Consider the following 72,089-nt stretch of genomic DNA (forward strand, 5'->3'; position numbering starts at 1 on the left):
CGACTAGTCTTTTTTTTTAGTGTTTCCTATATAATTTTCTTAAACATTTTGCAAAAATATACTCATATGTAGCTTATTATCCATCTATGTTTCCCCCTTTACACACACTACTTTCCTAGACGACTCTTTGTCAATGGCATGTTACGCGACCTAACGCAAGAAAATTATGGCCAGGAAATTAGGCAGCTTTATTATCTCCCGTCATTGTACCCTAGCGGTAAGTGACGACTCTATATGTAAGGACAATCGTCCTGCGTCAACCCTGTCTCTCCCTTGGTCATATTCTTGACAACATTTTATTTGAAATCAAGAAATTTAAGGCGTACTATACTAATTTCCATACATTAAAAAGAAATTCATATGTTCTTTGTTACTTCGACAAAGAGCGCTTAAATCTAAATCAATGTTGAAATATGATTAAAGTTGCCATCTTATGGTATTGTATACTGTAGACGGACGAAACCGTACATTAAAATTTATAGATTAATATTTAGAAACGATTTGAACCGATATCAAATTTTATGTTATGTAATATCAATAGCTAAGAAATATGAAAAAAACATTGGTTAATATATTTTTTTTTATATAAATTGAATGTTTACAACATATATAATGTTATTGTCCAATCACTTCTCGCATATTCACAAATCGCAAATAAAACTGTTTGTTCTCGTACATTCACGATCATCCCAGAGATACCCTAGTCCTTGGAAGTGACAGTAAGTCAAGCAATGTTGGTTTCCTCCATGGTTGTCTGGTCTTGATTTTTCCCATGGCCATTCTTTATGAGGGACCAAAATCTCATCGGACGTTGTATTCCATATCCATTTTCCTGAATCAATATGGTGATGACCGCCGATCCAGACATAAAGACTGCTTGTTCCTAAAGATAAACATGGTTAAGTAAGCTATGTTTTGAAAGAAAAAAAATCAGGAAGTTGAATTTGTAAAATGGTACGTATACCAGAATAAAAAAACAAAAACAAAAACAGAAAAAAAAACACATCGCGTGTACACTCAAGAATATTATTTTTAAATTTGTTATATACACCGATAAGATGTTTAATCTGAGATTTTAAATTATTTCGAATTTAAATAAAATAAAGAATGGAAATGGGGAATATGTCAAAGAGACAACAACCCGACCAAAGAGCAGACAACAGTCGAAGGCCACCAATGGGTCTTCAACGCAGCGAGAAAATCCCGCAACCGGAGGTGGTCCTCAGCTGGCCCCTAAATAAAATTCTGTACTGGTTCAGTGAAAATTGACGCCACACTAAACTCCAAAACATATAAATGAACTTAAATTAAAAAACATACAAGACTAACAAAGGTCAGAGGCTCCTGACTTGGGACAGGCGCAAAAATGCGGCGGGGTTAAACATGTTTTGTGAGATCTCAACCCTCCCCCTATACCTCTAGCCAATGTAAAGCATGGCCCAATGAATTATCAAATGATTACGTAAAAAATAACAATAATACTAAATAAAGCATAAATCCCATTGTAACCATTAGTTTGAATGTCAGACGGATCCATCATTTCGTGACGATGCATTAACAATACTAGTACTTAGTATTTGCTCCCGCCTCAGTATCCAACGCTGACAAAAGGAAACCATATTCCATAATAATTGTGTAAGGTAAGAAGTATGTCAAACCACATCGACACCGACAATGTGACTGATACTATTTAGACATAAGAATCTTTAATATTCTAAAATAATCTCAATTTCGTCTTCTGATTTGATGTACTTTTCTGTTTTCTGAAACTGAAGAAATAATATTTACCTGATAACAAGTTCAGGATGTATTCATGTTCTGGTGTACCTTTCACCTCAGCAAGATTACCGCCTATGGTAACACAATGATTCTGTAAAGACAATAAAAATACATTGAACATACATGCAGTGATTAATACTCCTTTCAAAGTAAGGTAAACTGTCATAATATTCTACTTTGTAGAAACAGTTAGCATTTTTACTTGTCAAAATGATACCTATGTCTTTGTCACTGAAAGTTAAAAATTACTATTTCTAAGACAGTATAATATCCCAAGACGTTTATGAAGGTTTTTTCTACAAAATATTGATATGAAAATAAGGAGATGTGGTACTTTTGCCAATGAGACAAATAAATCCATAAAGACCTTTATTACATTCGTGTCTACTAGTTTTAACACGATTCATGTATGATTATAGTCATGCGATTATAAAGTCTTATACGATTTAAGCTTGTGAACAAAGGACCATAGTCTATCATATAGAATATATGTGATGCAACGGATTACCTCCCTTCCTATCCATGAAGAAGAGTGTACGCATCTTTTGTTTTTTGCATTCTTCAAGAACACATAAAAATAAACAATTTCATTGATTGATTATTTTGTGTTGCTAAAGGATGTTTGATTGTCTTGTTTTTGACTTTTTAATTAGTCATGTACCGTGTCGTTTTATATGGATTCTTGTTCGTCTATGTGTTTTATTGGGTAGCGTCAGTTTCGTAAAATCCATGTTGAAATAGCACAAAGAGAACCAAAGCACAACACAAAGTCTTGCATAAATTTCACATTGTAATCTGTTATAAATTATACACCAGTTTAACATAATAATATTGAACAATTGTTAATGAAAATATTACTTTTATCGTTCCCTCTTTTTCTAACTGATAACTATCTCACTAACTAACATCTCTCTCCGATATCTCTCGCATCCCCTTATATACCAAATTACAGGCGGTACCCCGACGGTTCCAAAGATGGGGTACCTGGCGGTTCTAAAGAGATACCGGACGGTGAACTTATACAACTTAGACACCGTTCAAATAAAAAAAAAAGCGGGCTGTACCCTTTTGAAATTTAATTTAAACTGAAAGTATTCATATAAAGACATGTTACTCAATTAGAAATTCAACTACAAAAACTAAAATCGCTAACCCCTCCCCAACTAGCAATTTAAATTCCTATTTCATTGAAGGGAACAAAACTAGTCTACTACTACTATTGTTTTAAAAATAGATTAACTGACCACTACACAAGCTAAATATAGCTCAACTCAAGTCAATGTTTATACGTACACTTTCACACGCATATAAAGTTAAATTTCGTCACATTTCGCTGATTGTTTTTGTTTTAAGTGTTCGTTTATTTCCGGTCTTCCGGTGTTCTTATCTGGTACCGTTTGGCATGTTATGGTTGGTCATGTGTATCGTACCCCAACAGTATTCTCTTGTGTGACCTTTTTTCCCATAATTCGTACAATGTCTATTTCTTTTGTTTTGATATCTTCGGTTGTTCATTGAACTTTCTGAAAACTGTTCTTCTTTAAATTTGGTTCTTGGACATCACTTTCTTTTTCTACTGTATATACATTATATCTCCTGTTAACCTTATTCACATTTCCTACATTAATTCGTATACATTCTTCTTGCATGGCGCTCGAGACAGCTTCCTGAAGTATCTTAGGCTTAGTTTGCCTTATGAACATGCGGAACTACTCTGACTCGCCGCAAGCGTCAAGAAACGACCTGATACTATTTTCCTGGACAAGTTCTGGATGAGATGGGTATGCGCGCCTGTATAAGTCTTCTATAGATGAACCCAACTCTCTAAACGATTCACCAGGTTTCCTTCTTCTTAGTTTTGCCTCTGCAAGATAGCTTTTTTTCATGTTTGAATGTCCAAACTGTAACTCCATCTTATTTATTAAACTCTCCCATCTCATTTGGATATCTGAAGAAATTCCGTGCACGTATGTTTCTGCCTGTCCTCTTAACGTAATAAAGAACACTCACCTTTTTCTCTCTTCACTCCACGCATTAAGTGTCGCAATGTTTTCAAAGTAACGTAAAAAGTCTGCTAATACATCATCGCAACTGCCACTAAATGTTCTCTTTACCTGAACTTCGGATCTATTAACTTGAAAAGGTGATGATGAGTTCACAGGGACAGTCTTTACATTGTCTCTAAAATGTGGAATGTCCAAGTCGAAGTTCAATTTCTGACGTACGGTATCTGCTGTCTTTCTTCTGTCTTCTTTTTGGTTGTCAAAATGTTCCAAACGTCTCGAGGTTTCATCTATAAATAATTTTACAATTACCAAAACTAGAAATGTTATCAGCAGAGTAATCAAAAATAAAATAACATTTTGCTGCAGCCAACATACAATGTCATGGAAAGGATATGTGACAGAACACCATCCGATCACAAGTATCAAGCTTAAGATAAACCAAATCCATCTAAGAACGAATTTCTTCCAATTATGATCAAGTCCGGCTATGTTGGCAATTTGTTGTCTCTGGTTCATATTAGACATCGGTGTGCTCGAAATAAGAAGATTCATCCTTCCAATTATTGCTACCGTCGAAACCACCCCATATGTTAGTTGTCGGCAGCGTTGGAAATGGGGTCACAGGGACCGTCTGGTGTGCGGTTCTGGAATCTCCCGGTGTCCTTGGAATGGAATTAGGTACCCCTTGATATTCTTTAGTTGGTGAAAATAATCCTGGTGCATAAGGTCTTCTATTGCTGAAGTTTTGTTCTCCAGAAACAGTCTGCTCTTCTCCAACGTTAGTAAAATCCATTGGATAAACGTTATAGTCAGTTCTATTTCGATCCATCACCATTAATACTAAAGCACAATTTGAACTGAAAATCATAACATGTAGTCAAATAGTTTAAGTCTCACTGATATTCCAACAATTATCTTCATTTCGAATATATCAAACTTTGTGTGTGGCTATCCCACCGCTGCCACCATTTGTAGCGTGTCGTTTTATATGGATTCTTGTTCGTCTATGTGTTTTATTTGGTAGCGTCAGTTTCGTAAAATCCATGTTGAAATAGCACAAAGAGAACAAAGCACAGCACAAAGTCTTGAATAAATTTCACAATGTAATCTGTTATAAATTATACACCAGTTTAACATAATAATACTGAACAATTGCTGTAATGAAAATATTCCTTTTATCTCTCACTCTTTATCTAACTGATAACTATCTCACTAACTAACATCTCTCTCCGATCTCTCTCGCATCCCCTTATATATCAAATTACAGGCGGTACCCCGACGGTTGCAAAGATGGGGTACCTGGCGGTTCTAAAGAAATGCCGGACGGTGAACTTGTATAACAAATAAAAAAATAGCAAGCGGTACCCTATTGAAATGTAATTTAAACTGAAAGTATTCATATAAAGACATGTTACGCAATTAGAAATTAAACTATCAAAACTAAAATCGCTACAGTCAGATATAATTTGTGCCAATGTTAATTGTAAGAAAAACTTAGAGAGAATCATTTCCCGCCAAATTAGCAATGGCTTATATCTCAAACACAAGGACAGAAACCTTGCATTTTTTTATGCTTTTTTAGTTTAGTTATATATATACTATCAATTTATAACAGTCTTTTACAAAGCTGGTTATTTTGAAACAGAGTAGCAATCATCCTTAACGTTCGATAGCAACTATTTCCTGCATAGTCAGAACGAGAAAATGTTTTCAATAAATCCAATAGTTTAGTTCTACAAAGTGGGCCGACCCAGTAAAAGGATGGGATTTCGACTGCAATTGGAAAAGGAGGTTATCTTTTAAAGAGAACAGATCACCACGGACCTTTAAAGAGTTCTTGCAAAGGTTTATCGTGCAGTAAGCGAGTCACTATCCCTACACGAGGCATCGAAATTAATTTCTCCATTCCGACTGGACGTGGCTGCTTATTTATACATCCCAAAAAGTCAATTGGATGACCCTCTTTAGCATGTGGTTTTACTGTTTGGTGGGAGATGCGAACGAATTGCTATATATTTCGTTACTACAGTCATCCCATGAGGTTTAAAGAACTATAAAAAATAGTCAGATCTAGCTCTGTGGGTCTTAGGGCATTTTCCCATTAATACTATAGAAAGGGATTGATATACTGACATTATTTTTTAAAAATAATGTTGTTTACACTCTTTTAAGCCTCTTAAGAAAAAATGAAACTCCATTAAATATTAAGACACGGATTCCTCTGAACCAGTCTAATCCCATGTCCTTATGGAGTGAGTATTTGCATAATTATACTGATTGAAATAAATCTTCAAAGATAGCCAGGCTTATAGTTTTGTACGAAAGCCATGCGATCGCCTACTTATGACCCACCCTTTACTATCAAATTAAAACAGTTTGAAGCCCAAATCAAATACGAAGTTGAAGAGCATGAAAACCCGAAAATTCCCAAAAGTTGTGCCAAATAAGACTAAAGCAGTCTATATCTGAGGTAGAAATACTTTAGTTTTTCAAACGATTCAACATTTTATAAACAATAAATTTACAAAAATGAATATAATTTATCAATGATAGTTCATGTCAACACAAAAGAGCTGACTCCTGGGCTGGTGATACCCTCGGGGAAGAAACGTCCACCGGCAGTTTCATCGACCCGGAGGTTATAAAAACGAACCAAAAATACTAGACTAAGCTTTATAGTTCTGTACTCAAGACGCGCGTTCCGTCAACAGATGACTCGTTAGAGATTATCGAATTCAAACAGTTTAAAGGCCAAATCAAATACGAAGTTGAAGAGCATAAAAAACCGAAAATTCCCTAAAATATTTTTGAAATAAGGCTAAAGCAATCTATACCTGGGATAGAAAAAACTTAATGTATCGAATAATTCAACATTAATGATAAAAAACAATATATTTACAAAAAATGAACGTATCAATGATATGTTATGCCAACACAATAGTGCTGACTACTGGGCTGATGATACTTTCTGAAAATAGACAGTTTTATGTTTTCCAAACTTCTCTTCAACCCTTTGTTTTTGCTATTGCTTGGAGACCCGTAAGAGTTATACATATACAACAAATCTCATCGGAAAATCCTGTAGCGAGGATGTTCATTAGAATTCAAAGAAAATATATAATGTTCATTATGGACTTAAATCTGTAAGTTGAAATATTTTGGGGTTAGCGGTAAAACGGATTTTTCTTATAAGAAGTATGAATAGAACGTTGAATCTCGTGACATACGACAAATTGTCTTTTCATTTAGAACCGTGTCGAGATCTGACGAAATAAACAAAGCTATATACATGCATGTAAACTAGTAGAATATTAAATTGTATTGGAATGATTGAATTATCCAGAAATTTCCTAAATCAAAATTATTTATTGTCTTGTACTTCGAAACGCTCTGTTAAAATTTTCCAAACTTTTCGTTACTATAAAATATAAGACTATGGGAGATAAACAAAATAAGTTCTTTATCGAGAGATTTGATAAATGATACACTGAACGAATGAGGTAATGCAGAAATATAATATTATGAATCAACAATTGACAATTTAAGAAATGGAACATAAACTAAAATCTTAGATCGAAGTCATTGAAAATGAAAATAACATTTTATAAATTTGGTGCATCAGACGCTTTCTGATCAACCTTCTCCAAACTTGACCAAACATTCGAAAGTCAACGTCATGTTGTATAAATACTTTAAAACTTGAGGAGCTACATGTATATGACCAAAGAGGGACATTAAAAGAATATCAAAATTCAACCTAATGTCTACTTTGCCTGAGTGAGTTAGAACACTAGTTTCTTGATAATTTCTAAATATATCAAAGAAGCTAAAAATAGCTAAATTCATCTAAGGTCATCTTTGCTAAATAAGTCATGTTTCAAAGGCAGGTACTTACCTTTGCATCTTCCCACGATTTTGTATCTTCTATAAGCACCTTTTTACTAAAATAATATAGGAGAACAGTGATTTTACTGATTTTATATCATATTATTTATTTGGTAAGCACTCATGTTATAACAACAAATATTTTTTCTCTTTAATTTATCAGAGAAACTATTAAAAAGTTGTTCATTACGATATGATTATTTGACAATATAACACTCTAGAACCATATGCAGATTTAATTTTGATAGAATAAAAATAATGTTAAACTATGATATCGATAATTCATGTTATAAAGAAAGAGCACTCAACCTATAACACTACAATATGAGCATTTTTTAAGCATAAAGCAAAAAATATTTTAGTCATTTCGTTAAATGTTTTTCTAGCTTCAGATTATTTTTTTTTAAAGTTCGACTAAAGACGATACAGAACTATTGTATATATATATATCTATATAAACAAGTCTAAATTGAAAACAACGTTCAAACCTATGATTGCGTTGGATAAAAACCGCAATTTTTATACGTGTGCATGCAAAACAAATTTCTTGGTAGATGGATCTAAATACAGCACAAACAACATTTTCCAAAAGACCAAATGAGTGAAAAAGTATATTTTAACAAAACGCATTTGACTAGCAGGTCGAACAACTGATGTTCCTAAACCCTGGTGACTGCCATTGGCGATTGCCAAATAAACGGATCACAAGATGTAACAAAACAGATCTTTTTATTAAATTAGTACCAAACAGAAAACAATAAACTTGCGGAAAAGATGGTATACCGCAAACATGAGGTGCAAAAATTTGTATACCATATCCGGATTTCGACAATAAATGTCTCTTCAGTGATGTTAGGAATCGAAACGGTATTTGGAAGGCCATATATAAATTACCTCAATTTAGGATAGACTCTTGAATTTTGAAAGAGTCATAATAGGATGAACGGATCATATAAACCCGAAGGCAAATATAATACAAGCCCAAACGAAAAAAAATAAACAAGTCTAAATTGAAAACAACGTTCAAACCTATGATTGCGTTGGATAAAAACCGCAATTTTTATACGTGTGCATGCAAAACAAATTTCTTGATAGATGGGTCTAAATACAGCACAAACAACATTTTCCAAAAGACCAAATGAGTGAAAAAGTATATTTTAACAAAACGCATTTGACTAGCAGGTCGAACAACTGATGTTCCTAAACCCTGCTGACTGCCATTGACAATTGCCAAATAAACGGATCACAAGATGTAACAAAACAGATCTTATTATTAAATTATTACCAAACAGAAAACAATAAACTTGCGGAAAAGATGGTATACCGCAAACATGAGGTGCAAAAATTTGTACACCATATCCGGATTTCGACAATAAATGTCTCTTCAGTGATGTTAGGAATCGAAACGGTATTTGGAAGGCCATATAATTTACCTCAATTTAGGATAGACTCTTGAATTTTGAAAGAGTCAAAATAGGATGAACGGATCATATAAACCCGAAGGCAAATATAATACAAGCCCAAACGAAAAAATATAAACAAGTCTAAATTGAAAACAACGTTCAAACCAATGATTGCGTTGGATAAAAACCGCAATTTTTATACGTGTGCATGCATAACAAATTTCTTGGTAGATGGGTCTAAATACAGCACAAACAACATTTTCCAAATTACAAAATGAGTGAAAAAGTATATTTTAACAAAACGCATTTGACTAGCAGGTCGAACAACTGATGTTCTTAAACCCTGCTGACTGCCATTGGCGATTGCCAAATAAACGGATCACAAGATGTAACAAAACAGATCTTATTATTAAATTATTACCAAACAGCAAACAATAAACTTGCGGAAAAGATGGTATACCGCAAACATGAGGTGCAAAAATTTGTACACCATATCCGGATTTCGACAATAAATGTCTCTTCAGTGATGTTAGGAATCGAAACGGTATTTGGAAGGCCATATATAAATTACCTCAATTTAGGATAGACTCTTGAATTTTGAAAGAGTCAAAATAGGATGAATGGATCATATAAACCCGAAGGCAAATATAATACAAGCCCAAACGAAAAAATATAAACAAGCCTAAATTGAAAACAACGTTCAAACCTATGATTGCGTTGGATAAAAACCGCAATTTTTATACGTGTGCATGCAAAACAAATTTCTTGGTAGATGGGTCTAAATACAGCACAAACAACATTTTCCAAAAGACCAAATGAGTGAAAAAGTATATTTTAACAAAACGCATTTGACTAGCAGGTCGAACAACTGATGTTCTTAAACCCTGCTGACTGCCATTGGCGATTGCAAAATAAACGGGTCACAAGATGTAACAAAACAGATCTTATTAAAAATGGTATACCGCAAACATGAGGTGCAAAAATTTGTACACCATATCCGGATTTCGACAATAAATGTCTCTTCAGTGATGTTAGGAATCGAAACGTTATTTGGAAGGCCATATAATTTACCTCAATTTAGGATAGACTCTTGAATTTTGAAAGAGTCAAAATAGGATGAACGGATCATATAAACCCGAAGGCAAATATAATACAAGCACAAACGAAAAAATATAAACAAGTCTAAATTAAAAACAACGTTCAAACCTATGATTGCGTTGGATAAAAACCGCAATTTTTATAAGTGTGCATGCAAAACAAATTTCTTGGTAGATGGGTCTAAATACAGCACAAACAACATTTTCCAAATACCAAATGAGTGAAAAAGTATATTTTAACAAAACGCATTTGACTAGCAGGTCGAACAACTGATGTTCTTAAACCCTGCTGACTGCCATTGGCGATTGCCAAATAAACGGATCACAAGATGTAACAAAACAGATCTTATTATTAAATTATTATCAAACAGAAAACAATAAACTTGCGGAAAAGATGGTATACCGCAAACATGAGGTGCAAAAATTTGTACACCATATCCGTATTTCGACAATAAATGTCTCTTCAGTGATGTTAGGAATCGAAACGGTATTTGGAAGGCCATATAATTTACCTCAATTTAGGATAGACTCTTGAATTTTGAAAGAGTCAAAATAGGATGAACGGATCATATAAACCCGAAGGCAAATATAATACAAGCCCAAACGAAAAAATAAAAACAAGTCTAAATTGAAAACAACGTTCAAACCTATGATTGCGTTGGATAAAAAGCGCAATTTTTATACGTGTGCATGCAAAACAAATTTCTTGGTAGATGGGTCTAAATACAGCACAAACAACATTTTCCAAAAGACCAAATGAGTGAAAAAGTATATTTTAACAAAACGCATTTGACTAGCAGGTCGAACAACTGATGTTCTTAAACCCTGCTGACTGTCATTGGCGATTGCCAAATAAACGGATCACAAGATGTAACAAAACAGATCTTATTATTAAATTATTACCAAACAGAAAACAATAAACTTGCGGAAAAGATGGTATACCGCAAACATGAGGTGCAAAAATTTGTACACCATATCCGGATTTCGACAATAAATGTCTCTTCAGTTATGTTAGGAATCGAAACGGTATTTGGAAGGCCATATAATTTACCTCAATTTAGGATAGACTCTTGAATTTTGAAAGAGTCAAAATAGGATGAACGGATCATATAAACCCGAAGGCAAATATAATACAAGCCCAAACAAAAAAATATAAACAAGTCTAAATTGAAAACAACGTTCAAACCTATGATTGCGTTGGATAAAAACCGCAATTTTTATACGTGTGCATGCAATACAAATTTCTTGGTAGATGGGTCTAAATACAGCACAAACAACATTCCAAAAGACCAAATGAGTGAAAAAGTATATTTTAACAAAACGCATTTGACTAGCAGGTCGAACAACTGATGTTCTTAAACCCTGCTGACTGCCATTGGCGATTGCCAAATAAACGGATCACAAGATGTAACAAAACAGATCTTATTAAAAATGGTATACCGCAAACATGAGGTGCAAAAGTTTGTACACCATATCCGGATTTCGACAATAAATGTCTCTTCAGTGATGTTAGGAAATGGAAACGGTATTTGGAAGGCCATATAATTTACCTCAATTTAGGATAGACTCTTGAATTTTGAAAGAGTCAAAATAGGATGAACGGATCATATAAACCCGAAGGCAAATATAATACAAGCCCAAACGAAAAAATATAAACAAGTCTAAATTGAAAACAACGTTCAAACCTATGATTGCGTTGGATAAAAACCGCAATTTTTATACGTGTGCATGCAAAACAAATTTCTTGGTAGATGGGTCTAAATACAGCACAAACAACAGTTTCCAAAAGACCAAATGAGTGAAAAAGTATATTTTAACAAAACGCATTTGACTAGCAGGTCGAACAACTGATGTTCTTAAACCCTGCTGACTGCCATTGGCGATTGCCAAATAAACGGATCACAAGATGTAACAAAACAGATTTAATTAAAAATGGTATACCGCAAACATGAGGTGCAAAAACATGAGGTGCAAAAATTTGTACACCATATCCGGATTTCGACAATAAATGTCTCTTCAGTGATGTAAGGAATCGAAACGGTATTTGGAAGGCCATATAATTTACCTCAATTTAGGATAGACTCTTGAATTTTGAAAGAGTCAAAATAGGATGAACGGATCATATAAACCCGAAGGCAAATATAATACAAGCCCAACCGAAAAAATATAAACAAGTCTAAATTGAAAACAACGTTCAAACCTATGATTGCGTTGGATAAAAACCGCAATTTTTATACGTGTGCATGCAAAACAAATTTCTTGGTAGATGGGTCTAACTACAGCACAAACAACATTTTCCAAATGACCAAATGAGTCAAAAAGTATATTTTAACAAAACGCATTTGACTAGCAGGTCGAACAACTGATGTTCTTAAACCCTGCTGACTGCCATTGGCGATTGCCAAATAAACGGATCACAAGATGTAACAAAACAGATCTTATTATTAAATTATTACCAAACAGAAAACAATAAACTTGCGGAAAAGATGGTATACCGCAAACATGAGGTGCAAAAATTTGTACACCATATCCGGATTTCGACAATAAATGTCTCTTCAGTGATGTTAGGAATCGAAACGGTATTTGGAAGGCCATATAATTTACCTCAATTTAGGATAGACTCTTGAATTTTGAAAGAGTCAAAATAGGATGAACGGATCATATAAACCCGAAGGCAAATATAATACAAGCCCAAACGAAAAAATATAAACAAGTCTAAATTGAAAACAACGTTCAAACCTATGATTGCGTTGGATAAAAACCGCAATTTTTATACGTGTGCATGCAAAACAAATTTCTTGGTAGATGGGTCTAAATACAGCACAAAAAACATTTTCCAAAAGACCAAATGAGTGAAAAAGTATATTTTAACAAAACGCATTTGACTAGCAGGTCGAACAACTGATGTTCTTAAACCCTGCTGACTGCCATTGGCGATTGCCAAATAAACGGATCACAAGATGTAACAAAACAGATCTAATTAAAAATGGTATACCGCAAACATGAGGTGCAAAAATTTGTACACCATATCCGGATTTCGACAATAAATATCTCTTCAGTGATGTTAGGAATCGAAACGGTATTTGGAAGGCCATATAATTTACCTCAATTTAGGATAGACTCTTGAATTTTGAAAGAGTCAAAATAGGATGAACGGATCATATAAACCCGAAGGCAAATATAATACAAGCCCAAACGAAAAAATATAAACAAGTCTAAATTGAAAACAACGTTCAAACCTATGATTGCGTTGGATAAAAACCGCAACTTTTATACGTGTGCATGCAAAACAAATTTCTTGGAAGATGGGTCTAAATACAGCACAAACAACATTTTCCAAAAGACCAAATGAGTGAAAAAGTATATTTTAACAAAACGCATTTGACTAGCAGGTCGAACAACTGATGTTCTTAAACCCTGCTGACTGCCATTGGCGATTGCCAAATAAACGGATCACAAGATTTAACAAAACAGATAAAATTAAAAATGGTATACCGCAAACATGAGGTGCAAAAATTTGTACACCATATCCGGATTTCGACAATAAATGTCTCTTCAGTGATGTTAGGAATCGAAACGGTATTTGGAAGGCCATATAATTTACCTCAATTTAGGATAGACTCTTGAATTTTGAAAGAGTCAAAATAGGATGAACGGATCATATAAACCCGAAGGCAAATATAATACAAGCCCAAACGAAAAAATATAAACAAGTCTAAATTGAAAACAACGTTCAAACCTATGATTGCGTTGGATAAAAACCGCAATTTTTATACGTGTGCATGCAAAACAAATTTCTTGGTAGATGGGTCTAAATACAGCACAAACAACATTTTCCAAAACACCAAATGAGTGAAAAAGTATATTTTAACAAAACGCATTTGACTAGCAGGTCGAACAACTGATGTTCTTAAACCCTGCTGACTGCCATTGGCGATTGCCAACTAAACGGATCACAAGATGTAACAAAACAGATCTTATTATAAAATTATTACCAAACAGAAAAAAATAAACTTGCGGAAAAGATGGTATACCGCAAACATGAGGTGCAAAAACTTGTACACCATATCCGGATTTCGACAATAAATGTCTCTTCAGTGATGTTAGGAATCGAAACGGTATTTGGAAGGCCATATAATTTACCTCAATTTAGGATAGACTCTTGAATTTTGAAAGAGTCAAAATAGGATGAACGGATCATATAAACCCGAAGGCAAATATAATACAAGCCCAAACGAAAAAATATAAATAAGTCTAAATTGAAAACAACGTTCAAACCTATGATTGCGTTGGATAAAAACTGCAATTTTTATACGTTTGCATGCAAAACAAATTTCTTGGTAGATGGGTCTAAATACAGCACAAACAACATTTTCCAAAAGACCAAATGAGTGAAAAAGTATATTTTAACAAAACACATTTGACTAGCAGGTCGAACAACTGATGTTCTTAAACCCTGCTGACTGCCATTGGCGATTGCCAAATAAACGGATCACAAGATGTAACAAAACAGATCTAATTAAAAATGGTATACCGCAAACATGAGGTGCAAAAATTTGTACACCATATCCGGATTTCGACAATAAATGTCTCTTCAGTGATGTAAGGAATCGAAACGGTATTTGGAAGGCCATATAATTTACCTCAATTTAGGATAGACTCTTGAATTTTGAAAGAGTCAAAATAGGATGAACGGATCATATAAACCCGAAGGCAAATACAATACAAGCCCAAACGAAAAAATATAAACAAGTCTAAATTGAAAACAACGTTCAAACCTATGATTGCGTTGGATAAAAACCGCAATTTTTATACGTGTGCATGCAAAACAAATTTCTTGGTAGATGGGTCTAAATACAGCACAAACAACATTTTCCAAAACACCAAATGAGTGAAAAAGTATATTTTAACAAAACGCATTTGACTAGCAGGTCGAACAACTGATGTTCTTAAACCCTGCTGACTGCCATTGGCGATTGCCAACTAAACGGATCACAAGATGTAACAAAACAGATCTTATTATAAAATTATTACCAAACAGAAAAAAATAAACTTGCGGAAAAGATGGTATACCGCAAACATGAGGTGCAAAAACTTGTACACCATATCCGGATTTCGACAATAAATGTCTCTTCAGTGATGTTAGGAATCGAAACGGTATTTGGAAGGCCATATAATTTACCTCAATTTAGGATAGACTCTTGAATTTTGAAAGAGTCAAAATAGGATGAACGGATCATATAAACCCGAAGGCAAATATAATACAAGCCCAAACGAAAAAATATAAATAAGTCTAAATTGAAAACAACGTTCAAACCTATGATTGCGTTGGATAAAAACTGCATTTTTTATACGTTTGCATGCAAAACAAATTTCTTGGTAGATGGGTCTAAATACAGCACAAACAACATTTTCCAAAAGACCAAATGAGTGAAAAAGTATATTTTAACAAAACGCATTTGACTAGCAGGTCGAACAACTGATGTTCTTAAACCCTGCTGACTGCCATTGGCGATTGCCAAATAAACGGATCACAAGATGTAACAAAACAGATCTAATTAAAAATGGTATACCGCAAACATGAGGTGCAAAAATTTGTACACCATATCCGGATTTCGACAATAAATGTCTCTTCAGTGATGTTAGGAATCGAAACGGTATTTGGAAGGCCATATAATTTACCTCAATTTAGGATAGACTCTTGAATTTTGAAAGAGTCAAAATAGGATGAACGGATCATATAAACCCGAAGGCAAATATAATACAAGCCCAAACGAAAAAATATAAACAAGTCTAAATTGAAAACAACGTTCAAACCTATGATTGCGTTGGATAAAAACCGCAATTTTTATACGTGTGCATGCAAAACAAATTTCTTGGTAGATGGGTCTAACTACAGCACAAACAACATTTTCCAAAAGACCAAATGAGTGAAAAAGTATATTTTAACAAAACGCATTTGACTAGCAGGTCGAACAACTGATGTTCTTAAACCCTGCTGACTGCCATTGGCGATTGCCAAATAAACGGATCACAAGATGTAACAAAACAGATCTTATTATTAAATTATTACCAAACAGAAAACAATAAACTTGCGGAAAAGATGGTATACAGCAAACATGAGGTGCAAAAACTTGTACACCATATCCGGATTTCGACAATAAATGTCTCTTCAGTGATGTTAGGAATCGAAACGGTATTTGGAAGGCCATATAATTTACCTCAATTTAGGATAGACTCTTGAATTTTGAAAGAGTCAAAATAGGATGAACGGATCATATAAACCCGAAGGCAAATATAATATAAGCCCAAACGAAAAAATATAAACAAGTCTAAATTGAAAACAACGTTCAAACCTATGATTGCGTTGGATAAAAACCGCAATTTTTATACGTGTGCATGCAAAACAAATTTCTTGGTAGATGGGTCTAAATACAGCACAAACAACATTTTCCAAAACACCAAATGAGTGAAAAAGTATATTTTAACAAAACGCATTTGACTAGCAGGTCGAACAACTGATGTTCTTAAACCCTGCTGACTGCCATTGGCGATTGCCAAATAAACGGATCACAAGATGTAACAAAACAGATCTTATTATTAAATTAATACCAAACAGAAAACAAAAAACTTGCGGAAAAGATGGTATACCGCAAACATGAGGTGCAAAAGTTTGTACACCATACCCGGATTTCGACAATAAATATCTCGTCAGTGATGTTAGGAATCGAAACGGTATTTGGAAGGCCATATAATTTACCTGAATTTAGGCTAGATTCTTGAATTTTGAAAGAGTCAAAATAGGATGAACGGATCATATAAACCTTGGAAATAATTACAAACGGCGTAACTAATTATATATAGTGAATTATGTAATGCTTCTTGAACGACGAGTAAAATAAACACTCTAGAATTATATAGAAGTCAAAATTATGTTGACTAAGTCAGTCTTATAGTTATCAGAAACAAACACACCAAATTGACAACAGGTTGTATATTACAAAATGATTTTCTTATTTGGATAAAATGATTATTTTAATCATTAAATATTATAATAATACACAAGCCCGTGTTTATTCGAAATCAGATATTATTTTATACTTTATTTCTACTTTTAACTCAACGGATATCAATAATTCTGTATTGGCATGACTTATTCTTTAGGAATTGGTTCTATATGCTAATCTCACAACGATTTGAGATAATAATTTGCAGATTCAACTCATTTTGTTAATTGTGGGTTTTTAAGTAATCTTTAATTTGTCATTTTCAAATAGGATTAATAATGATTTTCTACTGATGCTTTTGTATTTGAATTTATCAAAGTCTACGTGTGGATACTTTCTCAACATAAAAGACATTGTAAATTTCGAATGCTATAGTCTTACATTGTAAGAATTTCTTCGATTTGAATTCTATTGCAAAACAATGATTTTTTTTAGGAAGACGAAGCAATATGAACAAAAAATCGTCTTTAAACTGTCAATAGAGAAGGAAGTCCTTTGAAATAATTACAAACGGCGTAACTAATTAAAATCAGATAATTCAGGATAATTCTTCTTAAGAATGCAAATCAGCACTGCGCTTTTCATATTGAAGTAATAGCATTTACGTGTTAACAACATTTTTTCTTCTTGTAAAAGAAAGTCTACGCTGCATTTATAAATGAATATGCATCCAGGACATAGAACAAGATTTCACTAACAGAAACTCCAGATGAAATCACAAAACGAAAGCTCAGAAGAAAAGTGAAATCGAGTGTTGTGATTGTGCAGTTTTTTCCCCTGTGTTTGTTTCACCCGCCAAGCAATAAACCACAGAGTATTTTCAAGATATCGTTAATACATGTTAGTTTGTCAATGAATTGATAAGATGTTATTCAGAATCCGGTACCAATATAACTGTGTAAACCGTTTTCTCGTACAGCATGCAGAGTTCCCTTACAATTAATGAGCTCTTATCAACGAGAAACTTGGTTGTATATGCATATAAAACACAGCAATATATCAGACTGGTTTGATGAGAGACGTAAAATATTTTTTTTTTGTGGAGAGTTTTTTTTTTGTGGAGAGTTAAATTTACTTGAGAAAAATCATGTATCGCTGCATCGCTGCATATAAAACATCTAAATCATTTAAATATATCTCTAATATTTTTTTTTACCCCAATTTGTTTGGTTTTATAACTTTGTAAAATATATTAAATATAAATGTATTCTTTGATAATGAATATAAGCTACATGCATCACTCCCATTTTCCTTTTTATCAACGTGTCATTTTTAACTGAGATTCATAATTTGACATTGTGAAATGAAGCATTTTGTTAATGTACATGAACTGCTTTCAGAGGATTTGTATTAAAGTAATATGAAACGAGTTTCTTATAATTTTAATGTTATCGAAATTATTGAACAGATCCATGTATATATACTAAGCTAAGTCCTACTTGCACGTTTTTTAAATATTTATCACGAATCTATAACTTATCATCGACAAAAAATATTTCATTCAGTGATTGTTGATCGCAAGCTAATTAACTTTCGAGTTTGTTGTCGAAGTTTACCGGATCGTGAAATTGATAAACAATCAACACAGAGCATGTGGAGCACGTGACAAATAAGCGAATTGATAGAACCATGACATTTTTTTAAATATTTTCCATACGTTCCAATTTGTCCCATAAGAATCAGATATTACTATTTACCTTCTAGTGCACGTTTGTTTACATTATTTCATCACAGTTTTCCCCTCGCACTTGCGCTGTGCGGTGGCCGAAATTCTAACGATAGGTCTTCTAGTTAAGGTCATGCATACGGAAAAATATCGGCGAATTAGTGTACGGGAAGACAATAATTGAATAGTAGTACATTTATGAAGATTTCGATAATTAAAGGATTTTCTTTTACAAGAAAGTTCACGTACACTTGTCTTATAGTAAAACTTAGCCATTCAAGTATATAAAACATATTCAACTTTTTTTTAATTTGAAATTTCATATGACTTTAAATTTTAATGATTACTGCTTCGTAATTTTTCTTATATTATCATTGTCAAAGCAGTCTATTTCTTATTGTTAAAGTAGGAAACGTCCTTAAAACTTGCCTCATGCCTGAAAATTAAGCAACAGCAGTGAGTGATAAAATTTAAATATTCAAGGAGATGTTATATAGCATGCATTTATCTAAAATCTGATCTGACTGGTAAGCATATCCATGTTTGATAAAATTTAAGTAAATATTCAATTGCAAGAAATGTCTAATTTACATATGAAGTGGTATGAAACATGTACCCATTTTTATGGTACAAACTTCCAAAACTATTTCTTTACAATTTATCAAAATTTCATTCAGGGGTGATTGACCGAGAACGCTAGCTGCTAATTAACTTTCGGGTTTTATTGCCAAAGTTTACCGATCGTGAACTTGATAAACAATCAACACAGAATCATGAAGCACGTGAGTGAGTTGATTGAGCGATGTTATTTTATATATATATATTTTCTATACGTTTCCAATTGCTAATTAAACTTTGTCATAACAGTTGTTAAATAATTTGGTGTAATAAATGTTTTCTTTCAGAATCAGTTAACACTATCTACCTTCCAGTGCACGTATGTTTACATTTTCATTCGTCACGGTTTTTCCCTTGCACTTGAGCTGTGTGGTTGCCGAAGTTCCAACAAGAGGTCTCAAGGTTAATGTCACTGCATACGAACAAGCTATTGGCGAATAAGAGTACAGGAAGACAATAATTCAATAGCAGTACATTTCTGTAGATTTAGATAAGATAAAGAATTTTCTTTTACAAATAAGTAAATACACACTTGTTTAATAGTAAAACTTTTTTTTTAATTTGAAGTATCATTTGACTTTAATGCCGTTAACTTTAGTAAAGGTGAGTGATCGTTTGGAATGATCCTAGTGTGAAATAAAATCAGTGAAAACACAGAATGACTTATGACAAGTAAACTAAACATTTCTTTTATGAGATTGATTAAAACATAGCTAATTTCACTTTGTTTTGTATTCTACACGCAAATGAGACATCTACATTCAAAATGATTCCTTTTGAATTTGTTTTATATTTTAGCAGTAAAGAAATTGTTTCCAATTTTATAATTGTCTTAGTATAAGTGTAATTACATTTTGTGAGCTTGAAATTTCAAAATTATAAACATAGCTTTCTTGTAATTTACTTTTCATTTCCTGTTGGTAAATATCATTGAAATATTTGAAATAAAGATAATTCATATAGCATGTTCACGAGACCATGTTTAAGATAGAAGGAGAAAACCTCGGAAATCAAAGAAGCCTATTTTTGTAAATATGGATAAATTTTACAAGCCTAGCTTTTAGTAAAAATATTTGGGTTAAGATGTATTCAATGAAACTCACCTTTTGCAGCAATTTATCATTTTAAAATTTGTATTATTGCAAAATGGACAACATATTTTACAAAAAATCACACAAAAAAGTACCAAGAAGTCAACACTTACAATTTTGGAACAATCAGATTCCATTTAAGCGTCCAGTTAGTATGATAGAAACAATCAACAATTTTCATGTAACATTTGTTTGTATCGTTCTGGTAACTAGCAGCACAACATCCATTTATTTGGCAGTGTACAGCACATTGTTTTACTGATATTGTGCTCAACGCCTTGTCTTTAAGTGACGTGAATCTTTTATCTTGTTCTACGTTAAAATGAACCGTCTTCCTTTGTAGATAGCCATCAGTTGTTCGCATTTTATAAGACAGAAAACAAAGATAAACGAGAATCAGCATATTCAAACTTCTTTGACAACCTCGAGATACACATGCAAGAAATTCAATTGGCAAGACAATTGTATACTTGTTGTATTCGATCAAGGATAATAAATCGATATGTTATGAGATCTATTAATGATTGATGAATTTGGAACATTAACCAAATATACGTAAATACTTAAAGGAGAAAATACATTTTATAATTTAACGTGCTTTTCAAAATATGTTTTGAGCTTATCTTTTCAATAGTAAAATATTGAATTAAACGAAGCTTGCGCTTTATGCTAATATCATTTTCCCAAAATAACTATGTTACCCGGTAAATCAACTTTATGTCTTCGCTGTAGTAAATGCACAGGGAACTACAGCTTCAAACCGCACTTCATTTTTTAACTAGCTTAATGTTAAATAATTTATTATCAATTTTAAATATTTCTTTTTATCAGTAATCAATATCATGTGTTTTTCGTTTTTGTTTGTCTTTGCTTGTAAGTTCTTTTTTTAGAAGAGTTCGGTGTTTGTGGTTGACGAGGTCTGTTGTACTGTTCATTATTTATGGGATTCATATTCTCCTTCTTATGTATTATTTAATTTGTTTATCTTCAACGGAAATATTAAGGTGCAGAAAAAAGAAGACTAAACGCGGTGTTAAAAATTAAATTTGGTCGAATCAGAGACATATGTATAATATATATATGTCTCTGTTGGAATAAAAATATGCATATGAAACACATCATAAACAATCATCTTTCGGGTGACCGAATCTTTTAAACGTACATTTAAAAAAGGATACTTCTAATAAATGACATCTTACGTATACGTTATTCGAATTTAGTGGGTAATAAAAAAAAAACATTCCGATTAAAACGAATTGCATTGTAATACCGTCAGGACAGTGATGTATTTTCGTTCAAATGTTAAGGGATGAGCCTTTACAAAAAGTGGCAGTCCGAATTCCTTTGTTTGCTGAAAACTATGTTCTACTTGAAAGGGGGAATTGTATGTATATACATATATACGAATTCGTCAAACCTTTTCCCCTAGATATAGAAATAAATACGGATATATGATAGCAGCGTTACCGCATGAAATTTTCTAGAAAGTATTTTCATCATATTTTCATACTGTATTATGATTTTTTGTTTGGTTGTAGTTTTTTGTTTTTGTTATTGACTATTTAGTTAATGCAAAGTTATTATATTAAGTTCTTTTCCTGTACAGATTTCTATTATTTGTTATTTTGTGTATCCTTTGGAGTATACTTCTGAAGATTCGAAGCGGGAGGATTCAGATACGTAATAAAAAATAATTTAATTTGGAATTTTATGCGACAGTCATACAAGTGAGAGGTTTAATCCACAATTTTTCTACCTAAGGAAATGCATGTACCAAGTCATGAATATGACAGTTGTTTTCCATTCGTTTGATGTGTTTGAGCTTTTGATTTTGCCATTTGATAAGGGACTTTCCGTTTTGAATTTTCCTTAGAGTTCGGTATTTTTGTTATTTTACTTTTTTTAACAGCAAATCTGAGGACTCATTTTGTATTGAATACCTAAACTTCACAAAATTCCGTACAAACAACGGTAAATTGCCGGCTAATCTGCATGTTCTACAAAGGAATTGTTAACTTCAGAATCGGTTGGAAAAGAAACGGAAATATGGAAACGTTTCCGATGTTGGTCCTATTGTTAGGGAATTTAAAAGTTGTGACGTCATTTGCAATATAAACAAAGAAACGCTATCATCAGGTAACGTTTTTTATCACATCAAAATCTGAATTAAAAAGATGTACATTCAAATGGTAAAAAGGACAGAAAACTCTGTTATTTTAATGTAAACAAGTTCGACCAGTTTCGAGTTGTTAAGGAACGGATCTGTATCATAACCGACAAGTGTTAAAATTATCATCAATAATGGTAATGACCAATTGACAAATGTTATATGACTTCATACATTTTTTAATCTTTGTGTCTTTTTGTTAAATATCAAACAAAAAACAAAATTAAATTAAATTAAAGCAAAGTCTACCATAAATTAGAAAAGGACACCAAAAGGATACAAATTTTATTGTTATTGTGTGGTTGTCCATATTCTTTTTGGTAATCATATATACATTTTCGGGAAATCGTTTGACTAGTCATCGTCCATCAACAGAACCGGAACAGGGCAAATGCAACTGTTGGAAAAAGTTAGAAAAAACGTTTACGATTATAATTTTATTAGTATATCGATTTTTTATATTGATTTTTAGTAGTTTAATTGATTTGCTTACTGTTATATAAGGTACGTCCATTTTACTCAAATCTCGAGCCTAAACGATACCGGAAAAGATTTCTGCGCAGATTCGGGAAAATAAAAAAAAAAAATAGAAAAAAAAAAGATAACGATTTTGAGTCCATTAGTAGATTGATTTTTTTTTATTTTTTTTTTTTTTATTGATTTTTCTACCGTAATTATGGACTTCGTCCCCATATAATAGATAGATAGAAACTTAAATAAGCAAACGTGATCAGCAAGTCAACAACTACTATTAAGACAATAAAGAGGAAACCGTCCAACGACTCCTAACTGGACTTATTGCTCATCAATGATGATTTTCACCATTTTTTTTTGCATTTTGCCTTATATGATAAAAATTATAATAGATAAGTAGACACTTTAAATCACAAAAATGATCAAAACTCGAATTTTGCTGATAAAGTTGGTAGACCATTACTCTTTATAGGAGTGATTGCCCTTAAATGAGGATTTTTTTTTTTTAACTTCTTTTGTGTTTTGAGCAAAAACTAAAGAAGATAGATAGAAAATAAACAGACTAAATGAACAGAGTACAAGATCAACAAAACCGAGATTTTTGTCATGAATTCTAATCTCGTCTATAATGTTGGAGAGTGTCCTTTATTGAATATGCACATAGACCAAGGTGAGCGACATAGGCTCTTTAGAGCCTCTAGTTGTTTACTATTAACAAAATATGCCGTATGGTATCCAAAAAGTAATAAATTTATAGCATATGCTACCATTTTTAAATTGAAAAGCATTGTGGATTATTTCTTTTAGACGATTTTTCAATTGCAAATGGGGGATGGTGGTGGTATACTGGGTTGAAAATCAAAAGTTTTGATAGAATTAATTTCAGAGAAAGATCAATTTAAAATTATCCAGAGGTTCTTTGGAGTTTTTTTAGAATCCACATACCACTACGCGAGTAAATAGTTTCACAGTATTTCTGAAAACCCCATTTCACTGCGGACAGAATTTTTGTCAATCTAATGAAAATTTTCCGTGAGTTCTCTTTAGAAACTCACCGCTGATCAATCGATGTTTGCATCTGTACAAAGATCCGTAATAAGCAGTTACATGTAGTAATCATCAAAAATCTTATGGATAACTGGATACCATAAGAAGAATCTATCTATTTGTTTGTTCTGTTATCCGAACATAAAGGCTTTTTAAAAACAAGTAATCTCACTTTTTCGGGAAAATTAACTTAAAATTGTTCTTATTATTTCATTTGATTTGTTTTCGAATTAGAATCGAGAATAATGGACAAAATGCGCAAAATAAATAAATGCGCAAAAAAAATTAATTAAGAATAGAGAAAAATAAGGCAAAAAAGTAAAAAAAAGAGAATAATGGGGCACTCAAATATAAAGAATAGAGAATAATGGGGCACTAAAATATAAAGAATAGAGAATAATAGCAAAAGATATAAAGAATACAGAAATGAAGGACCCCCAATTTAGACCCTCATATATTTGTACTACAAAATGCAGGATTCACCATAAAATAGAATATCAATGGGATTTTATTGATTTAGTTTTTGTTTATTTGACTGTTTGAAAAATATATGCAGGGAAAACAAAACCATATATGATCTTGTTTGATTTTCCTTAATCGAGTCTATGTGCAAATTAATCGGGGTAATAAAAATGTCCACATCAAAGAAACATTTAGAAAGGTGAATTAACTTGGTCATAGTACATTTTTGGTATTCAGCGGATTATAATAAGGTGCATACAAATTTAATAACGGTGATAATCAAAACTAATAAAATGTGTTAGTACACATTTTTGTTTAGGGGCCAGCTAAAGCCCGCCTCCGGGTGCGGGGATTTCTCGCTGTGTTGAAGACCCATTGGTGGCCTTTGGCTGTTTTCTGCTCTTTGGTCGGGTTGTTGTCTCTTTGACACATTCCCCATTTCCATTCTCAATTTTATTTAACGAAACAATTAATAACAAAAAGGTTTATGTTATCACCGGTATATTATAAAAATAATTCAGAAATGCGAACGAAGACATTACTTATCGTGAAATTCAATGAATAAAGAAATAAGCATTTCATGACCATAACATTTTTGAAACGCAGCTAATTAAAAAAAAAAAAAAAGAATTTTTATAATTTAAATCTTTTAATAAAAGATTGAAAAAAATGAACTCAATCACAGAACAACTTTTCTTTTTCATATATTTTGATAATCACAGTTTATTAGTTACAAACTTGCTTCCAAAAGAAAAAAGAAGTGACACTTAAATGAAAAATTGAAAATAACTATTGACATAGATTTACTTTATTTTAAATTATAAAACCTTTCTACATGGAATGTGTCATTTACATCTACATATCTTCATAATGTTCCTACAGGTCTTGAGCAGAATCGACACAACTTTTGTTTTCTCCATCAATGGCTTAGCATCACAAGAGTAAAAAAATTAAAAATTAAACAATGAGAAGTAAAAAGAGAAATCAACTTCACATCACCAGACCTATTAGTAAAAAGTGTTGTACCACGATGTAGTGAATATGGTGAAGAAACAAAGAAAAAAAAAACATATCATGTCTAGCAACGTTTCCCTTGTCACATAAATTTAAACGAATGATTTTATCACCTGCTACATCCACTGCAGCCACTTGCAAACCCATTTCTTAATGGACATGCATCCGAAGGATATATGATGTATAATGAATTATAAAACCTTTGATCAGAGCTTACCGTCTGAAGCAAGAAAATAAGATACTTTCATGACCACTGCTCTATGTATATATAGAAACAAAAACACTTATGCCAATTTCTATACTGTTTTAGAGTGGGACGTTTCTCATATGTTTATAAAAATAAGGAGATGAGGTATGATTGCCAATGAAAAAAACTATCCACCAAATTTCAAATGAAGTGGATGTAAACAATTATAGACAATTGTACAGCCTTTAACAATGAGAAAAAACCCACACCATATAATCGGCTATAAAAGGCCCTGTCATGTTTGTTTGGGGTTGGTTTTTTTTTTTTGGCAGTATGTCGTCAGGTAATTTAACTTTTTTTCTGTACGTTTTTAGACGATATTAACTGTTATCAGCTATTCGTGACATTGAATATACTTTTTATTGCCTTTCGAGTATTTGGCAGAAATCAACAAAGTGGAATTCTCTTGCTTCTTCTTCATGGAGGTTAACAATCTGAATTAGTACATAACTTGACTTTCTCATCCACTTACCTGGTATCGAACCTACTAAATGTACCTGCTTGTCAAGTGTTTTCAAGGTCAAGAAACTATACTTTAATTTTACTTTGTGCTATGTATCGATATATAAGCTCTTTTTAACTGACTTTAATATTTTTCTTTTCCAGCTAACATGTTGTACCCCACCACGTTCTGTATGTGCCTGTCCTAAATCAGGTGTCCGTTATTCAGTGGTTGTTTGTTGTTGTATATAATGTTTGTTTTTCGTTTATTGTTTTGTACATAAATCAGGCTGTTAGTTTTTCTAGTTTGAATTGTTTTACATTTGTCATTTCTGGGCACTTTATAGCTTACTATGCGGTATTGGATTTGCTCATTGTTGAAGGCGTATGTTGACCTATAGCTGTTAACTTTTATGTCATTACGTCATTTGGTCTCAGCTAGAAAGTTGTCTCATTGGCATACACATCTTATTTGTATATTCTATTCGTTAAAGACCATGCAAAAGAGATTGACTTGCCGAACTATATAAAAAGCACAGAACTGTTCAAGTTTGAATTAGTTTAAATCAGGTATCATTCTTTTGTCGTGTGTTACATGCAGTTCTTTTCTAGTATTTCGCAGGTACGTTTTTTAGTCAGCAATTCTGACGTAACAAGACCTATCCGTGCAACCCTTTCAGATTTTTTTGTTTAGTTTTTTTTTACAATTTCTGTATTAAACATGTTAAATCAATCTAACGATCACGATCAAAATATAATACCTCTATAATTGAAAATGTATTATCTTTTTATATGTTCACTGTAAATGCATTATATACTTTGTAATTTTGTAAATGGCTAGCTTTTACCGAGACTTCCAAAGAATTTGAAAGGTATTAACAAATATATGATGACATATACTTCTGCGTAAATAAAAGGCACATATTTTAATTTTAACATTTTAATAGAATTTCAATTCCACCAAAATCACCAGATTATCTAAATTATCGATAAAGATATCAATTTATGTATGCATTATAACAATTATTAATAAAGTGAAAATAATTTAAATAGAAGTTTTATATAATTATTATTTTTTTGTCTTTTTCACACCATGTAATGTGTATTGCCAGGTTCTATAATTATAAGGGAGCATTTGATTTTTAAGGGGGGAGGGGGAGGGGGGGACTAGGATGAAATTTGTAAAAAAAGGCAGGACAGGAGATTTGGTTAAAAAAAAAAGGCAGGATGAGCAACTTGGCAAAAAAAAAGGCAGGATGACAATTTATGTAAAATAAAGTCAGGATAAACTAATAAAAGAAAAGGCAGGACCGAATAGAGTGAAAAATAAAACGGCAGCACAGAGATTACAACTAAAAAAAAAATGCAGGACAAAATTGGTCATCCTACCTCCCCCCCCCCCCCCCTAAAAATCAAATGGTAGATCCCTAAGTTAACCTCGGTTATAGAGTGATCAGCGTATCTAGTGAAAAGCTTCACCTACAGTACAGTGATGCCCGGGTGCTGTATCTGACAAGCTATATCCTTGCTGAGACGTATAATACTTCTGATAATATGTAATATATGTTTCTGTTTTTAATGTATAAATCATATTTCTTTTTTTTTATTAAATTCAGTTACTTTCTCACCAGAAATTAAGTTTCTACAATAAATCTGCTGTAAACAGGATATCTTAAAGTATTCTATAGGTTTTCTGACTTCGTCCCCTTTCACAGGTAACACCTGCCTCATATTGATTTTTAAGATATAAGGCAAAAACGCAAAAAAATGGTAAAAATCGTATTCAAAGGGCATTAACTCTCATAAGGCCGTGACTTATGATTTCGATATGCAAAATTATTTGTAGAACTTGTCTTGCTGATCATTTTTGCATTTTAAAGTTTCTCTCTATCTAACAATTATAGTTTTCAAGATAATAGGCAAAAAAAACCCAAAAAAAAAACAAGTTAAATTTGTCAAATTAGTAGACAAAATTTGCATTTTACCCCTATGTTCTATTTTTAGCCATTACGGCCATGTTGGTTGGCAGGCGGGGTCATCGGACACATTTTTTAAACTAGATACCCCAATGATAATTGTGGCCAATTTTGGTTAAATTTGGCCAAGTAGTTTCAGAGGAGAAGATATTTGTAAAAGTAAACGGACGACGACGACGGACGGCGGTCGCCAAGTGATGAGAAAAGCTCACTTGGCCCATTGGGCCAGGTGAGCTAAAAAGGTAAAACATGCTACACAGAGGAACAAGTGATCAGTATGCTGGAGCTTCTTATTGACAATATATTTGTTGAATTTGGAGGTAGACTTTTTCAACAAATTGTCGGCATTCCTATGGGAACGAACTGTGCGCCTCTCCTTGCCGACCTTTCTTATTTTTTATATGAGTCGGAGTTCCTTCAGACACTTGTCAAAAACATGAAGATCAAAGATGCCAGATCATTTAATTTCACATACAGATATGTTGATGCTGTTATTTCCATTAACAATCCAAACTTTTCTGATTGGGTTCCAGTAATATATCCTCCAGAACTAAAAAATTAAAGAAACAACAGACACGGCTTCCTCCGCCTCAATTTTAGACTTATACCTCGAATTTGACATACGCAGTCATCTCAGTACCAGAATCTATGACAGACGAGACGATTTTAATTTTGAAATTATCAATTTCCCCCACCATAGTAGCAACATACCAATTTCACCTGCATATGGGATATACATTTCCCAACTCATTCGGTATTCACGAGCTTGCAGCTGCTATTCAGACTTTATAAACCGTTATAAAGATTCTGAGCAGAAAGTTGATGAACCAGGGTTATGTTAAAGAACGACTCGTCCTTTTTCTAAAAAGTTCATCGGAAGGTACCAAGACCTTGTTGATAAATATTCCGTATCAACTTCACAAATAAAACATGATGGTCTTGAAGTATAGATTCTAGGTACTGACGTTATTTATCATCTTGATTATACGTGTTATAGTGTTCTTTAATTTTTCTTTGTAAATAATTAACAATTACTGTTTAGTTCATTTTTGGTAATATCCTTTTTGCGTGGTTCGGTACTCATACATCCCGCCAGTGTGTTATTGTGCTATGGTCATTTTTTGTATTCTTGTCTTTCATTTTTGCTTATGTGTTTTGTCTATATGCCATTTTGTTTTCTTTATTGATATTTTTATGTTTTATATTGATTAAGATTATTATACAATGTTGACTGCTGTACCCCTATTTTTGACATTTTTACCTTTTATGCCTGTTTGTTTTGTTCACACATTGTTGTCAATATAATGGAATTTTATGCGACTGTCATACAAGTGAGAGGTTTAGCTAACTATAATACCAGGTTTAATCCACCATTTTCAACATAAGGGAATGCCTGTACCAAGTCAGGAATATGACAGTTGTTTTCAATTCGTTTGATGTGTTTGAGCTTTTGATTTTGCCATTTGATAAGGGACTTTCCGTTTTGAATTTTCCTTGGAGTTCGTTTTGTTTTGTTATTTCACTTTTTACAGATCTTTGTTATTCTGTTAAATTGATAACAACTTTTTTTAAAACTCGGGACGATCGAGATCGAGCTTATTAATAACATGTTATAGCAGACAGCATTTTTACAGCTAGATGTCTTTAGTTGTATGTGTGTTGGGATGCTGCCTTGTTGGCGTATACCTGATATTTTCTTATATTAATAAAAAAACAATAATGAAAACATGTTTATTTCAAAAGGAATGTTAATTTTATAACAAAATAAGATAGCCTTAGAAGTTATATAATCATATAATTATTCATATCATTTTCATTCTTATTTTTTGGACAACTTGCTGGTGATCAAAGGCAGTCCAAATTTAAGTTGACTTAGTTGTAACAAATTATAAAAGAAAAACTTTATAATGTAGAAGCTTAAGTTAGAATACATAATTTTTCCTACTGCAACTGCTATTCACTACTTTTACACTTATTGCTAATTTTACTATGTTTCCAAACAATAATGATAATTATAATTCTTTATGTCTATCTCTACAAGTAGTTATAAAACTTATAGAAAATTATTAAGTAATGACATTTATTTGTTGATGAATTTCTGTTATTCCTTCGGAGCCACTGTTTGATAATTGCATTTAAAGTAATCGTAGAAGTATTTGAGTGATTCCACAAAAGTTGTCGTTCACCAATTAACAAATTGACAATAAAATACAACGAGGTACCGAACTTGCATGTTTCTCTACAGGCATAAAGATGAATCCAAAGAGTATCGATGAAAACAATCTGGTTCATTTTATGAAATAAACATGATTGCAACAATCAAGATGAAGAACAGCTATTAACGATCTTTCATTTGAGAAATTGGTTTGCCCTTAACATTTCTCGTGTATATCCATTCAAATCGTTTCTATTTTAATAGCATAGTAAAGGTTTATAGCTTAATTACCAAAAGGAATGATATTCCAGATATTGTAGGCACAATGAATTGCTATTACAGGATTAGACATTATGCAATGTTCTGCATATCTGAGCATATCTCTTTTCAGACAGATAAAAAAGGTTATTTCTTTCGACATTGGCCTAATACTGTTTTTATACTGCAGTAAAAAAATGCTACGGTTGTATAGATGAAAATATTAAATGAAACTTATATATTAACCCCATATTGTGATGAAAAGTGATGTGACATGAAATCGAAATGACACGAAATATTCCTTTGTTACTATATCACTGTGTCTAAACTACTCCGGCAAAAAATGTTTGGACTCGATGGTACGGAAAGAAAGATATTGATAGGGAGATTGCAAAGCTTGTCACTTTGAGCACCTCAATACATGTATTTCTGCGTATGGAACGAAAGAAATGGGTCATGTCAAAATGGAAGCACCCGGTTTTGTCAATGTGTACAACCCGGTTTTGTCCTAGATTTCACAAGGCAGAACCTGGTTTTGTCAAAGAAAAAAAAAGGCATAATCGCATAACATAATTGAACTTCAGCAATTAAAAGGAGTTTGGTGGCTGGTTGGAAAACGATTTCTTACAGAGGACAACTTATTATTTATTTGAATCTGTAAACACTTGAATTCCTACTTTATTGGAACAAAAATAATTATAATTTTCCTTTGCATTTAAAAAAAATACTTTAACTGTGAAATAGATAGAATTGAAGGTTAAACCGCAAATTGAGGTTTAAACTCTCTATATTTTTGAATTATGTAAATTTTAGTGTTTAAACTTAAAAATTAGAGTTTATGGTCTTAAAGATTGAAGAACGCACATTTGATATGTGATTTTCTTGCATAACAGGATGGTTATCTTTATAAGTAATCCAATCTACCTAGGGGTGTAATATTTCCTATGATCGTTTAAAATAAATCTTCTTAAGGCTAAATGTTCATTATATGGCATGATAATCAGACAAATGTATATATGCTTGCAGAATCGCCATAGAAAATGAATGTTTATGGTAAGAAAAGGATTACAATAATCATGCATTAAAAATCAAATCCATCTATCCCTAATTGTAACTATAATACTAAGTATTAATTAGTATAATAGTCTCAGGCCATCGAGAAAATGCAATAATGATTATTAATAGTTGTATAAATAAACTGTTCTATTCTCTCTCAATTGTGGTATGATTATCGTACATTGACGTTGGTCAATATATTATTGACAATATATAGGGACGGATTCAGGTTTTTTCAAAGTGGGCGTAATTCAAACAGCTTACATACCGCAGAGCGTAGCGAAGCGAACAATGTTTTGGACGAATTAAGTTAAAAAAAAAATCGTAAAAAAAATATTTAATATTTTTTGGGCCATCAAAGGTGGGGGTGGGGGCGTGTGTGACCTATACGCCACTGATGTTATATAACTAAATCGTATACCGACTTAAAATTTTATAAGAAATAAGAAAGCAGGGACACCCGCGAAATTGGATGTATGTGAGTAGGATTATCATGTTTATTCTAAAAATTCACATTGATATTTTGGAATTGTCGGAATGCGAGACCAAGGGATGCAAATTCGTGGCGGCTTGAACTATTTGTATGAAGCTTCATATGTCAGAAGTTAGAAGGCCTGACTGCAATATGCCTCGCACACAGATCTTTTATGTAACGATGTTTCTATCTGTCATATGTCCATTGCCCTTGACCTCATTTTCATGGTTCAGCGAATTCCTAACAAAATGAATAGCTGATAATGGTTGATATCTATGATCAAGGTTAACATTTCGTGTTAAAGTCCGTATCTCTAATACCATAAGTAATAGGTCAACTATATTTGCTCGTATGGCGCATATGACTATTTAAATGACCTTGAACTTATTTTCTTGATAAATTGGTAAATGTTCATTTTTTTAGGGGGTTGGTTTTAATGATTGTAATGTGTTCATGTCCGTCTGGCAGGTTTCATCAGACCTTGGCTTTTTTTATGGTTCCATGAACAATGTTAATTTTATGAGATACTTTTATTAAATTATTTATCTTACAGACCTTCAAAATCAATTCGATAACGATCATTCCAGCAGTCGCGACATGTCAGTGCGTACAGTCACATTTGTATAAATAAAACGTAGTATTTATTTTTGTTAAAAAAAAACGCAATTGAAGTTGTTTTGCCATGTCTGATTAGTTTATCTCGTTCGTGTAAGCCTTAATTATGAATTGTTAGACTTTTTTTTAATTCAAGAACGGTGCAATCTTGTTTGAAATTCTTGGTTGGTTTTAGCTCACCTGGCCCCAAGGGAAAAGTTAGCTTTTTTTCATCACCTGGCCCCCGTCGTCTGTCGTCTTCCATTAATTTTTTACATAATCTTCTCCTCTGAAATTACTGGGCTACAATACATTTAACAAACCTTATCCACAATCTTATGTCGGGTTTAAAAGGTCTAACGAACTTATGTTTAACTGTTTTTCATCATCATTGGGGTACCCCGCTTGTCAACAAAGATGGCCGACATGGCTTAAAATAGAACATAGGTGGATGCAAGTTTTGTCTATTATTTGAAAACAGCTATATATAGAGAAAACAGGGGCAGATATTTTCACAAATTTCTCCTTTTTTCCATTTTTGTCTATTATCTTGAAATATATAAAAGTTATATAGCAAAAATGATCAGCAAGACAATATATACAAATAAGTCGACTTGGTCGATATCCTTGTAAGAATTATTGACCTTTAATTACGATTTTTACCATTTCTTTGCGTTTTTGCCAATTATCTTACAAAAGTCTACTCCTCTTTAACAATTTAATCAAACTTGGCCACACGCTTTATTGAGGTATCTGGTTTAAAAACCCACATGATCAGCCATTTGTAAATTTATTTTTTGTTTCAGGGTACCATTGTTAACGTTGCTTTTCATTAAAAAAACCAAAACCGAGTTCTATACAAAGACAAAACCGGGTCATTGTGTAGTAAACAACATTGACAAAACCAGGTGCTTCCATTTTGACATGACCCATTTCTTTCGTTCCATACGCAGAACTACACGGATTGAGGTGCTCAAAGTGATTAGGTTTGCAATCTCCATGTCAATATCTTTCTTTCCGTACCATGTGAACAATTTAAGGAGAAAGTTAAACAAATTAGAGGCAAGGTTCACTCAATTCGTCATTTTGACGTGCATTTTGACTTATTTCTCCGATAATCTAGAACGGTTGTAGAAATATTACATCTCACAATAGAAAATAGTTATATATGTATAAATATTTTTCGATATCATAACAATAGCAAATAAATAAACAGAAAACTACCTTTTCTCCGACTATTGATGTTCCGTCACCGTGCCGGATATTAGATACCATCGAATCCAAACATTTTTTGCCGGGGTAGTTTAGACACAGTGTATATTTGAAAGATAACGACAACAGGAAGTTTTCTAGCTGCTGTTTAAATAGTAATAAATGTCCCAGATTTCAACCAACATTTAAATAATAGGAGTTTTTAAAGAAATAAAATACATGTTATTAGTAGTTTCTTAAAAGTACATATACAATTAAAGCAATTGCATTAAAGGATATCGACATTTGATACGTTGGACGGAGCACAAGAAGTTAATTAGACAATTATTGTTGTAAAATCTTTATTCAAATTCGATTTTCGTAATTGTAATACGGTGACTTATGGTTGTTTACATCTTCTTGCGTTGGTGTCTGTGGTGGATAGTTGTCTCATTTGCAATTATACCACATCACTATTTTATTATATTTTTTTCCCTTTGACAGAACATGCATAATTTACCCATATTTATTCATCAAGTTTAGAATTTTAACAAGTAGGCATTGTAATTTAAATGTAAAAAGGATGAAAAATGATCAAGTTATAGTAAATGCTAGACTGTATAAGTAAGTGATTGATAGATATATACTTAACTTTTTTAATAAACTCGTCTGTTCAACAATTTGCTAAAACCAGTAATTTTTTTTTATTCAGAGCCTTTTAGTAATGAAAAGCTCCCATAAGTTACTATTATTTCAAGGTTCTGTATATATTCAGTCAAATATTTTACCGCGGTTTCTATACGATAAGGTAAACGAAATCTGATTGGATAAGTATAGTCTGCTTATGCAGTGAGTTCCATAAATCAGGAACATAGTTGACCGTTTTTCGTAAGCACCTTGCTCACGTTTAAGTTACCATGCCAACACGTTTCTTCTGCCTACGCTTATGAGGTGCTACGAGTTGCTCAATGGTACGCAAACAATCTGTAATGTACTATTTAAGGGTACAAAAGTAGACAGCTGCTTATTTCTCTAGCGTATACGACCACAGCATTTCTCTAGTTAACGTTTAATTGCACTTTGGTCCGATTAACACGGTGTATATTCGGAACGCTTGCTTTCCGATTAAATCGCCGGTAAGGCTTGCTTTTCCGATTCCAGAAACGCGTACTTTCCGATATTGCAAAATATTACAGCGAGTATTGAAAGTTAGGTTACTACAATCTTTAAAAATAATGGATTACTAATTTTCTTGAATAAAATTGAAGTTGACTGAACAAAAAAAATAACCAGGTATCCAGTTTCATTATTCATTGTTTCTTCGAATAAAAAAATGAAAGTGATTTCGTTTACATCAAAATTGCGATGTCTTGAAATATAGACTTTGCAGCCAAACATATTAAAATTTTAACAATCTCATCCACCATTAATGATCTTTCTCAACATAGTTTTTTAAAGGGGTTGATTTATCATTTTTATACAAACTATAAGACCCCAAATGATCTTATACATGTAAGGTTAATTCATCGTTTTTTCTTCATCTGAAAATCGATGTGTAACGCATACTTTGAGATTCAGGAAACACTTACTTTAAGTAAAGAAAGTTCAGTCAAACATAGTATGCTCAGACATGTTTCATTGAAGAAACAAATATTTTAATCTGGCAGAAGGACAAAAAATACTAAGATTGATAATTTTCGTAATGTTACAAGTTACAATCTTTAATATCTAAAGACCTTTTGAGAATGGCCATACAACACACAAATATTTATTTAACAGTTCTTATTTACAGTATTATAGGCCTTCAGTTATATTTGTCATCGTTTGTTTTCAATGAACACACGCGCAATCACCCCTCTACGTTCTATAACACAGACTGGTTGGTTTTATTTGTCTCTAGTTTTTCACTTTTCCGGCCTTGACTGGCCCATTGGATTTGTTCTTTTCCTCCTAAATTTCGCATTTTAAAATTTCGAATGAAAGATGTATCAATTTCCAAATTTTACATAAAATATATAGGTAAAATCGTCAAAAAGGCTTCAGTCATAATATGTCTGGTCATTAATGTACCACGAATAATCATGCACCTTGTCACTTAGTAAAATTGGCATATCTTAAATTAATATTTGAAATGACTGTTTCCGGTTTTATTTTTGTTTCATCATTTTCACTGAGCTTGGTCTCAGTATAGAATCGTGTTTCTTAAAAAAAAAAAGTCTTTTAAGCATGCAAAATCTTTGTTCCTAAATTATTCAAATAAAACATAAAGTCTTTAAAAATAGATTCTTAGTAAGGAAGTAAAGAAGACAGTCTGACACACAGCTTGGTGCCGAAATAAATAAGTATTATTTAACTAACATGTATGTGATGCACTGGCATACCAATTCAAGAGTAGATTTGACCAGTTGCCGAACAAGGTGACAATTCAACTTGTTACATCGGCTTTGTCGTAGAGTGTTAATTAATAAACATCAAAAACAAATACACTTTTATAGCCTGCATGTGATCCGATGATTGGGGAATCGTTCCATCTGAAAAAAAGTTGTTTTCTGAAAATCGGAAAGCAATCGTTCCCCAGAACGACGCTGAAAATAGACAATCTGAAAGACAGCGTTTCCTGTGATTTTTTTCAACGGGAATTTTTTTTCTAGATTAAATGAATTTTGAGATATGGAACAGTAATAATGAAAAGAAAGGTAATTAAACGATTTGAAAACTGGATTAGTTTAAAAAAAAATAAACAGTTTTATACAATAGAAATGCATTCTTGTGTTTAATCGTTTACAGTGTTGCGTTTGTGGTACCGTTTACGACCTGATAAAATAATTTTATAATGGCATGTATTACATTTTTATCAAGTAAAATAGCTCTAGTGTTCCATGAGATACAAGAGAGAACACCAAATACCACCCAATTAGAGCATCATCCATCCTCATCTCGTGTCTCCTGCTTCTTCGTCAACACAAATCCGATAGCAAGCGTTACGCGTATCGGAAAGCAAGCGTTACCGTTGATTGAATCGAAAAGCAAGCGTTCTGACTATACACCGCGAATAACACTTTATTATTTTGTCAACGTTTTACGTTTCTGTCATGAATGTCTTAGTTAGAGAGAATAGAGAATTGCTTTGGACGTTTTTAATGTATAATGTTTATTTTGAAACGTAAACTAAGTCTGTAAACGCTGTACATGTATGCCTTTAAGCGTCTTCATTTTCTTTTCGACTTTACATATAATCTGTCATTTATAAAAAAATTATTGACATGAAACGATGAATTTTACGTTAGCATAAATGACTCTTTCCGGCTTACCTATCATCAGCTAGTTGTGCCAATTTCACTTTCTAAATCAAATAAGTTTACTAATGTAGAAAATCCGCACTATTGAAGTATATATAGTCCACGGCATTTTAACATGTATTCTAAACAAGTAAATGTATCACTTAGATTCTATCCAAAAAATGATGACAAATAAGTCATATGTCACAAATAAATGGATAGTTATTACCAGTACATTCACGGTCGTCCCATAGATATTCACCACTAAAATAACGGTAAACCATACAATTCTGATCTCCACCGGCATTATCAGGTCTGCTAGGACCCCAATAATCAAGTAGAATATTCTCCTCTGGGTTATTCCATGTCCAGTTACCTTCTTTTCCTTCATCAGAACCGTCGATCCAAACATAATGAACACTTCCTGAAAGCAAAACCATAATTTGAATATTATATAAATCATTGTTTTAAATAAATTTGGTTTTATGTATTCAATTAATGAATTTGATGGTTCATAATAAATAGCAGATACATGAAGGTATAAAACGATTTATTCGTCATGGTGTTAGCAAGAGTATCAAAAGTCGAAATCCAGAAAGTCCTTACAAACTATGTTATTTTCATAGGTGTACAAAGTTCTACACGGTTAATTTACTAAACTCTATACGTTGTTACAGGTTGCTTGAGTTTCCTGTAATGATTTCCTTGAGGATTGCTGCTTATGAGGAAGCTATATAACAAAGGGCTCTTGGTTGTAAAGAAGGAGTTATCTCTTCGTAAGTTTAACGAACGTCATTATGATTTAATTGACCTATAAAGAGTTATCATATCTAGTGCCATTATTTGAACCGTAACCTCTTTCCCTTCCGGCTCATCCCTATACGTTGGGTTTCATGTTGTTCAATCTTTGGTTTCTATGTTGTATTTTGTGGAATGTTGATTTTTTCTTTTCCGTGATGTTATTTGTTTTGCGATGACTTATGGTTTTTGATTACCCCTTAAGGTATCTTCTTACTTATATCTATTAATGAACTGTTACTTACGGCCTTAGATACCAGAATAATGGTCCAATCTATATCGTATCCTTATTCCGATTGTGCCATTTTGACTGAGTGTGGATTCGCATGGCGGGTAATGCATGCATGCATATATGTACATATAGATGGTGACCCTTACCCGGTCTTGCTGCTTTTGGAGTTCATTCGATTCCCCCGAGTTTTTGTTTGTTTTGTTTGTTTCCTTGATTTGTCTTCTTAAACGATTAATGAGATTTGAACATCGGTAAACTACAAGCGCCTTAATTTACTTACGGACAATACTCATTGCGACTGTATTTTGGAAAATAATCCAATAAAACAAAAGCAGAATATAAGTAAAGCTTACTTATTCTTGAAGCTTATAAAAGTTCTTGAAATTTATGTGCATTGAAGACTGGTACGGAGTAACAAATATTGAACTAAACTGCTAGTCTGAAAAAGTATTTCATATATTCAACATGTCTAACTATTAACGTTACCACAAATGAACATATCTGCGTTTTTGTATTCATACAATTGGGTTGTTAAGATCAAAACAATCGAGTGTATAAATAAGTTGTATTCTGGTAAAATTTCGTTAACAACCTACCAGGTATGACGTTTCTAATCAACTCATCATCAACAGGGTTCAAAACCTTTGCAAGGTGTCCTCCAAATGAAATACACTGTGCCTATATATACAACAAAAAGAAGAATTTCATTGAAAACTGCAGTTAAATTTGATTTATAGGTCTAACATTAAAATGAATCCACTTATTTACCGTACTGTGTATACAGTTTTGGAGTTAACTGAAAGAGGGTATTGACATGAGGTCTTGACTGGAAGTATTAACTGACAGACTTCTTCCCAATAAAACGTTTATGGCGTAATGGTGTATAGTGAAATTGTGTGTGGTGCATGGATCAAAACGTCAGCGACGTTACATCTGCCGTAATGTTAATTTCAGTTATTGCACCCTAAATAAAAGTAAAAAAACATGTTTATTTTTTCTTTGAGTGCATCATCATGATCTAAAATTTAAATCAATAGTCTTGTGCAATAATAAAATACATTTATTCAATTTTAAAGAAAACGTACACGTTCAAATTAAGCGTATTTTTAGTGTGTCGCGTATTTTGCATTTCAATCTATGAAACAGTAAATAGTTTGCACTACAGCTGCTACCACCAGACGAAACGGACCAACTTAAACAAGGACTAGTCATGAAGATCAGATGAAAAAGTGTAAAAATGGTAATGCTCCAGAACAAATAATAAGCGTAACCTTTATTTTGCATGTAAACAACCATTGACTTCCCCCTTTTCCTAGCGTTACGGGTGTTTATTTTTGTAAGAGCATCTGGTAGTGTCTTGCTGTAAACTTATTCTTCAATACCCAAATATTTTGTTGAAATCTTATTTTATACGAACAAACGCCGCCATGCTGAACAAACAACATCGAATTATTCTTGAAATCTTTTTAGAAAATTGATAACGTCGTAAAAAAATCTTCCCAGCGAACCTAAAACGGCAAGTGAGAACAAGACGAATCGAGACTACTCCAATCCATGTTTAAACATATAATTGAAATTCAAATCATTTGAAGAAAAAGATCCTAAAATTTGTTGAAAAAATGCATTATTTGATTTCATTGCTAAAATGACAAATCAGGACGGAAAAAGTATTTGTTTGTAAACACGCTTATATGAAGCGAGTTCTTTCATTATTTTTCTAAAATTTATGAAAAAATAAATAATACTTTTTTTCAAAATTCTAATGAGATAATAATGTTTTAAAAAGGCATTCAAACGCATGCAGTAAAAATGTTTTTCAGAATTTCTAACTTTTTTTTAATTTAAATATTGCTAATTTTTTAATACCGCAAAAGAGATGGAACCATCTGACTATTTCTATTTCTAACAAGCATCTCTGAAAAAGAATTACAACTTTTTGATTACTTCAAGCAATTTCTATAAACAAGAATCAGTTTATATATAATGTAATCAAATTTTTTTTGGAGCATTTCAAGTTATATTTGCTCTTTCCTGATGCAAAACAGTTTGAATGTTCATACACAGGAACATCGCTTAACATGGGTGTCCAAGACATAACAAATCATGAACATCGAATATTCCACGAACTTCGAATTTTAATATGGAGCTGCTAGTGTCAAACTCTATATTCCATATCATAAACAAGAACCATTACAAAATATCAAAATTTTATCAGCAAGAACACCTAATATTGACAAAAAAAGAAAGGAAATGTTGTTACAGACGTTCAGTAATGATTTCAATAATTACTATTTCCAATTTTCTTTCATCAAAGTGCAAACATTTTGATAATTAAAACTACTTGATTTTATATAATAATATTGTTATCTTTGAATTTTGAAAGAACTTTTGATGCTCTAATAATATATTTGAAATTATTTCTATTTCTAGAAAAGTAGTGTAGTTTTTTATCATATTAATATTACATATTTTTAAATCATAATTAAATTTTACATTAAGACTTCCCGCTTTTTTCCCTGATCCTGGAACTGATAATCAGTATAAGAAACTGTTTAATCCGTGGGTACTTAAAATGAAACTTCCAATAACTCTTTGAGGGGTCAACGTGTGACATACTACAGGATTTTTATTTCATTGAGCAACTATAAACACTTTATGGAACTTTTGCAATTACGATAGTAATTTTGACAATCCTTAATAAAACTCGTTCTCTTCAACAAGGTTAAATGTGGTATTTATTTTGTAGGCTAATAACAGGGCCTTCTTGCACAAAAGGAGTTGTATTGAAGCACTAAATTTTGTAGAACACACAGTGATCTCAAGATGTTTTTTTTAAAGTTATTTTACTGTTAAATGGGATATTGTTACACCATTGTGTGTTTGCGCAATATACTTTTATTCGTATACCAGTAATCATAGTAAATATCTGAATATAAAATCAATATCGAAAACAAATTAAACAATATCATAAACTTTTTCCAGTGTTCCTATTTATCATCATACGTTTTACTTTTTCACTTTATTGTATTTCCTGTATTTCCTGTATTGAAACTTTCATCAGAATCACTGAAGCTAAATATATAAAGTCTAATACATTCAAGTTGTTTCAATAAATCTCAACCATACAACACAAATCAACGATAAATCTGAATACACTCCTCCAATCGATACTATTTGCATCGATATCTAAACATCGATTAGTTCAAAGTAGTAAACATGTTTTCTTTCGTTTTCAATTAACTAACAAACGTTTCAAAGAAAATTCATCTCACCTTTTATCTCCGATTTGAAGTCATGAAATAGAAATCACTAACATTTTTTACATCATATTCTGTTGAAAAAAGTCAAACTTTGTATGGTACAGATAAAAGTTTATTTAGGTTTTGATCCTTTTGGGAATGGGGAACTTGTTGGAAGTGGTGGTGGTGGGCAAATGAGGCGGTTGATGAATTTGATTATAATAATAAAGACTATAGCTAGATATAAGAAGATGTGGTATGAGTGCCAATGAGACAACTCTCCATCCAAGTCAAAATTTATAAAAGTAAACCATTATAGGTCAAAGTACGGTCTTCAACACGGAGCCTTGGCTCATACCGAACAACAAGCTATAAAGGGCCTCAAAAATTACTAGTGTAAAACCATTCAAATGGGAAAACCAACGGTCTAATCTATAGCTGTACATTTGTGGATATCCATAAGACATAAATGGGTACATATAATTTGGTTTATAAATTGAATATCTTGACATACGTGGCTTGATCAGATGAAACTGGACGGGTAATGGTACTATGTAACTGAAAGAGGGACGAAAGATACCAGGAGACATTCAAACTCGTAGATCGAAAAAAAAAACTGACAACGCCATGGCCCAAAAATAAAAAGACAAACAGACAAATAATAGTACAGATGACACAACATAGAAAACTAAAGTCTAAGCAACACGAACCTGTGAAAGTGTTATAGAAGTTGTTTTTTTATAGGACTTGCACATCTGGTTTTAACATAGCAGATGATTCATATGAGCATTATTGTTATCATCAAAAATATCTTAGAAAGAAGAATTTCTTTTTAGCATGCTCAAATTTGAAAAAAAGCTTTATAGAGTTCATCGTCATCATGTTTTGGGTCTTGTTGTGGGATCTTACAGTTGTAGAACTTCGCAAGGGTTAGCAAATCTCTCACGGATAGGTAGGTACACAATGCATATTTCACAGGATTAATAGCTCTTAATTTTGGTTTCATTAGATGTGTTAATGATGACTAAGACCTATCTGCAAATGTATAAATATTTTTTTTCATGTCTGACCTCTGTTATGTCACTATTCAAATATCTGATTTCTTTCTCTGTCTCCTTTTTCTTTATGCTCGCTTCTGGTTTGTGAGTGTAGCTCCTACCACCATACTCAAATGAAGTCCATGGCTCTTTGTCACAACGTGATATATCCTTGTTTTCATCTGATCTATGACATAGAATATGGCATATTGAACATGTATGGTTTTTGTACGATCCTTCAGTTTCAAGGAGATGAACTTTTTAATCGCATTTTGAGCTGCATAAGCTTTTCCTAATTTGTCTTTCAGTTCTTTCTTAGGTTTTCTTGAAGCTTTGGCAAATTTTCCTTTTCATTATCTTTTTTGAATGGTTCTAGGTTGTTATTGCAGTTACCCAAATCACAGGTTTTTGTGATGGTATCAATATTCAAATGTTTAATTGCAACTTCGATTTTTCTTTTATGACCTAAGGGCATTCTTTCATCTTGGGTCATGATCAGCAAGTCGTCTTTTGTCTCCTTTGTATCGATTGTTCATACAGAGTTAACGTATGTAAATCCATGTTCACTAAATGTGGCAGAGTACTTCTTAAAACCTGGACCCAGTTGTAATAAACAGTCTTCAGAGGACTTCATTTTGCTCTAAAATTGCTTAGGTTTAGAGTCTCACTTTGCTTGAGAACAAGTAAATGCCAATGTTTTTTTCTTTCATTGTATATTCATGTATAGATTCGTATAAGGTGAATCTTTATACACATTTTCACATATTAAAAGGAAGAAACAAGGAACAGTTGGACAACACCATCATCTTGATTTACATAATCAGTTTAAAGTCCATACTATTTCCATGATTTTTTTCAACGAATGGAATTTAAGGAAAACAAGAATTGCAAATACGGGATGAAATAACCCAGTTCTGAATAATTATAATTAAAAGATTGCATCATTCTGGATTAAAAACATATTTTTGTTATCTCCGAAAAGACTGGTATTAGCCAAAAACTATTAGTAAATGCAGTTATTTTGTTTTAAATGACAATGTAGTTAAGGAGAGTCTAGAAGGGACACCATGACAGAAGAAGTGTTAACATTTCAGGATGTTTTTTCAAGACATAAAACTATCTAAAACTTATTCAGAAATAAGAAAAAAACTAGTTGTAAGTGGGGTCCGTCATCAGCGGAATGTTCCATCGTTCAAATATTTTTCACATTCTTGTGTACATGTACTTGGATACTCATAATTGGAGACTTTACCTGTTGAAACTTACAAAAGATTATATCCGGTTGCAGTCTGATTAATTTGTGGAATTCATAAGCAATAAGAACCCAAATACCTAATTTTTTTATGAAAGTTGTGTAATAAAAACATGTAGTAATGGATATAATGGAAGGTCGGTCAAGGTTTTTAAGCATTTGAATTACAAAGATTTGCTTCAATCGGAAATTATACAATAAATCTACTACATTCAAGATTTGATGGGAACTGTTTTAATGTTATTGATGGTCCAACTGGTAGTTTTGAACTTATAAACTCTTTTGCTGAGGCTATTGCTATCAATGATGATAAATTAGCAAATAGACAGCAACCCATTTATATACCTGGTGACCAATTATTATGGAAATTGTGCTTTTAGTGATTCACTTAAAGTTAATATTACTAGTACCTTACCTCAACTGTTTAGACCAGAGTTACCTTAAAATATCTATCCCCATACCACCTTCAACTTAATACATGTAAATATTGCTTTCACATAATAGAGCAAATGTTGAGATGAAACAGTGATTTCGGTTTTGTTCATACAAGAACTGTAATATTTAATGCAGTAAAAGGTGGAACAAGAAATTTGCCTTCTCAATTCTTACTAATGCTGTCCTTATTTGATTCGATTTCTAACTTCACCTTAATTATGCAAAGTCTTAAAGGTAGAGATGAAAGTTGAAAAGAAAGAAATCCCCAAACATTTAAGGTAGATTCATGGTATACCGCCATTTTGGATTGTACAATCTCAGTACAAAAATGGTCTAGTTATTTGCCCAAATCTGCAAATTTGAAGACAGATTTGCAATTTAATGGTTAGATTGTTTATTTATATAAGGAAAACTTGGTGATTTATTGTATTATTCAAAATATTTAAACAAATATCAAATTTTGTGTTTTTAGAATCATTTCTTTCAAATAAGCCATTTAAGGGGAGATAACTCTTTTAGTAAAAAATATATACTGGACTGAAAGGGAAATTTTTAATTTTTACATGTAGCAAGAAAACAAGTTCGGTGACACCATTTTTTCTTTTTATTTTCTTAAAACATATTATAAAACCTATCTTCTTACAATTTATTTCAATATTCTATCTCATAGATTTTTTTTATGCACACAAATGTGTTTTTTCATGAACAATCTAACCAAATTTAGGCAATTTTCAACGACTCATAGCTTAGAAAATAGCACGGTGACCCATACTTTTTATTATATTTTTGAAAAGCATGGTAAAATCTTCCTTTTGGCAAAGTATAAGAAAATTCTATCTCAAAAAGTATATACTTATGATCTACCTTAATACAACATCTAATGCAGCTAAAAGAGCTTAAATTGTCAAATAATAGTACAAAACATTCCAAAAGAATGATATCAAAACAGTTGAAGTTTCTTTTCAAAATTATTGACAATTGTTTAAAAAATTGTCCTTATGTTTCATAGATATTCCATTCAATTTCTCATTTTCTGAAAAGAAATAACGGTTTAGTTTATTTATTTCGTATTTTCCCTCTAACCTATAGGTTGATCGATGTTTCATTAGGACAGGTCAATATCTGGTACCTTAATTTAAATATTGTCATTTTCAAGTTTTTATTGGTCAAATAAAAAAAATATGGAAAACACATAGCAAAATTTTATAGTAGAAATAATTTGTTCTCTTTAATCAGTGTTATTGGAATGTAGTCTCATTGACAATCATACAACATCTAATTTTTATATTATTGGGCAAAATGAAAAATATAACTTTTGTAAAAAGTTATGAGAAATGTTTTAGACAATTTTATTATAACTGGTGCGTATTGCGAATAAATTATACCAGTTTCTTATGATTGGCTTTTTATTGAGAAATTTAAGGTACTCATTAAATGAAATCACTAGAGAACAATAGTTACTGATTCTATTCAATGGCACAATTCATCTTTCAAAAATTAAAAAAGCTTGCCTAACACCAACTGATTATCATGTTAGTTTTTTTTCCTTCTTGTCAGTTACATACACGTTGTTTGTTTTTACACTTCTTCTTACAAATGTATTTATAGGTTTGAAAATAATTTGAAATAAACTCCTCATTGATACCAGTATTACAAAGACTTATCTCCGTTTGCCTTTTCCATCATAAACCGAATATAAATTTTACTAAATGTTAAAATAGGAAAGATCAGGCGCCCTGATTTATCAATTGAGTGGAAAATTGAAATCTATAGAAAATTCTATATGGATTAAACAAATTGAATTAAAAGCTTTGAGACAGACAAACAAATTAATACAAACAACACATATTTTCAACTAAAGATTTAGGCAAAACGAATGCTAATCAAAACTGGGACAGTTAAGAGAGATGATCTGGAATGTTAGCATTACAATATATTTAAGCTACAAAGCATTGCAACATACGAAACTTTAACTATTCAACAACTACTTGTCTAATGATCATCTTATTAAACATATTTGAATGAAATATTTATTGAACTGTAGACAACAACAAGACACATCAATTAAAAAAACACGTTTAAGTTAATACATAAAAAAAAGCAAATGGACTTTGAGAACCAAGTCCATTGTAATGTTTCGTGACTCAATTGTTTTGTAATTCTAATTTGACCAACAACAAGATTATGACACATAAACTACAAACCCAATACACATGCCTATAAAAAGCACAAAACAAAACATAATAAAGTCGTAGCTACATGTATAAACCCACTTAAGACTGAGGGCTACTTTAGTCTTCTAAAAGAATCAGGAATTCCTGCTCTACACTCTTAAATGTCGAACAACTCTCCAAGAAATAGGAAAGAAGGACATGTTGAAACTACAGACAATTGGCACGTAATCTACAAGATAAACACAACAATTCATTCACTTGTTCACAATTTGTTTTTTTTTGTGTGTAAAGTTATATATGTGCAATTTATTTGTATGTTATCGGAAAATATATTACTCATCACCTCTGCATCTGGCCATGTTGTTAGCTGATTGAAGAATACTTTGGATCTGAAAAGAGAGTATATTTATATAAATAAGTAAAATATGGTTTGCCATTTTCAGTTTATATTTCACATGGACCAGAAGTGATATTGGAGGTAGTTTAATATAGAAAAAAAGTAAAAATAACAAGAATACCGAACTTCAAGGAAACTTCAAAACGGAAAGTCCCATATCAAATGGCAAAATCAAAAGCTCAAACACATCAAACGAATGGAAAACAACTGTAAGAAAGTAACACTAACTGATTAGAGACGTCTGTACTTTCGACATTAATCGTACAGTTCCTACGTATCAGACCTTTCATACATACTATCATGCATGTGTATACCACTCAAAGAAAGTTTTGCAACTCTTCCATAGAGATTGGGGGACAAAGGTGCAAGGGAAATGTTAGTTTCTCTGTTCATATGTAATCAGTTATGCCATCAGATTCATCACTTAGACCAGTTTGTGCGTTGTATGCATTTTTTAAAAACTAGACCATGCATCTGCAAATAATTGTTAACATTGTGACTTTTAATTTTGATCCCTTCCATTAAAGTTTGCGAACAGTATAGCTGTCTAAAATTTGACCAACATAACTGTAGTACTTTTGAATACACAAACGATTGAAGATTGAGAAAACAAAGACTTGAAAGAAAAATCGAGGTTTTGCTTTACTTTATTTTCAGTCAGAAGCTGTGTTTGCTTAACTTTTTTGATAGTTCATAATGAGCGATGAAACATTGAATTTAGATTCCAGTTTGAGTTTTTTTCCGGTTTCAATCTGAAATATGCTCCATCCTCATTATAAATGCCATAAGTTTATATTTATGCCTAATAGGTACGATATTAAGATAAGATTAACTTGTCGAAAATAAGAGTTTGTTCCCAGTATTAAGATTTTTTTTCTTCAAATTATGTCCTGTGAGGTGCAGTATAACATCAATTAGCCAAGGGAGAAACAATTGTCATCCTATAAAATACAAATAACTTGTTTTAAATGATTTAATCAAGACGATGCTTCTCTAAGTCATTTTACACGCTTAAAATCTTAACCTTTTTGTTGATTAATCTATTATATTGTTTAAATTTCGTAAATTTTCAAATTTCTTCAGTTTAATTATTACAGTTCATATTTTTGCCGTTTTAAATAAATAATGACCATTATATTTTTCTGGGTGTTTTGTTTGTTAGCGGATATGTTCCTAATGAAGTAACTACAATCCCGTTCCCTTTTCACGTATGTGACCTTCCGAATTAAACTATTTACCGAGATTTGTAATAGCATGAGCAACACGACGGGTGCCTCATGTGGAGCAGGATCTGCTTACCCTTCCGGAGCACCTGAGATCACCCCCAGTTTTTGGTGGGGTTCGTGTTGCTTAGTCTTTAGCTTTCTATGTTGTGTTTTGTGTACTATTGTTTGTCTGTTTGTCTTTTTCTTTTTTAGCCATGGCGTTGTCAGTTTATTTTCGATTTATGAGTTTGAATGTTCCTCTGGTATCTTTCACCCCTCTTTTAATTGATTTGAAAATCAACATGATAATTTTAAAGAATCATAGTTATCTTAAAAATAATATGATTATCAGTATTATGTGCAAATGGTCGTGAATCAATATTGGTTATGAAAAATGGTACAAATGATTTCGGATATCATATCATACTTGTATCTTTAAATACAGATTTTGTTGCATTTTTGAACAATGGATCAGAAATGTGAGATTGATTAATGCGATTGCAATATAAGAATGCTTCATAAATCAGGCTATTAGTTTTCTCGTTTGAAGTGTTTTACATTTGTCATTTCGGGGCGTTTTATAGCTTGTTATGCGGTGTAGGTTTTGTTTATTGTTGAAGGCCGTACGTAAACTATAGGTGCTAACCTCTACGTCTTTTGGTCTCTAGTGGAGAGTCGTCTTATTGGCAATCATATCACGTCCTCTCATTTCTTTTATATTTATACAAATAATGCTTTCAGAATTTAAGATACGAGTTCTTTTTTTTTTGCGAAACCTATTTCATCGCAATCTTTGCAGTAAACATGGCAAATTTTTCTGAATTTTCAGTTTAAAAATACTTATATTTGACAAATATACATCCCGTTTTATATATAAAACGTCTGCATTCTTAGAAGTTCCCATTTTACATACATTTCTTCATTTAGTATATTATATAATTATAAATGGAAATACTTTCATATATTTGAAGGTTTGACGGTAATAAATAAAAAAAAATGTAATTTTTTTGGCAAAAAATATGAACACGATGAGATAATAATAATAAACAATAGTGAAATCTGACTGGAATCAGAAACATTTTCAAATTGATCTCATTTACTGACTATTCTTGAGTAATTAAACATGTGTAAATCGAACTTCGCCCTTGTCTGGACTAAATTTACATTCATATAGGGGTTTGATTTGGGACAGCTTTCACTGCATATATGACCAGAAGGGGTTTAATAGAATGAAATCCACAATATGGTAATTCGTTTCATTTAACATTAATCCCATTCCCTCCTCAATTGGTAATTATTTCCGATTTACATTCAATAGATGATAGAAGTGCCATTAATATGCAAAAAAGACTGTCCCAAGTATGATTGTAATCAAGATAAAGACAAAACAAACATAAATTGTCTCTTTTAGTATTATGCCAGTCTATCAATTAAAAAAATAGAGCAGACATTCTATTTTAGCTATTTGGTTGTTTTTTTGGAAAAGTATCACATGTCCTTATGTTTATGCTACTCGAAAAAAAATCATGATCATAAAGTCGTCGACTTGATGGTCCGTCCGTCTGTCCGTGGGTCTGAAACAACTGCTTTCCGGAAGAAGTCTTGAATTTCTCTTTCTTGATTCAAACAAAACTTATACCAATGGAATATATAGGGAAGGGAAAAAAAACTATTTTTTTAAGGTTCAATAGGTCAAAGATTAAGGTAGCCGTTACCAAAAATTAGAAAAATGAAAATAAACACATGGTTTCCTGATGACATCTTGGGCTTTCCTTGCTTGTTTAAAATACATCTTATACCAATTGAAGATTTGAGTAAGAGGGGAAATCGAGTAGATTTTAGAAACAATAGATTCATTCGTGATCGTTGTTACTTAAAATACCAAATAAAAAAAAAATGAACAAATGCTTTCGGGATGAAAATTATTAGTTTGGAGATCAAAAATTGGTCGTGCCAACTTTCTACTTGTTATAATTGATTGCATTTCGTTTATTCAACGTCCAGTGACAAAAACAAATTATAAGTTTATAGCATGTCCTTAAAATGTTAATGACGAATGAACAAATCCCTAATTATACCAACCGACAGTCTAAGTCAGATTTTCGTGCTTAGTACTTAAAATGGATCAAGAGTCAGGACACATTAATCCTAGCCGGCCAGTCTTCTAATTTACTATTATTCTTAAATCTGCGTGTTTTATAACGGACACAGCAGACACGAATTTTAAAGTTTCAAGTTTAATCCAGACGGGGGTTTGAACTCGTATATTATCGCATTCATAGTGAGCACGCTACCCCCAGACGACCAAAGTGGTTTATTCATTTATAGATAATACAGGTAATATAAAAAGCCAAAAAAGCACTTTAAATTTGATAAACTTTGACAAATCTAAATGCTTAGATTAAGAAATGTAACACTTACAATATCGTATGTAATACTTCCCAACCAGGCGAGGCTTCTAATTGAAAATAACAGTGTGTTGCATTAAAGTAGCATGCATTAGTTGCTCCATTATAGCTAGCAGCACAACATTGTGTCTTCTGACATTGAAGAGCACATTCCAACTTTGAAGTGGTAATGTATGTTGGACTTGATATAGACGGAAATTTTGTATCCTTCTTTATCAAGAAGTTCCCAACATTTTCGGCCACACTGTAAAATAAATACTCCAATAAAAGTTGAAAATAAATAACATAAAAATTCATGATTTTCTCTGTTCGTATTTTTAAGCAAAATTCCACAAATGGTTGACAACACGAGGAAACATTGGAAGCAAACTTTTCAATGTATAAATTATTGATAATAAATAAAACAAGTGTATTCAAAATCATTCATTTAAACACAGAACAACTGTTTTCAATCTAAATGGCGATCGACCACGTGGCTTAATAGTTGTTCATGTCGATGCCAGGAAATGAAGTAGACACTATCTAGTAGATTGTGGCTAAGTACAATTCAATATAACATAAAGAGGTTGAAGTATGGTGCAATATATGAACAGTTTTTCTTCGCTCTATAGCCATTCATTTTGACCCAAACGTTTTATAAATATATAGAGCGTTTGAAAGCATGAATTTGTTTTAAAAACATTGAGTACTTTGAGTTTCACTACGATAACTTCTATTTTCTTATATGGTTCTGTATAATTATATTAAATCTATTGTTTATAGTTTTGATTTTTGTTTTTTGTTTTTTGTATGCTGTTCAATGAACTTATTTTATTGAATTTGAAAGTGCTGCTGAACTTAGATTGTGTTGTGAGACTCTAATTATATCTTATTTGTTTCTCACTGATCGAGATAAAACAAAAATAATAATATTGGGATTGAAGCAATTACTAAACGTTTATAGCTTTTCATGTTGACCGAAACTTCTTATCAATACAGGAGCGTTTGAAAGCATGAATTCGTAATTAAAACATAGAGGCCTTTGAGCTTCACTACGATAACTTCAAGATTTCTTATATGATCTGTATAATCATATTAAATCTATTCTGTATAGTTTTAGTTTTAGTTTTTGTATTCTTTTCAATGAACTAATCTGATTAAATTAAGTGCTGTCATTCTTAGATTTTGTTGTGAGACTCTAATTGTATCTTATTTATTTCTCACTGATCGAGGTAAAAAAAAACGTTTGGGGTGAAACATTCACTAAACTAGTTGAACTCTTTCCTGTAGCTATTAGGGAAACTCTTTGCTATTTCTTTGTGTATTTCCGACTCCAACGATTAACAATTTGCCTTACGATTTACTTTAAGCGTTAACTTTTATATTTGATTGCTGTTTCTACCACATTTACCGAGTCGTTAGGTTGAACATTAGGCAAAACAACTATAACATTTTAGAAAAAGTAATTTTTGACATACGAGGAACACAGATAGGTGTTTCAGTCTGCTTTATCAAAAGAGGGGTTGCTATTTTGGATAGGTGTTTCAGTCTGCTTTATCTGAAGAGGGGTTGCTATTTTGGATCGGTTTTTCAGCCTACTTTATAAAAAGAGGGGGTTGCTATTTTGGATAGGTTTCCAGGCAAATCTACAAACAAATTGAAAATATAGGAGAACATGAAATTCAAATGAGTTGCACCATGCTATATCACAAGTTAAAACTTGCCAATATGAAAGGAAACTATGGCTAGTCCAACAGAATGTTAGGAGAAGGTATGATAAAGTTACTTTCTTTTTCCCCGTGAATTCGAAAATCATAATGTATTATTAAATTAATCTGCCAAAAAACATCCAGCAGTTCATGGTAAGACATTATTCTGTCAGATATCAGTACTTATATAAATGAAAACATTGGCATTTGGGCTTCAAACTTCTTACATTAAGTGTAAAACAACAAAAACTTGAAAATAGCCTCATTTTGAGATCTTGTCATTAATATGTAGTTTACACAAAAAGATATTTTGCTACAAGATGTATTTAACAAAGATGCTAATATGTTTAAAGCATCTTTTTTGGTAATGATCTTGCTCAAATATATATATTGACCAAAACGTATGCGTGAAATTGCCATTTAAGGTTAAAAAGGAAATTTCGAAATGTTTAGAACGTAATAGTGGCATTATAAGTTATCTTTCTGTCTGAAGTTTTCAGATTTAAGCAATTGCTTCATATATCAATAAAATTAACAAAATTTTGAGAGCTGGAATAAGTTTACCATGTTTACTATGTTTGAAAATTGATGGCCAAATAATGGCTGTTATCGTACCTCGTACTTTCTATTTTTTTGTTGGCACATACTTAGAATTTAAAAAAAAAATACTTCCAAATACGAACGTCTTATTTTCATTTTAGCAGTGCGGTTTTTTTAAGAGGTAGTCGATAAATCTAATTCGATGAAAACATAGGGTGTTGATATTAGCACCTCGTAAGTGTCCCAAAATTGGTCACAGCTTGTAATGTATTTGCATTACCAGAATGTAACATTCCTTCAATTGTAATTATTATTTAGAAGGTGATTGATTTTAACGAACTTATTTTCGGTACAATAAGTCTGGCAGGACAAAATAAATATGTATTAAGTTAAATGATTAAAACATCATTATGAAATTTTAAACAAGTGATAAAAAAACCATTAATAAGAAGATGTATTGCTTAGAAAGAGTGCAAAACAATACACTGTATAATAGATGAAAATAATACAGCAATATTCAGTTAATATGACGTTGTTTTCTGAGATTCTTTTCTATAGCTATAGCCTTTACGTTCAATAATTTTAAAGCCTCAATTGATTTTGGTTAATTGTGATCATTTTATAAAACACAAAATACCACTTACTGATTCAGTTAAGTGTCAATTATTGCGTAAGAATCGAATCAACTCAATACAATTGTATAAGTTGTAAAATTCTTATATAATCTGAATAGATTCTCATGTTGTCTTTTTCCTTTTCATAGCGCTCTGCTCTTGGTAATTGGAGATTTATCGTGCAATCTTTTCACCCTGCATTCAGCCGTTGTATAAACATGTACGTCCATACGTAATATATTCACTTTTTATTATATTCATTTTAGGATTGTTGCTCGCATAATCTTTGTTTTTCTTTGTATCTAAGCAATCCTTATTGTGATAGCATGGCGGATGGAATTTCCATCAAATCTAAAAAATAAAACAAAAAAGGTGACCATCAAATTAATTTTTTTTCTCCTTTTCTCTGGTAGGTATTCAAGATAAAAATGCTAGGCTTAAAATTGTATCGGATATTAGTTATATTTTGTACTTTAAATGAAAGAAATGTAGAAACGCGACAAGCTAATACTAGTATTGTTCAAACTGTCAAACCATTCAATCGATACATGCATTTTTGCATCCATAGCAGTTTATGAGAATGTCTGAATATCATAATGAAAGGGTTATATAACGTGGAGATTTCAGATGAAAAGCACGTTATTTAGCTATAAAATTATAGATTAATTGATTGATTGTTGCTTGCATTACGTCTATTGGCAAGTATTTCATGCATAATGACGAGGACATATTAACATTTGATATAACATGTAGATTCTGCAAAGTAAGTCGACCTTGATGACTAGTGGCAAATTTTGTCTGCACTAAAAATGAGGGCGTGTCGGATAGGGGTTGATTTTCTGCCTTGCAAACGCCACCTACAAACCCCTCAAATTGTTGTTACAATGGTTTGTTTTTGCGCAAAAAGAGTCACAATCGTACTACACGAGGCATCGTGTTGAACGTCCCTTTTACTCTAACGTGGCTGTGCGTAGCCAAACGGCGCCCAACTTTATCAAGGGCTTTACAGCTGACTGGGAAAAGTCCAGGGATAATTATATTTCTATTCCCCGTCACTGCATTGGGTGTAAAAAAAAAGCGTAAATATTTAGATTAATTAATTAACTTATAAACTAGGTCGTTAGTTTCCTCGTTTGAATTGTTTTACATTTCTTTTTCATGTCGGGTCCTTTTATACCTGACAATACAGTATGGGTTTTTTTTCTCATTGTTGAAGGCCTACGGTAACCTATAATTGATTGCATCCACGTCATGTTGACGCTTGTTGATAATTGTTTCCGTGGCAATCATGCCACAACCTTTTTATATTATATGTATAATCATGTAAAAATCTTAACAAGAATGTATTCTTAGTAAAAAGAGGCGTAAGATACCAAAGGGAGAATCAAAACTTCATGAAACGAAGAGAGACCGACAATATCATGACATAAAAAAACGAAAAACGAATGAAACACAAACAAACAAAAAGCCGGGGTAATAACAGGTGCTACATGTATATGATATCGAAAGGTAAGCAAATTGGATCCACGTGTGTTGTACCCGTCGTTTTACTCATGGTAAGTACAAATTCGGTGTTGAGTTCACACTCGAGGAACAAAAAAATAGGAAGTCGTAGATACAATGTATAATATCTAACAACTGTTTCATATCACACAAAAAAAAATCGAAGTATTGCATCTGCATTAAAATTTGTGACACTTTATTATATATAATTTCATTTTCATAAACATAACGCAGTATTGTTGGATAGCAAAATTTATTTTAAAACGCAATCTATAGGTATACTGTGTCTGTGTTATTTGTCAATAGGAAATTCCATATATATCTTATTATAGTGACGCAACACTAAATTATTCTTTTTAATTTTAATTTTCAAATACCCAATACTTGTAAAATGAATACATAACCATTAATTTCATTCATTACTACACCGTCTAAATAGCATTTGCAATTCGAAAGTTGATTTGATGACGTCACGTTTAATGTTCAAATCATGTGGTATTTACTGAAACCCTGGTTTTCTCTATATTAATTGTTTTGTCAACGTCAAATGCAATGACTGATGTTACCAACGCCTACATGATTGACAGAAAAGCCAACAATTTCTGTTGAGCATGTTTTGAGTTTTGTTTTATTCCTTCTGATTTCTGCTCTTTCTAACCGATTATAGTCTGTTTAGCGGTTTAAACTGTATATGCTTTAAAATGATTATGCAATCGATTCTATAGCTTTTCAGTATATGGGAATCATTTATAATATGAATCTGTCGTTCATGACATTCGACAGCTTGGTTAGCAGTTGACGTTGCAGCCGTAAATCTGTTTTTGCAAATGGCGTAATGAAATCTTATTGACGTTGCGTTGTAACTACAATTTATTCTGGTCATTAGCAAATTCCGTCGGCCTGTACTTTAGTTGTAAGGACAGTAAGAGGACTTTTGACATGAAATTGTCTAGTAACAGCATAACGGTCAACCAACTCGTGATGGCGTCCGTAAAATTTACGAAGGGATGCTTTCACTTGGAACTCTTGGTTTAATAGCTTCCTTGTCAGCAGCAGTCCTCTATCAAGGAAATCATGATAGGAAATACAAGCCCTGGAATATCGTATCAACTAGGAGTTATATACTCCGTATGTAGGCGCTACTGGAATGTTGCTACATAAAAATGGAAGTTTACAATTGGGAAGCTGAAATCATCTCTTTTGCCGTAAAGTTTTGTTTTCAAACGACCCTAATTGTCAATTTCTAGATGTAAGTCAAGTTTCTAAAAAAATCAAAGTTTATAATTTGGTGCGCTGATTCCTCAACAATTGGTTTCTTTTTTGTTGTGATGACCACCGAATGTTGTATTTCAGAATTACTTCTAGGTTTAATATGAACTACTGGATGTGTACCTGTACTTCCACTAATAAGTGTGTCGTTGATTTCAATTATTGGACTTGTTTACCTCTTCTCTGTCATTTTTCTCTGACCAATTGTTTCTATCTGATGGTTCCACATAGACTGTGATTCACATCTATGGACGACCTAGTTTTGTTTTCAATTCATCGAGATGTTATGGTTTGGTGAGTATTTTCGGTATATTTCCTGTAGAATTATTACATCAATAGTGTATACCCATCATATACAGACGAAGTCAATGTCGGGATTAGTTAGACTGTTCATGTTATTGTTAAGATGTAGTTCTGTTGTATATTCAACGTTTTTTCCATGTCTTGTAATACTAATATTGCTGCTGCTAAGGACAAATGTAATATACAAAATGAATAAAAAGATAATGCTTTTACTCGATAAACCTGATTTAAATATAAAAGGAAAAATAGTTAAGCAATGGAAATTGGTCTTCACAAGTATAGTGTTATTACAAACAAAAACAATAAAATAGGTGACAGCAAATCTCAATATCATTAATTAGCTGACCTTCAAATGAAGAAGATACACTTTTTAAATATTGAAAGAAATGGTGTACATGTATTTTGTTTTTCATTTATAATAGTTTGTTTATATTTACTTGACAAATTCGTAATGCCTGCGTTTAACACCCACCTGTAATTAATTGTGTTGTTTATTTTAAACCTAGCCCATAACCCGACATTTCGTTGTACACCTCATATAACCTCGTGAAAACACTGATATGTTTTGTTCTGATTTCAGTAGTAGGCGAATGTGACAAATTTTTACTAGTTATTTGTTTCGTTCTCCCAACCTTGATTTTTAAAGGTAAGATCATATTTCCTCATGGTTTTTTATTTACTTTTTTGTTATAATTTCAGTATTCAAATTTTTTGACGTTCATGCGTTTTACGAATATGTGTTTTCCTGTTCTTCTAATTCGTGATTTGGAAGTGATTTTTTTCAATGGTGTTGCTTTCTTGTAAATGATGCCAAATATTCATAAAAAAACGGTATTTGCAACATATTGACAAGTCAAGTATGGTACAGGCCTATCAGGTAAAATATCCCCAACACCTATGATACCAGAGGTATGATTTTGATACATACGTGAAATCGTTTGACACTAAAGGCTGTAACTTACCAGTGCCTATATTTCCATTGAAATAAATGACAAAAACATTTATATTTCGTGTCATTTGCGTTAGTTCATCCTGATTTGGTTTAATAGATAACACGAGTTTTAGTCCATTCGACAGATTGAATAGCTTTAAAATAAAACTGAGGAACAAAACAAGTGAGAGAAACAAATGATTGAGGTTTTAAGACCATTTAGAGAAAAGCAACGATATTCAAAGCTCTAAACATGAACAAGAGCCGATTTTTTTAAGTGAATTTCAGAGATACCAATGTAGTGTCCTGATCCTTGGTATGTCTCCCCTAATATCCTGCAGAGATGCTTTAAATCAAATAATTGACATCTAAATTGTTTGATTATCGATATGTTTTGGAACTTATAATACATTTTAAATGAAATATTGAGAAAATATTCATTAATACGTCGTATTTATTTTATTTGTGTTGTTCTTCTTCTGTCTTTATTGTATCTTATTGGTAATCATACCACACCTCCTTTAATTTTATAAGAATCACAGATGCAAATTAACAATATACACACATTATCGAAGCCTCTTGGCTGCTGTTCACCTTCAGTAAAAATCATAAAGGGGGAGGTTAAACATAGTTCATGGACCGAAGTCTGCCATTCATAATGACTAATGGGTCCAAAACTCAACGAACGAGTTAATAAAAATGAATATTGTTTTAAGGTAAATATGTTCATATAAATAAAGTTCAGTAGACTGTATAGTACTGGTATTAGTCTTGATCATCTATAGTTTATGTCCATTGTCCAGGATTACAGGCAGGGTGGTTGAAACTGAAATATAAACAGAACAATACAAATTATTAATTTAAAGTAAAACCCCGTTTTGAGAGACTTTTTTTAAAATTGTTTTGATGTTGTATTAATGGAAAGAAAGGCAGTCCTACCTATTCAGTATTAACATCTTGACTTTAATTTGTACCTTTTCAGAAGAATAGAGTCGCATTTGTTTTAAATCAATGCATTAGTTTTCTTGTTAAAAAGATTCGTAGGATGATTGTTTTATACTATTGAAATTATTTCTGTTGATCTATTTTAAAAGAATATTCCTATATGAAATGTATTACATATATTTAAAGATATCTGTGATGGGTTCTTCTGAAGTAAACCATCTATATCATGTTCACTTAAATACTGCTGCATTACATACCCCAGGTTTCTCAATAAATCACAGTTTATAATTGGTTGTGCTGATTTCTCAACAATACGTGTCTTTTCTGTTGTGATGACCACCGAATGCTGTATTTCAGAGGTACTTCTAGCTTTAATGTGTACTGCTGGAAATGTATTTGTACTTTCACTAATATCTGTTTCGTTGATTTCAATTATTGGACTTGTATACCACGTCTCTGTCATTGTTATCTGACTGGTTGATTCTATCTGAAGGGTCCATGTAGACTGTGGAATCACATCTATGTACGGCCTAGTTTTGTTTTCAATCAATCGAGATGTTAAGGTTTGGTAAGTATTTGCTGGTATATTTTCTGTAGAATGTACTGCATTTGAAACCATACTCGTCATCAATGGTTTATTCCCATCGTATAAGGACGAAGTCATTGTCGGCATTAGATTGTTCATATTATTGTTGAGATGCAGATCTGTGGTATATCCCGGATTTCTTCCTTGTTTATTAATACTACTATTTTTGCTGCTCAGGAGGAGCAGTGTTTCGGATTTTGTAACACAAATAATGAACAGGAGGAATGAAGGAATCATCTTCTATCTTGATGAACCTGATATAAATACAAATAGAAAATATAAAAGCACTGGGAATAGTTCTTATATATATATATATATATATATTAATCTAGAATAAAACAGGTGGCAGCAAGTCTTAATAATATTAATTAACTAACCTTCAAATAAAGAAGAGAGTATTTTCAAACATTGAGAGAAAGGGTGTACATTTATTTGTTTTTCATGTATAATTTGTTTATACTTACGTGATAAATTCTTTTACATTCGTTTAACACTGACCTGTAATTAATTGTGTTGTTTATTTAATACATAGCCCACTATCCCACATTTCATATTTTGAACATGATATAACTTTGTGGAAACATTGACAAGGAACATTTTCTGTGATTTCTGCAGCTACATTTTGTGGTTAATTCTTATTTCTTTGTATAGTTCTCCCGCATATTCATATTTTCCGAATTATTTTTCTTCTTTTTTTTGTTACCTTTTCACGATCTTGATGTTTATACCTATTGTTTGTTTTACAATTTTGTGTTTTCTTGTCCTTGCAGTTCGTGCCTTGGAAATATTTTTTTTTCAAATGCTACTTGTGCAAACGATTATTGACCTTGTTGTTAATACATCCCATTGCCAAATATTTCAAACAAAAATCAAAAAGAAACAGCATTGATGAATATGCTCCACAGCTACATATATGATACCCAAGGTAAATATATAAAAGTGACTCAAATCTATCATTTCGGGTAATCTAATTTTGTTATAGTTTTATAGGACCATTTGTACAGTTGTGTATTTTGAAACTTACCTGAAACTAGACTGCTACGTGATGACATGAACACTGCAACCAACCACTATGTGCCATTTCTGTTCACGTATAAAACAGAAATGATGACTATTCTTCACGTCGGAGTGGTATGTTTGAGATGTCAGACTAGATAATAACCAGGTTTAAGTATAATGATACAACCTTAAAGCTCAAATCACCTGCTTTTTCGAAGATTCCAATGTACATTAGGGTAGGTAGGTCTACACGAGATTTAAAAAAAAAATAACCAAGAAATAGTAGTCTAAGTGCTGACTTGGATGTAAAGAGATGGTCACCTGGAATTCTCCCTTTCCGGCTGTAAAACCCCTGCTAAATTGGGGCGGCCTTTTGATTGTGTGGATCTATAAATACATAGCCACGTCAGGCCGGAATAAGGATGTTAAATCCGATGCATTGTGAAGGATGAGTGTCACGTTCTCTGCACATTAAAAGACCCTTGCAACAACTCTTGAAGTGTCCTTAAGGCACCTGTTACAAGACTAACTTTATGCCTCCAACAAATCGGTTTTTAATTCCGGTCGGCCTACGATGCTGAACCCCCTAATGTATTTATTGTTATTGGTTTCTCGTACTGAATATGCAGGATATAATTGCCACTGGATGTTTGCGAAGCAACAATCAATCAAAACATTTTATATTACTGTATATGAAATTTCCTTTTATACGACTGTATATGAAATTTCCATGTGTTTCAATACGGAAGCATGATAGTGATCTAAATGACAATACGTATATTTCTTACCGTGTTACCGGAAAACATAAATTTTATGCATTCAGACCATCCATCGGCTTTGAAATGAATTTTTTGGCATTGAAAACTGACTTCGAAAATTAACATGACAATACAAATCAGATAATTAATCAAGAGAATTTCTGAAATAAATATAGTGAATGCAAGATTTAGGAACGGAAAAAGAAATGAAGAGTTAATGATATTAAAATAAAAAGAACAAATAACCATCCTATGATTAAATATTAAATACATAAATTCTCTTGCTACTATATATTATGGATTTTTAACTTCAACCTAACCGGAAGTTTTAATAATCGGTAATGGTCAATTAAAAAGAACACGAAGGAAAAAAAGATTGAATTTTTGAGGCAATAGAAGAGTTTCAAAATGTATGTCCACTATAACATGATCGTAGGTTAAACAATCGAGTTCATTTGTAAGAAGATTGTTTAATCCTAATAGTATGAAGAAACAAGTTTTGTTGCTTTGTCCTTTGTGGATTTCTGCTCCGTTCATTATATAAAGTTTCTATTATAATTTTTTGGTGAAAAGAAAATATAGTAAAGGTACATAAAACAATGTAAAATCGATTGTCCCTTTAATATGCTTTTTTTAGAAATGAGGTTATTAAATATCAAAAAGGAAAATAAAGAAAATTTATTTTGCGAAAGATGCATTAAAATAGAGCGAGACAACCCTACAACAAAAATCCGAAACATAAATAAAAGAGTAAACGATTAGAACAAAGAAAGCAAGTTCTTTTAGAAGGTTCAGTGAAATGTGGGGTTAACCGGGTTTAAAGATTTCTAACATTCTAAGGTCTAGACTAATCTCATAGTTAGATGTGAAAAGTAATGATTGAATGAGTTTCATGTGAATAATCTTTCAACAGCTTTCTAGACAAGGATATGTTCACTGATGATGTTAACATGGAACTATGTTGTACAATATCGAAACCCGGAATTTTAAGGATCTAGCTCACACGATTTAAGTTCACACGAAAAACCTTTCAATCTTCATTGTTTAATGCATGTTATTGAAAGACCATTTAACCAGTTGTGTTCATCCAGTTGAGTGTGTAATTGTTTGAGTGCATATGTTTTGGTTTGATAAACAGACACAAATAATTCAAGGAATAATAGTCTAAAGTATATCAATTTAACAGTAAAAACCGAAACACATCTATTAAACGAAAGTCTCAATTTCATAAGGAATGATATCTATGCAATCAAACCGATTGATGATATTTTTACAACACATCAATCTATTACATCTGAAAATTTATTATTTTATACATATTCCAGAACCAAAGACGAAAAACAACAATACACGTGTAAAAATAGCAATACAAAAAAAAAAACAACTATCATCCATTCTTCGCATCTAAATATGGTGTTAGTTGCGTTAGTTCCATCTTGATTTAGTTTAATAAATAACACGACTTATCGTCCTTTAGACAGACAGAATAACAAGTGGGAGAAACAAAATTATCGAGGTTTAAAGTTCAATTCGGAAAAACAACCACGTGTAAGAATGGAAAGAGAATCAAGATCCGATTTGTTAAGCAAAAATTCAGAATTACCAATGGAACTTCCTTTCGTTCGAGCACCCAGTGGTGACCGGGGAATAGAAATATGGTCACTTTGGTCTTCTTCCGACCAGCAGTAAAATCTTGCCTAAGTGTTGCGTCCGTTTGGCTGTACAGGATGTACAAGTACGCAGCCACATACGGTGACGAAGAACATGTAAATTTACCCGAATTTAAAACAAAAACTTATAGTAAATTTTCGGAAATCAAAATAAATACACAAGAAATCATAGATATTATCCAGATATTAGATCCAAACAAGGCATCAGGCCCAGATGTGATCAGCCATAAAATGCTTAAGTTATGTCCGGAAAAGGTTGCAGTTCCGCTAAACATTATATTCAATAAATCTTTAAGAGAAGGCAAATATCCAACCAGTTGGAAGATAGCTAATTTAATACCTATTTTCAAAAAGGGGGATTCATCCTTGCCTTCAAATTACAGACCAATTTCTCTTATTAGTTGTGTTAGAAAAGTAATGGAAAGAGTTGTTTTAAGCACTTGTATAATCATCTACACGCTTACAAATTAATTTATGAATATCAATCCGGATTTCTTCCCCAAAATTCAACTGTTCATCAACTTTTAGAAATATACAACTGCATCTTAAACTCTTTGGAAAAAACAGAAATAAACTGTTTTGTATTCTGTGATTTCTCTAAAGCGTTTGACAAAGTTTGGCATAGAGGTCTTATTCACAAACTGAAAGCCTATGGTATTGATGGAACCTTATTACAGTGGTTTGAAGATTATCTGCATGACAGGAAACAAAGAGTAGTACTGAATAATTCGTCCTCCTCCTTTTGTAATGTGTCAGCAGGTGTACCCCCAGGGATCTGTTTTGGGCCCTCTTCTCTTTGTTTTATATATTAATGATATTGCTGATACGCTTACATCGCTGTGTAGGCTATTTGCAGACGACACTTCATTCAGTTATTCCGGTAGCGATGGTGAACAGATTAAATCTGTGATCGACCGCGACCTGAAAGAGCTGGATGTTTGGTCAACTAAATGGCTTATGTCATTTAATCCTGATAAAACAGAAATTATGATATTTTCAAATATTGAGATACCAGATCTCAACTTTTCCCTAAATGATAAAACTATCCCTATAAATACATCGCATAAGCACCTGGGAGTTACCTTTAGTTGTGACGCAAAATGGAACAATCATATTGAAAGTATAATTACAAGTGTAAAGAAACACCTTAATGTTCTGCGTAAACTTAAATATCGACTGTCTCGTAATAATTTAGAAAAACTTTATCTAGTTTTTATTAGACCCATTTTTGAATATGCTACGGAAGTGTGGGATAATTGTGGGATATGTTATTCAAATAAATTAGAAAAATTTGCAATTGGAAGCCGCAAGAATTGTAACAGGTCTACCAATCTTCACTAAAACTGATACTCTGTACTCTGAGGTTGGCTGGGAATCTTTATATGAAAGACGAAGAAGGAGAAAATTACAGATGTTTTATAATACAAATAAAAAACATGCACCTCAGTACCTGTGTAATCTTGTCCCCCCATGTATACAAAGTACAACCAACTATCCGTTGCGAAACGGTCAAAATATCATTGTTCCATTTTGTAGACTTTCCCTTACCACTGAATCTTTTATTCCATCCACAATACGAGAATGGAATAAGCTTGACTTAAAAATTCGAAACACCGACTCTATATCTAAATTTAAGAGAGAATTGAAAAATGAAAGTGTTCAGAGTAGAGTTGCGCCGTATTATATGTACGGTCCGAGGAAACTGAATATTATTTTAACTCAATTGCGATGTTCCGCTTCATTTTTGAACTCTGACCTTTTCAAAGCTAACATTATACTGGATCCTTCGTGTCAGTGTGGGTCTGATATTGAGGATGTTCATCATTTTCTTTTAGTTTGCCCAAAATACACTACATGTAGAGAAATTTTACTTAACAATCTTAATTGGCTTACTGAAAACTTTATTATTGATACTAAACTATTAACTTGCGGAGATCTTGAACTTTCGAATGAACAAAATCTCCTAATTTTCAAACATGTTCAAGATTTTATTAAAATGTCTAACAGATTTCTAGTACCTTCATAAAATATTATTGCTACCGGCACGGATGATAATCACCATCAAACCTAAGTCAACATCACAGAAAATATAATTTGCTTCTTTTCTTTTCCTCCTTTTCCATTCTTCTTGTTCTTTTTTTCTTTTTATTTATAGTTCGTATAATATTTAATGAATTTGTTAGCTTTACATGCATGCTCATAATGTTATTATTGTATATATACTTGTATTGTAATATGGAGAAGACTTCATAAGTATGATTTACTTGTGTCTCATCCATTTTGCTGATATTTAGCAAATAAAATATGTTTAAACTAAACATACGGTTAGAATGGGGACGTTAAATCTGATACCTCGTGTAAAGAGTTCATGCTCTTTCCATGTTGAGAGAGAACCCTTGCAACGTTTCTTTGAGGGGTCCGTATGTGACCTTTTGCAAGGTAACATTTCTGTCTCTATCCAATATACCCTCATTTCCCAGTGGCTGACCTAATTTCCCCAACCTTCATCCCGGACGGCCTCTATTACAGGGAATGCATATTATATGTATTGTTAATTTCTGTTCTCAACATGAACATGCATAAACTAATTGCCACTGCACGTTAAGCAACCAACAATCAATCATCCTTTCCTCCGTCCACATTTTGTGTGTTGTTCTTCTCTCCTCTTTGATACGGTAATACTAATAAATTTGTGAATGTAATGCATTGCAAAATGTATTATACATTTAAAAACTTAGAATTCTCAAACAATTTATTCTACTCATACTTCTAATATATTTGTGTACACCAAACGTCTATGGTTGTATCAAAGAATAAACAATTCAAGTGACAACTTTTAATGATTAAATTGCTTGGTATTATAAAATAAGGCTTTTCTGGGAAGTAATACTTCTTGTACTGAAATAACTCCAACCCCCTTACCAAAAAAAAATGTGAAAAATAGTTGCTTACATCCTCGTCATTTGGACTCTTGTGGATACATGTAGTTATCTCATTGACAATCATACTATTTCTCCTTATTTTATAAAATCTACGCAAGCCTAAAAAAAAAAACCATTCCAATGTGACGTGCTTCTTACGCTTTGTAAACAACACCGTGATAAAATTCTCGATATATCTATACTTAGCGCAGACTCAGAGATATACATAATAATGGCTGTTATAATATACCTCCCACGTAAATCCACATGTATCGTAACCTATTTGCAAACGCAATACCGATTTTGTTGTGTTAAAAATTGTGATTGAAAAAAAGACTACAGAACCTTTATTCTTATTATGATGCATAATAAAAAGAATTAATACATTAGAGCTCGGAGAAATGTACAAAATCAAAATCAAATAAAATTCCGCGAAAATCCATTAATGCTTTTGGCGCATTAAAGTCATTACAAAACATGACGTCGTACAAATGAAAACGCTAAAGCTGAAGGTTTCCCGTTACGTGAACCATCGAAATTCGGATAGTATTGCATTGAAATGAAGTTTTGAGGCAGGTGTTGTTTTATTTTCTACTCTATTGCATTATTCCCACATCTACTGTTTTCAGCAAGTCAACATGGTGGCTCCTTAGTGACGAAATGTCAACTGTTGATTTGACGGTAGCTTACGACAAAATAATTCATGGAAGCCTTAGATTTGTTGGAAATTCACACATGACCTGGGCCGTGATATTCGAATTTTATCCTGAGCGTTAAAATTAACGAATATCACGGCCCAGGCCATGTGTAAATTTCGAACAAATCTATGGCTTCCATGAATTATTTCTTAAATATACACAAATCATCGAAATCCTTTGACTGCTGATTACCTAGAGTAATATTCATAAAGGGGAGGTTAAGCATGGGTCATGAGCCGATGTCTACCTTTAATACTGACTTATGGATCCAAGACTCAACGAACGAAACGTTATTCAAACGATTTTTGGCGTGTTTGGAATCGTGTATTTTAGTCTTTCATTACAAGTGAATTTTTTTTTCTTCACTACACAAATAAAAGTTATATCAAGCCTCTTCTTTTTACACTCCTGTCAGAAGATTATGGGACACAAGTATTATTTAAAGTTCGATCCAGTCAAAAACAGATAATAATAATAAGTAAGCTTTATTTAGAGTCGTCATAGTATAAAAACAAGGACATAACATAAGGTCTATTGAGCTTTTAACCGACATTAAAATGCATAACAATACAATACATAATTAGCATACAATAAATTACATAACACAAAAATGAAGCCCTATAATTAAGCATGGTAGTAATAAGCAGATTATAAGCATGATAAGCTAGGTATTAAAGCTAAAAGCATATCAAGATGTTAACGAAGCATGATGAGAAAGCTGGTAAAATGCATTGCATAAAATATTAAAATATAGGATATGATCTAAATGGTAAAAATTTAACATAATGTATAATTAATAAATAATCTGCATAAACTGTGCACTAACAGTCATTTACATTCCATGGCTTTAAAATATTATTAAACTGACTGAAATTAGCATTTTTTCTAAAATCATCACGTAGATCATTCCATAAAACAGCAGCTGTATATTTAAAAGAGTTCTTACCATAGGTTGATGTTCAAACTCTATGTATATCTACAATATTAGAATATCTAAAACTATATTTACACATCTTTCAGTACAACTAAATCATGTAAACATGGTGGTGACAATTTATATAAAATTTAAAAAAATTCAATAGCCATGTTACGCATTTGTCTAATTTTCAGTGATGGAACCTTTGATCGTACAAACAATTCATCATACGAACTAACATAGTTTTGTTATATAAATCGTGAAGCCCTTTCCAGAATATTTTGTAATTTAGTGGTATTATTTTTGTTGCAAAAATGCCATGCCAAAGGAAAAAAAATAAAATTAGATAAAATAAATGTGTGAAAAATGGTCAATTTATTGAATTTAGTAAGATAGCAACCAATGCTCTTTAAAACATTCAGTTGTTGAGATGCTTTACGACAAATATTTTAATGTAGTGATTAAAACTAAGTTGATAAGGGAGCAACCATTTAACTTCAAGGGGGGGGTATGGTTTTTTGTCTGAGTCAGAATTTTTTTTCGCGCAAAGCACTATAAGGTATGGGGAAAATCTGGATTCAGAATATTTGTTTTGGTCATCTGCTTGACCGCAATATTTTTTGGGGATCAGAATATTTTTTTAGAAAAAAACCATAACCTCCCCCCATCCCAATTGAAGTTAAATGGTCGTTCCCTAATCAATATCAATACCTAAAAACCAGACAATCTCATCGCATGATATTTTAGCTGACTGTATATTAAAAACAGGCTTCTTTGCAAATGTTTTATTTCCAACTGCAATGGCTAGGAATTTATCATACAATGATTTCAATTTTACCATTTCTGTGTTGCAGCATTCCAGCAGCACCTGCAGATGGAGTATATATGCCAGCCTTGACTAAGGGTTGTTGCTGCTTACAAGGAACCAATGGTTTTGAACGGTAAAGTTGATGCATCCATTCGACAGTTTAAAGGACGCCATCATGATTTGTTTGACCGTATGGAATATCTGTGTCAAATATGACCACGGATATGTTTCACTTTTTATGGCAACAGGCTCGGTTTCCTTTCCTCGATGATTACATCACCATTTTTTTAATAATAGATGCCAATAGTAGAGCCAAGTCTTGTTTTAAATGGGTTGGAGTTTTTTTTGTTGCTTTTGTTGTTGTATTGTGTACTATTATATTTTTCCGTGTTTGCGTTGTTTTTACCGGTAATAGTCATGTCTATCCTTGATTCAGGAAAACATTTTTCTCATTCTAACCTGTTATATTGAGTAAAGTTTAATGTTTAGAGAATTTACAGTATCGATTGAAGTATACATTGGTGATGTCGTGGGGGTAAGATAAGAGACATTGGCCATACCTTTATTGTGTTATTCCACTAATCGATGGATTTGAACAGGAGTAGCATCACGTCAACGAGACTACAATTCAACAATAGAAGATGACTAAATTTAACGCAGTCATTATGAAGTTACCATAGTTACGATGTGACTTTTGTCTAATGTTGCACTATCGGTCTTCTTAATATGGAAAATTTATGCAAAAGTGTATTCTCCTCAATGCCGCTTTAAATTTCATTTGTTTCATCTATGCTTTTATTGTCTGTGTTTTGTCTTTAAACGTTTGATCGTGATCAGTTAAAATTTAGTATACGCCCGTCGAAGACGAAACGTATTATAATATACCTATGTCCGTCCGTCCGCACGTCCGTCCGTCCGTCAACACTTCGTATGATAACTCAAATTCGTTTTAGGTAGCAATACACAGTTAGGAGTTTGGTTTCGCATTTTGGCCCCGGTGGATTTTTCAAATATGAAAGTTATTGTGTAATAAAATTCATTTTTAGACAGCTGAGTACTAATTTAGCCTTCAAAGGTGGTTTATAAGAACATCAAGATTATTTTTTACATGTTTTATGGGCTATTTTCTGTTTGACTCTCCGTGTTTTCATAGCTAGACCGGTCATCGGTCCAGAAATTAATGTAATGTTTACAAACACTTTTTTTCTACACGAAGTTTTTGACGCAATTTTACAAAAAAATGAGATGAAAGACATATGATTTTCATTGGATTTATTGAAAGATATATGTAAACAGTTTCAGAAAAGGTATTACTTGAAGTGATTGAAATTCTACTTTTGGTCAAATTTTGGGAAAATATGTGACATCTTTTCCCCCCTTTTTGCTATATTTTATAAAAAAAAAATGCAGATTGTTGCCATGGATACACCAAAAAGAAATTATATTTTACCATTTTATATACTGGATATGAAATCTATGGAAGATTCTGATTACATACATATGCACATATATGACACAAACAGTAAGCTTAATATTGCAAGAAGGCAATGAAAAGGGGATGGTAAAATTTATGAGGGAAAATTTTAACATTTTTTCCTAACTGTTTATTGCTACCTTATGGCATACTTACCAAGCTCAGAATTGTATAATTTAAGACGTTTCATACCACAAATCTATTAATATTTAGATTCTAAATCAACTTCTGAGGGGATTAAGTGTTTGAGAATGACAATACATGTCAATTTTATTGTTTGCAGTCCTTAGCAACCAAAATTAGACATTTTGACATAAGGCTTATAAGTGTACTCTATTTGCTTAACCCTTGCTTCTGAAGGATTGTGCAGTATGTAGTAGCCTCAGTATTGAATGTTTTGTATTTTTTCTTGCGAATATATCAAATTATTATTTTTATCAAGATTTCATGTTACATTTTGACAAATATTAAATGTATAGTTGATTCAGCTGTAAGAAATTGATTCCCCATTACCAAGTTTTTTAATCAGGTCTTTGGTATACATTAAACATAAGGATTAACATTTTCATGCTTGAAATTGTTAAATTTTGTACAATTTTGCATCATCAGAGGTCTTATAAAGATTTTCAACATTAAAAACTGACAAAAGAGGTATAATTTTTAAGATTTTGCCAAAAATTGAGGTAGAAAAAAGATTTTACACTTTGACTTGGCACCTTTCTTTAAATCAGTTTTTGTCGCGTTTCAGTGTCAACTGCTAACCTTCATAAAATATTCATTACTCAACCAATTTTCAAAAATAAAAGGCCATTTTACTCGTTTTAGCTAGAACAACACAGAAAATTAGTTAAAAGGGAGAATTAAAAAAAAATATTTACTATTAAGGCATACTTACCAAGCTCAGAATTGTATAATTTAAGACGTTTCATACCACAAATCTATTAATATTTAGATTCTAAATCAACTTCTGAGGGGATTAAGTGTTTGAGAATGACAATACATGTCAATTTTATTGTTTGCAGTCCTTAGCAACCAAAATTAGACATTTTGACATAAGGCTTATAAGTGTACTCTATTTGCTTAACCCTTGCTTCTGAAGGATTGTGCAGTATGTAGTAGCCTAAGTATTGAATGTTTTGTATTTTTTCTTGCGAATATATCAAATTATTATTTTTATCAAGATTTCATGTTACATTTTGACAAATATTAAATGTATAGTTGATTCAGCTGTAAGAAATTGATTCCCCATTACCAAGTTTTTTAATCAGGTCTTTGGTATACATTAAACATAAGGATTAACATTTTCATGCTTGAAATTGTTAAATTTTGTACAATTTTGCATCATCAGAGGTCTTATAAAGATTTTCAACATTAAAAAACTGACAAAAGAGGTATAATTTTTAAGATTTTGCCAAAAATTGAGGTAGAAAAAAGATTTTACACTTTGACTTGGCACCTTTCTTTAAATCAGTTTTTGTCGCGTTTCAGTGTCAACTGCTAACCTTCATAAAATATTCATTACTCAACCAATTTTCAAAAATAAAAGGCCATTTTACTCGTTTTAGCTAGAAAAACACAGAAAATTAGTTAAAAGGGAGAATTAAAAAAAAATATTTACTATTAAGGTAGCAATACACAGTTAGGAGTTTGGTTTCGCATTTTGGCCCCGGTGGATTTTTCAAATATGAAAGTTATTGTGTAATAAAATTCATTTTTAGACAGCTGAGTACTAATTTAGCCTTCAAAGGTGGTTTATAAGAACATCAAGATTATTTTTTACATGTTTTATGGGCTATTTTCTGTTTGACTCTCCGTGTTTTCATAGCTAGACCGGTCATCGGTCCAGAAATTAATGTAATGTTTACAAACACTTTTTTTCTACACGAAGTTTTTGACGCAATTTTACAAAAAAATGAGATGAAAGACATATGATTTTCATTGGATTTATTGAAAGATATATGTAAACAGTTTCAGAAAAGGTATTACTTGAAGTGATTGAAATTCTACTTTTGGTCAAATTTTGGGAAAATATGTGACATCTTTTCCCCCCTTTTTGCTATATTTTATAAAAAAAAAATGCAGATTGTTGCCATGGATACACCAAAAAGAAATTATATTTTACCATTTTATATACTGGATATGAAATCTATGGAAGATTCTGATTACATACATATGCACATATATGACACAAACAGTAAGCTTAATATTGCAAGAAGGCAATGAAAAGGGGATGGTAAAATTTATGAGGGAAAATTTTAACATTTTTTCCTAACTGTTTATTGCTACCTTATGGCATACTTACCAAGCTCAGAATTGTATAATTTAAGACGTTTCATACCACAAATCTATTAATATTTAGATTCTAAATCAACTTCTGAGGGGATTAAGTGTTTGAGAATGACAATACATGTCAATTTTATTGTTTGCAGTCCTTAGCAACCAAAATTAGACATTTTGACATAAGGCTTATAAGTGTACTCTATTTGCTTAACCCTTGCTTCTGAAGGATTGTGCAGTATGTAGTAGCCTCAGTATTGAATGTTTTGTATTTTTTCTTGCGAATATATCAAATTATTATTTTTATCAAGATTTCATGTTACATTTTGACAAATATTAAATGTATAGTTGATTCAGCTGTAAGAAATTGATTCCCCATTACCAAGTTTTTTAATCAGGTCTTTGGTATACATTAAACATAAGGATTAACATTTTCATGCTTGAAATTGTTAAATTTTGTACAATTTTGCATCATCAGAGGTCTTATAAAGATTTTCAACATTAAAAAACTGACAAAAGAGGTATAATTTTTAAGATTTTGCCAAAAATTGAGGTAGAAAAAAGATTTTACACTTTGACTTGGCACCTTTCTTTAAATCAGTTTTTGTCGCGTTTCAGTGTCAAC

General features: G+C 32.0%; 2 protein-coding genes and 1 long non-coding RNA gene across 3 annotated transcripts; all 3 read right to left on the minus strand.

Annotated features, from left to right (window-relative positions):
• Positions 1-633: 633 nt before the first annotated feature.
• LOC127728143 (C-type lectin galactose-binding isoform-like) lies at positions 634-20,932 on the minus strand. The gene is made up of 4 exons (XM_052235386.1): positions 20,666-20,932; positions 7,681-7,726; positions 1,789-1,870; positions 634-883 (listed from the first exon to the last, which is right to left on the minus strand). The coding sequence occupies exons 1-4, from the start codon at positions 20,914-20,916 to the stop codon at positions 642-644; spliced, it is 621 nt and encodes a 206-aa protein (XP_052091346.1). The 5' UTR covers positions 20,917-20,932; the 3' UTR covers positions 634-641.
• A 16,274-nt stretch (positions 20,933-37,206) lies between these two features.
• On the minus strand, positions 37,207-47,245 carry LOC127729273 (perlucin-like). Its single transcript, XM_052237008.1, has 4 exons — positions 47,235-47,245; positions 46,898-46,943; positions 39,014-39,095; positions 37,207-37,811 (listed from the first exon to the last, which is right to left on the minus strand). Exons 1-4 carry the CDS (start codon positions 47,243-47,245, stop codon positions 37,585-37,587), a joined length of 366 nt encoding a protein of 121 aa, XP_052092968.1. The 3' UTR covers positions 37,207-37,584.
• Positions 47,246-56,710: 9,465 nt separating this feature from the next.
• Positions 56,711-67,027, minus strand: LOC127728182 (uncharacterized). The gene is made up of 3 exons (XR_007994018.1): positions 66,936-67,027; positions 58,615-59,197; positions 56,711-58,238 (listed from the first exon to the last, which is right to left on the minus strand). It is a non-coding gene; the product is annotated as an uncharacterized LOC127728182 (long non-coding RNA).
• Positions 67,028-72,089: the final 5,062 nt, after the last annotated feature.

Source organism: Mytilus californianus, unplaced genomic scaffold (genome assembly GCF_021869535.1).
Source record: "Mytilus californianus isolate M0D057914Y unplaced genomic scaffold, xbMytCali1.0.p SCAF_2, whole genome shotgun sequence".
Classification (NCBI taxonomy): Eukaryota; Metazoa; Mollusca; class Bivalvia; order Mytilida; family Mytilidae; genus Mytilus; species Mytilus californianus.

Coding starts and splice junctions, on each gene's coding strand:
- LOC127728143 (XM_052235386.1), bottom strand. CDS start 20,916: ATGCGAACAACTGATGGCTATCTACAAAGGAAGACGGTTCATTTTAAC. Junction 1,871..7,680: donor AATCGTGGGAAGATGCAAAG/GTAAGTACCTGC, acceptor TTGTCTTTACAG/AATCATTGTGTTACCATAGG. Junction 884..1,788: donor CATCCTGAACTTGTTATCAG/GTAAATATTATT, acceptor GTTTATCTTTAG/GAACAAGCAGTCTTTATGTC.
- LOC127729273 (XM_052237008.1), bottom strand. Junction 39,096..46,897: donor CAACATGGCCAGATGCAGAG/GTGATGAGTAAT, acceptor TTGTATATATAG/GCACAGTGTATTTCATTTGG. Junction 37,812..39,013: donor GATTAGAAACGTCATACCTG/GTAGGTTGTTAA, acceptor TTTTGCTTTCAG/GAAGTGTTCATTATGTTTGG.